At 37.7% G+C, this 72,089-nt stretch overlaps 5 protein-coding genes and 1 non-coding gene across 8 annotated transcripts; 3 read left to right on the top strand and 3 right to left on the bottom strand.

The window, feature by feature from the left end:
- Nucleotides 1-11,582: 11,582 nt before the first annotated feature.
- LOC122119956 (vomeronasal type-2 receptor 116-like) lies at nt 11,583-24,978 on the bottom strand. The gene is made up of 6 exons (XM_042694003.1): nt 24,863-24,978; nt 18,438-18,726; nt 16,533-17,339; nt 14,824-15,051; nt 13,767-13,890; nt 11,583-12,493 (listed from the first exon to the last, which is right to left on the bottom strand). The coding sequence occupies exons 1-6, from the start codon at nt 24,976-24,978 to the stop codon at nt 11,583-11,585; spliced, it is 2,475 nt and encodes an 824-aa protein (XP_042549937.1).
- LOC122120031 lies at nt 13,286-13,391 on the top strand. The gene has a single exon (XR_006149653.1). It is a non-coding gene; the product is annotated as a small nucleolar RNA SNORA38 (small nucleolar RNA).
- A 6,036-nt stretch (nt 24,979-31,014) lies between the features above and the next one.
- On the bottom strand, nt 31,015-36,772 carry LOC122119745 (olfactory receptor 7G3-like). The gene is made up of 2 exons (XM_042693790.1): nt 36,062-36,772; nt 31,015-31,251 (listed from the first exon to the last, which is right to left on the bottom strand). Exons 1-2 carry the CDS (start codon nt 36,767-36,769, stop codon nt 31,015-31,017), a joined length of 945 nt encoding a protein of 314 aa, XP_042549724.1. The 5' UTR covers nt 36,770-36,772.
- Nucleotides 36,773-41,569: 4,797 nt separating this feature from the next.
- LOC122119753 (olfactory receptor 18-like) lies at nt 41,570-52,105 on the top strand. Of its 3 annotated transcripts, none has more exons than XM_042693797.1 (2): nt 41,570-41,594; nt 51,207-52,105. In XM_042693797.1, the coding sequence occupies exon 2, from the start codon at nt 51,275-51,277 to the stop codon at nt 52,103-52,105; it is 831 nt and encodes a 276-aa protein (XP_042549731.1). In that variant the 5' UTR covers nt 41,570-41,594; nt 51,207-51,274. The 3 variants fall into 3 exon arrangements, with proteins under 3 accessions (XP_042549731.1, XP_042549732.1, XP_042549730.1); XM_042693798.1 differs by lacking the exon at nt 41,570-41,594 and adding an exon at nt 45,104-45,122; XM_042693796.1 differs by lacking the exon at nt 41,570-41,594 and adding an exon at nt 46,969-46,999.
- A 6,144-nt stretch (nt 52,106-58,249) lies between these two features.
- LOC122119808 (olfactory receptor 18-like) lies at nt 58,250-59,182 on the top strand. Its single transcript, XM_042693869.1, has one exon. It carries the CDS (start codon nt 58,352-58,354, stop codon nt 59,180-59,182), a length of 831 nt encoding a protein of 276 aa, XP_042549803.1. The 5' UTR covers nt 58,250-58,351.
- Nucleotides 59,183-66,940: 7,758 nt separating this feature from the next.
- Nucleotides 66,941-68,479, bottom strand: LOC122119746 (olfactory receptor 7G2-like). The gene is made up of 2 exons (XM_042693791.1): nt 67,568-68,479; nt 66,941-66,958 (listed from the first exon to the last, which is right to left on the bottom strand). The coding sequence occupies exons 1-2, from the start codon at nt 68,477-68,479 to the stop codon at nt 66,941-66,943; spliced, it is 930 nt and encodes a 309-aa protein (XP_042549725.1).
- Between the last annotated feature and the right edge of the window lie 3,610 nt (nt 68,480-72,089).

Below are 72,089 nucleotides of genomic sequence, written 5' to 3' on the forward strand. Positions count from 1 at the left end.
GCTATAATCAAGAACTCTAATAATAACAGATGCTGGAAGGGATGTGACCAAAAGGGAACCCTACTGCATTGTTGGTGGTAGTGTAAACTTTTTCAAACACGTTGGAAAGCAATATGGAGGTTGTTCAAAAGACTCCCCATAGAGCTCCCCTATTACCCAGAAATCCCACATTTGGGAATTTACCCAAATTATCACAAACAAGGCCATAACAAGGCTTCCAGCACAACTATGTTTATCACAGCATTATTTACTAAGATATGAAACCAATGCAAATGCCCCTCAGCAGATTAATCGGTAAAGAATATATGATATATATGCATATATATAGATACATATATGTATCTATATATAATATATAGATATAAATTTATAGCTGTATAGATATAAAATGGAATTCTATGCCTCTATCAGAAAGAATGACATCTCCCCATTTGTTAGGAAATGGAAAGGCTTGGAAAAATTATATTTTGAAGTAAGCCAGGCCCAAAGAGACATAGGTCCCATGGTTTCTCTTGTTTACAATAACTAGTACATATCTAGGACAAGCACCAAAGTTCAAAATCTATGTACATATGACCATATAAGATGATTTTTTTATTGTGAAAATATGGTCTATTTTGGAAAATGTTCCATGTGCTGCTGAGAAAAAACGTGTATTCTGATGCTGCTGGGTGAAATATTTGGTAGATGTCTGTTAAAACTAGTCTGTTAAAACTAGTCTAAACGATTATGTTTAGATCTGGGGTTTGTCTGTTGAGCTTTTGCCAAGTTGATCTGACTAGTGGGGATAGTGGTATGTTAAAGTCCACAACAATTAATGTCTTTGGATCTATGTGAGATATGAGGAAAAGTAGTGTTTCTTGGATAAATTTGACAAATAGATATTTAGACTTGTAATTTCCTCCTGAAGGAGAGATCTCTTAATTAGTATGTAGTGACCGTCTTTATCTCTTCTCACTAATTGTAATTTGAAGGCTATTTTATGTGATATTAGGATTGCAACTCCCGCTGTTTATGGGGGCCATTTGCTTGGTAGCTTTTGTTCCAGCCTTTCATTTTCAAAATCTATTTGTTTTTATGGACAAGGTGTGACTCCTGAAGGCAGCAGATAGAACGATCTTGCTTTTTTATCCAACTAGACAGTCTATGTTGCTTAATTGGATAGTTAAGTCTGTTAATGTTGAGAGATAGGACTGAGAGGTGTTTGGGAATTCCTGCCATTTTATCCACCTTCTTAGGGCCTGTGGCATCTGGGTTCTTCCTATGGTTCTTGGATTCTCAGTTTGGGTGTGGTTTCTTAGCCTTCAGTGTGGTCTTGTTGGTTTTCTTGGTGTAGGACATCTTTAAGTATCTTTTGTAGGGCTGATTTGGTGGAGATATATTGTTTCAATTTTTCTTTGCTATGGAAGGCTTTTATTTGACCGGTTATGAAGGAGAGTTTAGCTGGGTACAGTATTCTTGGTTGATAGTTGTTTATCTTTAGGGCATGGCATACAGCATTCCAGGCTCTAATTGTCTCTCTAAATGCTTTAATTGTCTCTGCTGAGAAATCTGAGGTGATTCTAATTGTTTTCCCTTTATAGGTGATTGATATTTTCTCCTTGACAGCTTTAAGAATCTTTTCCTTGGTCTGAATTGATCTTGTGTGGATTATAATATGACGGTGGGATGTCCTGTTCTGGTCTTGTCTATTTGGGGTTCTGAAAGCTTCTTGAATAGGCCTATCTTTTTGCATGTTTGGCAAATTCTCTGCTAGAATCCTGTTAAACAAATTTCCTAGACCATTAACTTCTGTCTCTAGGTGCTCCTCTACACCCAGTATCCTCAGATTTGCCTGCTGATGGTGTCTTCCAAATGTTGAATATATCTATCATATTTCTTGGATTTGTCTTGGATAGCTATATGTTCTTTCTCTATAATATCTAGGCTGTCTTCAATCCGTGAGATTCAATCTTCTGCATGGCCTAACCTACTGTCAAGACTTTCTACTTTGTTTTTTCCTTTTCCTTCTAATTGATCAGCTTTGATGGCTTCAAATTCTTTGTTGGAGCTTTGTTTTAGATCTTGTATGAACTTCTTTACTTCCTTAATTTGGTGTTCAGTGTTTATTCTCAAATCACTTAGTTGATTGGTTATGGTTTCCTTGGACTCTCATTCCTTCTGTCGGGTTCCATTCAGCATTCCCTTTGTGGTCTCCCTGGATTCCTTCAGCTGTCTGTTTATTGATTCCATGAGTGAGTCTATTGATATTTGTCCATTTTCATCCTGCTCACACAAGTCCTGTCTTCCTCATGCTCATGCAATTCATGTATTTTTCTTTGACTGTTCTCAGCCTACTCATTCAGGGGAGGGATAGAATTGAGACTTGAAAAACCAAAAAATAAAAATTCTTTAAAAATTATATAGGTATAAAGACAATACTACTATTAAAGAAATTAAGCCTAAGAGGTTTTGAATTGAGTAATAAGTGTGTACATAATGGGGGATAAGGTCTAAAAATTGACGATGGGTATATGTCTGAGGATGAGCAAAGCAGCAATTAAGTCATGCAAAAAAGACCAAAGAAAAGAAAAAATGAAAAGAATGAAAAAGAAAAGGAAAAGGATCATAAGGTCATTAGAGAGAAAAGAAAGCACACACACACATATACACCTAAAATAAAAATTATGAGAGGAAAAAAATTAATAGAAAACAATTTTTTTAAAAGTTTTAAAAAGGTAGGAAAAAAGAGTTCTTTGAATTTTTTTTGTTGGGGGGGGGGGGGCGGTGGATGGGAAGATCCTGTATCTCCCTTGTGTCCATCACCAGTCTCTTGGTGGAGACTCTGGTCTGCTTGTGGTGTTTGGCTTTCCTGTGGCTTGATTGGTTTTTTAAGTCAGTTTGTTTGAGCTGGCAAAAAAATGCTCTTCTTTACCCATGATTTTGCCATCCTCCTCCCAGGCTAGTTAGTGGGAGGGAGATCTGCTTTGAGTATCACAAAAGCAGGAGATGGCTGTTTCCTCTAGTTTGGAGTTGCTGTGATGAGACTAGTTTCTGGGTAGAGTTGAGGCCTTTCAGTAAATAATAGCTTTTCCCTGAAGGGCTAGCTCCAGAGACACTCAGAGCCCAGCTTGGATCCATTCTCAGGGTTTATGTGTACTGAATTTCAATGATTGTCTAGGCTGCTGTAGGGAGGGGCAGCCTCTGGCTCTGTTTACCCAGTGAAGAAAGCCACTCCTCTGGGGACAGAGCTTCTCTGCCATGGCTGGATGACTTTCCCCTGAGTGGAGCTGAGCCTGGCAGTTCAGGTCAGGTTCCTGTGACCTGCTAAATGACTCATTTGCTTTCTTCCAAGGCCTGAGTTGGAGCTAGCTGCTCAACCGGACCTTTGTCAGTAACAAAGATGGAGATCTCCGGTGGTGGTGGGGGGATGGGGTGGCCTTCCCTCTTCTGCTCCCTAAGAAGGAGTGAGGATGTCAGGGTTCTACTCACACCGGAGTCTTGGTTCCTGGGTCATCTCCGGTCTGCGATTTGCAGGATGAAGATATCTGCTCCTTGTCAATTCTTGCTGGTATTGAGTAGAATCTGCTCACCCTCTGTGTCTAACGCCTTTGTCCCAGACTCTCTGTGTTGTAGGTATGGCGGTTACGGCCGCCGCTGCTGCAACCATGGCTACCAGCAAGTGCTCAGATCTGTGTCCTTGCCTGGATTTTCCCTCTCTGGCCAAACTCTCTGTATTGTGATGGCACACTTGATGTGATTCTCTAGCCTAGGACTGTTCACTGGAACACTAAAACTGCTTTCTATGCGAGAGCTTGTTTAGCCTCCATCTTCTCCTCCTCCATCTTCCCCCCTCAAAAAACTTAAAACTTATGTGGACTCACACATTAATTAAGGAACAATACCATGAAGAAAAAGCACAAGCTGGAAATATGGCAAACCTGATTTAGAACTATACTACACAACCACTGAAACAATCACATTGACACTGATGCCAAGAACATATGGAAACCAGGAAACACAATAGGTGATCCAGGACAATCCCATATATCTACAGTCAAATGATTGTTGACAACATTATGAATTACATATAGTGGATAGAAGATTGCTTCCATAACAAATTTTGTGTGTAAAACTGCATTTCCACTTGTAGAAGACAAAATAGTTCTGTTACCTTCCTAGGAAATATTGAACTTAAGAGCTTCAAATATGAAACTTCCAGATAGACACATAAGGTCAATACTTGAAGCAATAGACTGAGGTATTGATTTTCTAAGTAGTATTGCAAAAGCTTAAGAAAGAAGAGGAAAAGTTGATGGATATTGCCTGTTCTTTGGCTCAGTTTTAGATCCTGGGTTCCATACCTAGCACACTAAAGAACTGAGCTCATGACTAGTGCAAAGTGCTCACATGGCTGACATAGGGATCGTCATTCACACAGAGACCAGGCACACTTTTCATGAGACCCTCTTAATCAACAGCAGTACATGATGCTACATGCTTTGTTTCAGCTTATTTGTGTGTGTGTGTGTGGGGGGGGGGGTGATTGTGCTGAGTAAGAGGGCTGAGATCAGGCGTATTATTCTTCCAAGCCAGCCAAGGCTAAAAAAATGCGATGAGATACTGAGTAAATAGAAGAAGCTGGATATTGAAGCATATGCCTGTCATTACTGTTATGGCAGCAAGCATCAATAGAAAGTCTAGAGCCCAGGCATGGACATATAAAAAAGCAAGATTCTATCACAAAAATACTCAGTGCAAAGAAGGGCTGGAGATAGCCTCATTCTACAATACCTGCCTATCATGGTCCTCAAGAAAGCATTGACAAGTGAGTGGATGTCAGAATGAAAAGAATCTGCACACTCCACAAAAAGCTAAGGGAAATCACTCAGGCCCTGAGTTCAAACTATAATACTGGCACAAAAATGATCAACAAAAAATGAAAGTTGGGAATGAAATAAAAGTGACGGCTTGTGGTGGAGGCAGAAGGCTAATGGAGATGTAACAGTTCCTCATGATCAATGTACTTAATATATATTTATGAAAATGGGATAATGAGATCTGTAGAAATCGTTTTAAGAATGGATAGTTTGATGGATGTTATTTGTTTTGTGTCTAAAGAGTATGTTACATACATACATGGAAATATCAAAATAATTTTTAAAAATTCTTTACTTTTTATTTTTAGTTTTTAAATTTAAAATATTTTTAAGTCATTGTACAGTGGAGTTACCTTTTAATAAAGCATTTTATGAATACTGTATATAAATGTATCAATGTCACCCCATTCAATGTTTCACTTAACCCTCCCCTATCCACCTCTTTCATCTTTCATTTTGTAAGATATATATTGGATGTGTGACTGCATTCTCCTCTTCTCCTCTTCATTTGTCCTCCCCTTTCCCTTGATTTGATGAAACACCTTTGGAGTACCTATTACCTGTTGATTTATTTTGCAGAAAGTTGGACTTTACCTATTTAGGGAATTACATTATTTGAATTCTGCCATGAATCTACTGTATTTCAGTTAATACATCTGAATACACTTGCATATCACCTAAGCTTTTAGTTCTAGCTTTTAATTCTAGCTTCCATACATAAAGGAAAACATTTATCCTTCATTACTCTGGGCCTGACTTATGTCACTTAGTATGTATTTTTCCAGATTATTTCATCTCATTACAAATGGTACATCATACATTCTTATGAATGAACAAATCACCATTGTATGTATAGACCATAGACCATATTCTTGGTCCCTTTATCCATGTAAGGGCATCTGGGAAGATTCCAGACCTCGGCTTTGTATATATATAGATAGACAGACAGATAGATAGATAGATAGATAGATAGATAGATAGATAGATAGATAGATAGATAGATAGATAGATATCAATATATATCTAAATGTGTATATATATACATTTAATACATGTATATACACATCTAGATATATATTGATATCTATCTATATATTCATATATATCTATATATTCATATAGATAGATATAGGTAGATATAGATAGATAAACATATTTAGAAATATATATTTATATGTATAAAATTTTGAGTGATGAAGGTTTTTTCACAGTAGTATTTTCCCAATCTATACTGAATGGAGAATTTTTCTTCTTATGTCTTCTACTTTTTTGAAAAACCAGTGTTTTTCTTTGTAGATCTCTTTCACTTCCTTGAATACATTTATTCCTTGGTATTTAAGATACTTTGTGTTAGTTGTATTAGTTGTACTATTTGTAATCTTATGGGTTCCTTGACTTAAATCTGGTGAATGCTGGTGTATTGACTACTGGGCTGAATGGGCTTAATACGTATTTGTAATTATTGGTATCAGTTCTCAGTCTATTTCTTGGGAGTGACATATTTAACCTAGTAGGTGGCTTTTGAGATGTGTCACTCTAGAATTGAGTCTATTAAGCACCCATTTTCCAGCACAGGAGCTCAATGCAATCTTCAATGAAAGTATTAGGGGTCTGAGCCCTTAGCTTCTCAGCCTCACATAGTTCTTACCAAACCTGTGTATTTTCCTTTTCCCAAATCAACCATCAATTCACAGTTTTTTCTTCTATTCCCCATTGTTTCTGTCTTTGGAAGCTGCTGAGCTATGTTTGCACCCACAGCTAAAAGGAAAGCTTAAAGAAGTAGCTGGCCCCAATATCATGCCCACCCTCTGAGGCCTCTCATCCATGTTTTACTAACAAATTTTGTGTGTATTTATTATTTCTCTGCTAAGTTCAGGTCTTTCCATGGGTTTGTGCTGAAACTTGTTCAAATTTGAGATTTCAGAGGATGCAGTAACTGTGATACATCCTACCTGAAATACACTCTGGGACTATTGATTAAATCCACACAACTTTGCTTATTTTCTTAGCCCCTTAGTCATTTTCTTAGCCCTTCTGCTTTAAGTCAGGTGTGAGACTGGATATTTTATGACAGGATTCTTACAATTTCCAGATTTTTTGGTAGTTAATTATAGATAAATTGCTCAATGTCTTTCCTACCCAAGCTGGCTTTGAAATGCATTGCTCAGAACTCAGCTTGGTGAATATCTAGTATTACAGACATGAGTCACCAACACCCAGCTGTGTATTTTTGTGATGTTTTCTATTCATAACTGTGCACATAAATGCACTTCAATCCTTTTTTACATTCCCATCACAGCTGTGATTATAGGCAGGCACCCCTGTTGTGACTAACATACATATAGGACTGCCCTGGATCTCTCATTTTCTAAATCTCCACCTCTTGCAGAGCTGGAAGATGTCTGCCACCGCCCCCCCCCCACCAGGCAAGGCATCCCACTAACTTTTTTCCCAGCCTGGATTCAAAGAAGAATCTTCTTAATCTCAACTAGGGTTATCACAGTTTCCCATTGGTTTTGAGCTTAGTATTGATTTTTATATTCCTGCAAAAAAATGTATGGTAATTTTCAGTGGAATAACATTGAATGAATGGTAGCTTTTGGGAATATAGACTTTCACAATTTTAATTCTGCCACACTCTGAACAAAAGATGTCTTCCCATTTTCTTTTTCTTTTTTCCGGGTGGTCCGGCCATGGGGCCTGAACTCGGCCTGGACGCTGTCCCTCTGCTCTTCAGCTCAAGGCTAGCACTCTACCACTTGAGCCACAACTTCTGGCTTTTTTCTTTTTGCGTATGTGGTACTGAGGAATCGAACCCAGGGCCTCATGCATGCAAGGCAAGCACTCTACCACTGAGCCACCTTCCTAGCCCCTCTTTCCATTTTCTTATCCACTGTTTTATATGATAGCTTTCCTTTTCATTGTAGAGGTCTTTTCTTTGGAGGGGGGGAGAGGGGGTCGTGGGGCCTGAACTCTGGGCCTGGGCACTGTCCCTCAGCTCTTCAGCTCAAGGCGAGTGGTCTACCACTTGAGCCACAGCACCACTTCCGGCTTTTTTTCTGCTTATGTGGTGCTGAAGAATCGAACCCAGGGCCTCATGCATGCAAGGCAAGGACTCTACCACTGAGCTACCATCCCAGCCCACTGTAGAGGTCTTTACAGATCTTTTCTTAGGTTTTGAATCCTAGGCATTTGTTTTTTAAGCCACCATTCCAAGATATATATGAAATCAACTTTGGCTAGTTGGTAATTTTATTTTATTGGATTAAAAATGAAGTTTATTTGTAATTGACAAAAGGGGTGTTATTTTTCCAACACTAAGTAGACTGATTTTTAAATTTTATTTTTTGTATTAAAGTTTTTACTAGTGTGTACAGTTAAAAGAGGTTTCATTATGCTAGTTTTGTACGGCCATATACATTATTTTGTCTAAATGCCCTTGTATCTATTACATTTTATTTCTTCTAAAAATTTAAATCATCCTAGTGGCTTCCATTACATTATTCTCCTTCATTAATATGAAATTTCCAATATTTGATAGAATATATGTAACTGTAACCACTATGTACAGTATTTTTCAAGAAAAAAACATATATTTAAAAAATATGGCATGTGACTCTCAGTACCACACAAACTCTCTCTATTTCTCTCTCTCTCAAACACACACACACACACACACACACACAAACACATACACAGAAGATAGGTAAACCATGACTCAAAAGCCAAATCCAGTCTGCTTCTTATAAATAAAGTTTTATTGTAACAAAAATAAAAATGTTTCCTATGGCTACATTTTCCTTGGTCTCTCATTACCTCTGTTCCTCTACCTATTATTCATGAACTTGTCCTTTACATACATTTACTTTCTCCTTGGCTCCTATCCATCCAATCTTACTTTAACATATCATCCATTCATGTGTAAATTTTTTTCATTTCTTCACTTAAGAGAAAAAGTGTTGTGTAAGATTACTGAAATTCTAAATCAGAAAAAATAGCAAGTACTACAAAATACTATGTAAAATTACTGAAATCACATATTCTCCATCAATTTCTCATCACACAATGAGGATTCTGCATTTTACTCAATAATATAAAGTCAACTCTAATAAAGCAGTTCCTTAAATAAAGAAGGAAGATAGTCAAAATGCAATAGAAATTGATGAATATTTTGAATACCATTCTGAGGAAGTTGAAAATTAATTACGTTTCATTTGTTAAACATCATGCCCTCAACAAAAGAATAAGCACACAATATATTTTGCCAAACATTATTTTATTGTCAACTAAAAATTTAATTTATAGAAAGCTATGGTAATTTACTTAGTCATGGAACTTTTAGAAATATATGTGAGAAGAGGTTTGAAATCACCTTTATGAGTTAAATATCCAAGACTCTTATTTTCAATAAAAGACCAAACAGCTAGCAATGGAGCCATCATTCATGTGGTAAAGAATCCTTGAGTGAAAAATGTAAAGGACAGTATAGGCCCTGAGTACGAATATGCATAAATGAATCAAATTATTATTATTATTATTATTATGCATTACAGACTTTAATCTTAACACAAAATTCAAAACTTCTCGTGTAACCTTAAATCCAAGTGTATTTTTTGTGGCATATACAAGTCATTCCTAAGTTATTTGAAGGAAGCATTGTGAGAGGGAAGAGGAAGACAAAGAAGGAGATGGAGAAAGACAAAGAAAAAGAAATACTAGGACAGAAAGAAAGCTCCCAAAAAAGAGACTCAGGATAATTTCAAAAGGTGAATGTGTGATTAGAAATATACAAGTATTGAACAAAACAAAATCTATGGACAACATTAAAAGATATAAATTTGTGAATAGGAAAACATTAATGAAATGAATTTGAGGGCTCTGCAACATGGTGGTCTGCAGACAGGAAGTTAATACACATAAAAATTTACAGGACTTGGTAAGAAATGTACGCATTATCCTGCCCATGTAACTGTAACTCCTCTGTACAGTATGTTCACAAATAAAATTAAATTAAATTTAAAAAAAAAATTTACAGGAGTTATTGAGAAAGACAATAGATAATCTTACCAGAGAAGCAGAAAAAGTTAAAAGCTATGTACATATAACAACATAAGATGATGCTAAGCAAAATGAAGACCAAGATAGGGATGCAAGTGGTTTTGTCTTTGTCACTGATATTTTTAATGTACTATGTGATTTTTTTCTTTTGTATGTACTTCCCCGCATGGTATCAACCCTGGTTTTACTATATTTGATTCCAGTGTCCTGCATCTTGTATATGCATTCTTCTAATTTGGGGAGGGGAAGAGAAATAACAAAATGCTGAAACAAGGATACAAATTGACCCACTGTAACAGTGAGATATAAAATACACTATGTTGAAAATGAACTTTGTAAGGAGAGAGGAGTGAGGAGGTTGGGAGGTAAGAAGGGAAGGGATGGTAGGGAAAACAAAGGAGGGGGTAGCAATGCTCCACAGGAAATGTACTTATTTCCTTACTCATGTAACTGTAACCCCTCTGTACAGTATCTTTAATATATATATATATAATACATGTATATAAAATATATATATATATATAACTACAATAGAGAAAAGACTTTAGGAAGAGATGATAATATAGTTAAGCCCAGATTAAACAGGAGGAACCAAATATATAGAAGTAAAACTCCAGTTTAAATTGTGATCACCATCACTTATGACTACCACTGTTAGAAAAATGCACACTAGATCCTTACTCTGTGAATTAAAACTTCTATAATACAAACTATGACAAGAAGAGATCATTACTATAGATTTAGATCTGCCCTTCTGTATACTAATCAATAAGGCCATATAAGATGATGTTAAGTGAAATGAACCCCAAGATAAGGAAACAAATGTATTCTTTTTCTTTCTTGCTATTGTTTTTAAAGTATTTATTATATATTATGTGATATTTTTGTTTCTTTGGTGTGTTCCTCCCCCATGGTATAACCCCTGTTTTCACTGTATTTGATTCCAGTGCCCCGTGCCTTGTATATACACTTTTATAATTTGGGAAGAGGAAGGGAAATAACAAAATGCTGAAACAAGGATGAAGGTTGATCTACTGTAACAGTGAGATGTACAAGACACTATGTTGAAAATGAACTTTGGAAGGAAAGGGGGGGAAGAAGGGGGGAGATGGGGAGGGAAGGGATTGTAGGGGAAAAAAAGAGGGGGTAACAGTGCTCCATAGGAAATGTACTTACTTTCTTATTCATGTAACTGTAATCCCTCTGTACAATATCTTTAATATATATATGTATATGTATAAAGACAATAAACTCCAGTTTAAATTGTGATTACCATCATTTGTGACTACCACAGCTGGGAAAATGCACACTAGATACTTACTCTGTGAAGTAAAAATTCTATAATATAAACTATGACAAGAAGAGATCATTACTGTAGATTTAAATCAGACCTTCTGTGTATTAATCAGTATGACCATATAAGATGAAGTTAGGCAAAATGAACCCCAAGATAGGAACACAAATTTTTTTCTTGCTATTGTTTTTAGTAGATTTAATAATGTGCTATGTGACATTTTTGTTTCTTTGGTATGTCCCCCCCCCATGGTATAACCCCTGTTTTCACTGTATTTGATTCCAGTGTCCTGCACCTTGTATATACACTTTTATAATTTGGGGAGGGGAAGCGAAAAAACAATATGCCTATGTGAAAAATCTGAAGAATGCTTATTTGTCATACTGTATTTTATGCCTGAAGCCATGCACAGAATTTCTATTTGGCATTAACAAGATGTTGTAACACTTTGGGGCAAAAATGCAACCTAAGAGCCCTGCACCAGAGGCCAAGATAGAGAAGACCTCCACAGCCACCATGACATTCCCCTTAGTACTGTGGTATACAGGTAGAAAGGTGAGCCACACACTGCAGAACACCAGCATGCTGAAGGTCAGGAACTTGGCCTCATTGAAGGTGTCAGGCAGGTTCCTGGCCAGAAAAGCCACTGTGAAGCTGGCCAGGGCCAGAGAGCCCAGGTATCCCAGGACACAGTAGAAGGCAGTGAGGGAGCCTTTGTTGCACAGGATGATGATGTGGCCATGTTCAGAGTGTGCATCTGTGTCCACAAAGGGAGGAGAGGTTCCCAGCCAGAGGCCACAGAAGGTCACCTGGATGAGGGTGCAGATGGGGATGATGAAGTTAGGAGCCCCTGATACCAGCAGCCACCTCATCCTTCTCCCAGGGGAAGTGGCCTTGAAGGCCAGAACCACAGTCACTGTTTTGGCCAACACTGTGGAAACAGCCACAGTGAACACAACCCCAAATGTGATCTGCTGCAGGATACATGTGACTGTGTTTGGTCGGCCAAGAAAGAGCAAAGAACAGAGGAAACAGAAGATGAGGGAGATGAGCAATATGTAGCTGAGAGTCTGATTATTGGCCTTGACAATGGCAGTGTCTTTGTGTTTAACAAAAATTCCAAGAATAAAGGCAGTTAGCATAGAAAAACAAAGACCAATGGCAACCAGAGCCATTCCCAAGGGATCTCCAAAAGCCAGGAAACTTGCAACTCTCAAGAGGCACTGTGTCCTCTGTGTGTTGGCATACTGATGATCTGGACACTTCACACATTGTTCCATATCTGGTGAGACATGCATATTACCATTACTTCTTTTTATTTACTTCATTTGCTTCAAAGAATTTAGGAAATTTTTCACATAGGTGAAATCCTCAGATGTCACATTTACTATCTTAAAATTGTTGTATTTTTTTCCAAGCCATAACCGCTTCCCATTTTTATCTTCTTCTATATTCAGGATTTTTTATTCAATATTGTTTGCTCAATGACTATCACAGTTATCGATAATGTAAACCTTGGTGTATTGTAATACCATAATAAATTTTTTACACTTTTCTCACTGTCATTAAGAGTTCTACAATCAGCGGGGAGAATTGGGGGGAGGATGGGAAGGGGAAATAAAGGAGGAGGCTACAATGCTTGATAAGAAATGTACTCATTATTTTGCCCATGTAATTGTAACCCCTCTGTACAGTATGTTCACAATAAAAAAATTATAAAAAAGAAATGTACTCATTATCTTGCCCATGTAATTGTAACCCCTCTGTACAGTATTTTCACAATAAAAAAATAAAAATAAAAATAAATCCATAAAAATACAAAAATTAAAGTTGGATTTATACAGCTTACATTGCCCTATATCTTTCTGTAAGACATTTATTTTACCCTATGGTATATTATCCTCAATTTTATTTCATTATGTTTGTGTGCCCTGCTTATTTATGAAGCTGTAGAATGAATTAATAACTCTTGGATCCTCTATAGTCTTGCTGATTTCTTAAACTGAATTCAGCTTACTAGCCCTTGCCCTGTGCCAAGAAGAGTCCTGGGCACTGAGAAATAAAGATACATTATGCTACCTATCATTGGACACGTAAGAATTGGAGGCAAAGGAATGTGAATTTGGAGAAACCTAGGCCAGCTTGCTCTCTGCAGGCTCAATATCAACCATACTACATAAAAAAGAAAAGAAATAAATATATGTGAGATCCATTTTTTCTGTGTGGGTGAAATGTAACTTTTAAAATGAACACTCTTCTTCTAAGACTTATGCTTAATTTCATGTTAGAGTTTGTATTTTTCCTAATGATTAGTGATAAGAATGATTCCTGGAGATAAATTTTCCTGCATTAAACTGCAAAATTGTACTAAATATATAATTCAAAGTCATGTTCTATCGTATTGCCATTAGCAATACCACCATTTATTTGAATTTAGTTATTAATAGAGAGGAGAATGGGCTGTGTAATTGTAATACAAAATTTTTGCTTTGACTTATTTGGATTGAGGAAAAGTAAGAACAGAGAAAAAAATTTTTTATAAGTCACAAATTCACCTGTCCCATTAGTAATCTCATTTTCTTGGCAAGGTGTACAATCAAAGCAACAGGCAGCTTTCTCTTCCTGAGGAGATTTCCTGAATCCAGGACCACAACTCTCACTGCAGACAGAGTAAGGAGTCTGAGGAAAGACAGAGATGTGTTGGTGACTGTTCAGACTCATATTGAACACTGCAAAAAGCTATTTGTTAGAGAATGGGAATTTTAAACAGGTAAGTGCAGTTGATTTATTGAATTCTGTTATAGCTTCCATATTTCATGGTTCCCAAATGCTATGTGCTACAACCTTGATTGCTAGCTAGCCTGTTGAATTAATGAATCGTATGGGATCTTTAAAAGGTGGAAAATAGTAGTGAGAAAGTAATTTCTAGTATAAAAACCTATGGTATTTCCTTGAATTCATGTCATTGTATGTTGTCTCCTTTTCATCTGTGACATGGGAAAGCGCAAAGAGAAGACACCCCTTTTAGAGGGTTATGTGAACCCCAGGACCATTGCTTCTTTCATTTTATTTTCTAGTGGCCATAACAAGATTATTGTCACAAGTGCCTTCAATGATTCCTCTAACCAAAGATGGTTAAGTAAAAGGTTAATTAACCATTGAATGAATCTCCACAGAAGGGGGTAAAAGAGACCTTTCAATCTGATGAGCAACTCCTCAGGTATTTTATCACAGTGTTAGAATCCCACTGAGAAAAAGGTAATTACATCTTATGACAATATTCAAAATCAACATGTAGAAACATATTTAACTCTTTTTGTTCTGATCCTGGTGCTTGAACTCAAGGCATGAGCACTGGACTTGGCTATTTTGGCTCAAGGATAGCACCCTACTTCCTTAGTCACAGATCTACTTCCAGATTTTTAGAAGTAAATTGGAGAGAAGAGTCTCACAGAGTTAGAGCTGACTCTAAACTATGATATTCATATCTCAGCTCTATTGGTTGCTATGATTCTAGGAGAAAGTTGCTGGAACTCAGCCAAGGACTAATTTAAAGTGTGACGTTTGCTGATTCGTGTATTCTTAAAATCACTATTATTAGATCCAACTCACCTCTGTAGTTTCAATGGACCACTCTACCATATCTTCAGATAAAGACAATTGATTGTCATGTGAAGCATATGGAGAAAACATTCCTACTTTCACCTCAAGTTCAAGACCCTCTGGAAAATTCCAAATGTTCAGAATGTCATACTCTGCCTCCAATTTCCTTTTCTTGTTCCAAATCACTTGATCTCCAGTAGGATTGTAAAACTGGATGGTCTTCAGAAAAGTATGAAGCTAAAAGGAGACATCATCTTATGGTCAAGTACATCCCAGTATTAAGAAAAAAAACTTGAAATAAAACAAAGGAGGAGACAACAATGCTTGTTAAGAAATGTACTCAAGCCGGGCGCTGGTGGCTCAAGCCTGTAATCCTAGCTACTTAGGAGGCTGAGATCTGAGGATCGAGGTTCAAAGCCAGCCCGGACAGGAGAGACCATGAGACTCCTATCTCCAATAAACCACCAGAAAACCAGAAGTGGCGCTGTAGCTCAAGTGGTAGGGCGCTCCCCTTGAACTGAAGAGATGAGGGACAGCACTCAGGCCCAGAGTTCAAGCCCCACGACCAACAAAAAAAAAAAAAAGAAATGTACTCATTACTTTGCTCATCTAATTGTAAGCCCTCCTCTGTACAATATTCTCACAATAAAAAACATTAAAAATAAAAAATAAAAGCTCCTGATTGCCTTTTACCCCTGATTCTGAATTTAAGAATAGTGGATACACCTAGTGAAATATCCCAGAAGAAAATCTTTAGAGGAATCAAAATAATCAATATGAAAAATAATCTTTCCTGATCATGCAGATAAAAATAGGATGAGTTTTTTCCAGAGAAATCATTTTGCTACAGTCTGCCAGAATCACTCACTCTTTTGTGAATGTCTACAGTTTGAGCTTGCTAAATGTTTAATACCAAAAGTTTAATAAAACTCAGTCACTTATGAAAAACATGGATAATTCTTTTCAGCAAATCATCCTCTGCCATGTCTGAGAAAACTCATAGGTAAAAGCTGAATTTACAGTTTTCAAAAAACTAGGTATGAACAAGTTGGCATTATTGATAACTATTGAATTTCTAAGCAGCGTGCTGGTGGATCAAGGATGTAATCCCAGTTAATCAGGAGACTCAGGTAAAAAATCATGATTCGTAGGAAGCCTGGGCAGAAATGTCAGTGAGAACTTTGTCTCCAATATACTACTCAGAAAAAGTAGGAAGCAGTCAGTGCATTAGCCTTGGACACAGACACTGTGTTCAATCCCTTGTGCTAAAATGAACTTATAGGAAGATGGAATATATTTTATCCTTGTTACTGGCCTGTTGTTTTCTTAAGAACATATCCACATGTCTAGAATATGTCAAAGACATTGAAACATAAAGAATTGCATAGGATTTTAAAGCACATGAAATATTTAAAGTTTTAAATGTGAAACTACATTTGTTCAATTTTGTACTTCCAGTAATTTCTGATAATGCAAACATAAAAGCTTAATATTTGAGACAATTACTTCAAATACTGACATATATGTACTCATTAATATCAGCAACCATGATATTTATGAGATAGGAATACAAACATATATATATAGACGTCTCTATGTAAACACATAATATATACACAGAAACACATGCATATATACAGAAATATTTAATTTCATACAGTAAGAAACCAGAATAGAAAGTGCTCATGGTGTGTGTACTCCAACATAAAAGAACTTACCTGAGCAGAGGAAGGCAGTGCTCCTTTTCTATTTCCCATAGTTTGAACTTCTGTTTGATGAAGAAGCATCTCATGGAGAGCCTGAGCCACAGCATACACAGCATTGTATATATTGTAACTATCTCCAGACATAGTCATTTCAAAAATATGCCCAGGTAACCAGTCCAAAGAGGCGTCATGAGGACAATTGTCCCATGTTACACAGTCAGACTCTGAGTCAGAGCAATTAAAAGAGAGAACCCACAACCTTGCAAGAAAAATGTCTTCTGGATATTTGGAAGGGTTAACTGCCTTCACAAAATCTGTGAATCCAGCAACTTCTACATGATGGTGTGTAAAAATAAGAGGTACATGAAATGATCCTAGCATGAAATATCTCCTTTTCAGGGTGAAATCCCACTGTGAGTTCATGATACAAACTTTGCCATGTATAGCAATTTGCTCAATCAATACCATTAAACCTAGCAGTGAATCATTATCACCATATATGATGAAGACACTTGCTGAAGATAGATTTATCTCATTATGAACTGCTGTGAGTTTGAATACATGTGCCACATCGTGGGTTGACATCACTAGCTGATAAGCTACACAAACTCTGTTCTTGGCCATCTCTTCTTTCAAATCAGCCAGAAAACATGAACCATTCTCATCTTGTGAGGTCAACAGTCCCACCCAACTCCAGCTGAAGTGGAGCAGTAAGGAGACCATGGCAGTGGCTATTGATGTGTCTTTTGGGGCCATCTGATAGAGAGCAGGAAACTTCTTATGGTCACTCAGGGCATGATCAAAAGGCCCAAAGGTAAACTAAAGGGAAAAAATTGGACACTCCATGAATGAGAAGATTGCCATCCATCACAATCTCTGTCTTGACATCTGTTAAGAACCAGTTGAAGTAGGTGGAAGGTAGCTTTTGGGTTTTTGAAAAAAATAATTTAATTGCTTTTGAATAGTTGTGGAACGTATCAATAGTCTTGCAAATTGTCTCTTGATATTTGTCACTATTTCCATCAACTCTTCCCCTCTATATCAACCTGTCTCTCCACAACTTGTCTAATTCCATTTTCACACTTTCCCATTGACTATTATGTTGATTTTCCCCATTCATTCAGTCCTTATTATTTTGAATTTATCCCTTAACTCCTATTCCACTCCTCCAAGATATGCCTGGTGTTCATTTTTTACACTGTCAGTATATAAGAAAAGTTACACACTATGGAGTTCCATCCCTCTGTATACCATACTTTAGTCAGATTGATCATGTATATATGTAAATGTCTATGTGTGTGTGCCATATTTGTTTCATAATACATATTCATATTTTAGATCTAATTTTCACATATGAGAGGACACATTCACCTTTTCTCGTTCATAGTCTGATTTACTTCATTCAACATAAAATCTTTCGTGTGTGTGTGTGTGTGTGTGTGTGTGTGTGTGTGTGTGTGTGTCTGTATACACATGAATGCCAATACAGGGGCACAAACTCATGGCCTCTTGCACTTCCTTGGCAATTTCCTTGAAGACTGTACTAATGGAGTCACACATTCACCTGCTCTTTGCAGGCTAGAGATACAAGTTTCCTGATTAGTTAGGATTACTTGTGTAAGCCATCAGTACCCTGCTCAACATATCTTCACACTGCAAAGTCATTTTCCATTTCCTGATTTATTAAAGAAAATTGTTGATAAGGATTCAAAAAATAAATTATCCAATTGTCTGCTCAAATCTTCCATCAGTTTTTCCAAACTGTCTAAAAATATATTTCCAACTACCTTTGAGTAATTATGACATGCCACAAAATTTGCTGCATTCATGAAGAGTCTCTTCCCATCCTTCTTTTTTAACATCTGAAATACCACTAAATTAGATGTTTTTATATCCTTCCATAACTCCTACCCTCACCTGTGGAAATCTGTAGAGTCCTAGCAATGTCCCAATCTGGTCAGATGTTATTCCTGATGGTCCTGTAAGTACTGCTATAGACCTGCTGTCTCTCATACAGGAGTAGTTTGGAATCTTGTACTTCCCAAAGAGACAAATGAAGGGATTCTTAAACATTGTCCAAGCTCTGAAGTGAACATCATAGATATCGAATCCCAGAGTTAAATTATGTAAAAGATCAGAGTTTTTGTTGATCTCCTCAATAGCAAAAGCCAAGGCCAAAACACATTGATAGTTCTTGAAGATAAACCTGCACAATGAGTAAAGGAATTGAAGAATATTTTAAAACTTAAGACTTTGATACATTAAATACTTGCTTCTTTGTCAATGAATATGTTCAAATATTACTCCAATTAGAATGGAATGTAAATGCAGTCTCTTATGCTTCCATGTAGAATTAGGTAAGGACACGAAAGGCATTTGTCATGAATGAGATTCAGATAATTATTTAAGTTGAGAGAGAGTTTATTTTTCCCTATTACCACATGCACCACAGCCAAAGGCAACTAGGTACACAGGTATTGAAAATAATTTTTGTGTTTTTAGTCACCCAGTTTATGTTATGTATTTATATGGCAGGTCAGGCTTACTAATAAATGTTTAAGTGCAATTTTCAGAAACAAAGTGTTATTTATGAATGATTCTATAGCAAGCTCTTCTCACAGACACAACATATTGAATAGCTCTTACAGATAACAACGAGAAAAAGAGCTGAAATATCAGAGGAGGGAATTTTACTTTTATGTAACAAAACAAAAGGGATGCATCCAATTTCAAGGAACTCATTTTGGAGAGAAGAACCCACGACATGGGGGTTGAGGAGAGAAATATAAGTAAGTTTTGCATGGAAATCCTAGTTCCACAATGCCATGTAAAATGCACTGGTCACTACTCTCTTCCCAATACTTTTAGACTGAGATACTGAAAATGAAACAATGGAAAGAAACAAGGATGATCAAAGTACATTTCTTACTTTCTTTCTCTGTGTCTTGTTTGTGTACTCAAAGGTATGTGTGTGTGTGTGTGTGTGTGTGTGTGTGTGTGTGTGTGTGTGTGTGTGTGTGTGTAAGTGTGTGTGGACATTCTAAGGAAATAATATAAGCCGGGCACCAGTCGTTTACGCCTGTAATCCTAGCTACTCAGGAGGCTGAGATCTGAGGATCACAGTTCAAAGCCATCCCCGGGAAGGAAAGTCCGTGAGACTCTCACCTCCAATAAAAACCACTAGAAAACTGGAAGTGGCACTGTGGCTCAAGCAATAGAGCACATGCCTTGAACTGAAGAGTACAGGGACAGTGCCCTGGCCCAGAGTTCAAGCCCCGCGACTGACTAAAAAAAAAAAGAAATCAATATAATGAAAAAAACTAGCAATGGTTAAAAGGAAACATTTCAAAGGCGCATTGGAAATACAAATGAAAGGATGAACTTTTTCAATGTATACTGTAGGTATATCTGAAGTGATCACAATGAACATCAATCATATTTTGAAATATTTTAAGCAGAAGAAAATAGTGAGCTTGATGAAAATCTAATTGAACATACACATTTGGAGTAATAAAATGTAGGAATGAAGATGGTGAAAACTGTTTGTCAAAAGTTGACGAGAGTATTTTCCACAAAAGGAAATGTAGAGAAGGGAGCCAGAAACACAGCTTCCAAGAAAGATAGCCTCTTTCACAAATAGTGCTGGCAAAATTCGCTATCTACATACAGAAAACAGAAGCTATATGCTCATATATCTCTTTGCACCAGAATCAACTCTAAATGGATCAAAGACCTTAGTGTAAGGCCAGACACTGTGAAAATATTATAGGAAAGGCTCGGGAAACACCTAAGCCTTCTAACCACAGGGGAAAACATTCTAAAGAAAAATCCAGAATCACAACAACTCAAATAAAGACTAGATAAATGGGAATTTATTAAACTGAAGAGATTCTGCATATCAGAAGACATAGGAAGATAAATGAACAGCCCACAGAATGGGAGAAAAATCTTGACTGGCTATATCTCAGACAACGGGGTCCTATCTAACATATACTTAGAACCAAAAAAATTAACATCACAAAACAAAACTCCCCAACTCAACCCAATCAATAAAAGGAATGAAGACCTTAAGAGAGACTTCTCAGAGGAAGAAAAAAATGGTCAACAGATACATGAAGTAGTGTGTTCAACACCTCGAGAACATTACTTTTGTCTGTCATTTGTTTCTGCTCTGCTTTATTCCCAGTAGTCACAGTTTCTGATTTCGGTACCCATTTTCTTCTATATAAGTTCAGCTGATTTGAGAAGGGAAGGGGAATCAGAGAAACAGAGGGACACAGTGAAACATTGCAACCATGATTTTCACTAGGCACTATGTAGAAAATGAACTGGATATGTTGTGGTTGGGGATAGGCGGGAAAGACAGAGAGAGTGATGAAAAACAGACAAAATTCAAAAAGAATTGTACTCCTTACTCATGTACCTGTAACCTCTCTGAATATCAACTCTACAATAAGAATAATATATGATAAATAAATAAAATTCCCATAAATAAACAGGCCCTTCACAAACAATGAAATTACATTGACAATAACAGATCTCACTCTCCAGAAATGCCCAGCTCATAATGGCTTTACAGCTGAATTCTAAAAGCCCTTTAAAGGATAATTTTCACCAGTACTCCTCAAATTCTTCAATGAAATACAAACAGAAGGAATACTACTAATTCTGTGAAGCTAGCATTACACTCAACTCCAAACAAGAGAAGGTCATACTGAGAAAAGACAACTCTATATCTTTCTCCTCGATGAACATTGATGCAATACCTCTCAACAAAATACTGGCAAATAGAATCCAACAACTGATTCAGGAAATCATACATTATGATTAAAATGGATTCATACCAAGGATACAAATCTGGTTTAACATATGCAAGTCAATTAACATATTATAGCGCACAGCAGAAGCAAGGGCAAAAGCCACATGATTAACTCAATTGAAGCAGAAAAACCCTCTGACGATATCCACACTCCTTTATGATAGGAAACTTTGGAACATTTCTCAATGTAAGAAAGACTATGTAGGAACAATCTACAGCCACTTTTATGTTTAATGGTGAACAACTAAAGATATTTACCCTAAATTCAGGAACAAAACAAAGATGTCCCCTTTCTTCAAGGATGTCCATTTCTCTTCAACAGAGCATTGGAATTCTTTGCAAGAGCAGTATGCAGGGGGAAATTATTTAGGGGATCCAAATAGGAAAGGGAGAGTAAAACCATCCCTTTTTACAGATGATAAGATCATGTACATAAAGACACCCAAAATCTTCTCTTCCATAGCTACTAAAATTGATCCTGAACTTTGACAAAATAGCCATGTACAAATCAACTCACAAAAATTAATTGCCTTTCTTTATGCCATTGACAGAAAAACAAGGCTGAAATTACAATAGCACCTCATTTGCAATTGCCTCAAAAATATAACATACCTGGGAATGAACCAATAGGGGAAAGACCACCATAGTAAAAACTTTAACAATTTGAAAAAAGAAAGCAAGGAGGACTTAAGACGATGGAAAGATAGTCAGTGCTCCTGGGCTGGAAGGATTAGCATTGTGAAAATGAAAAACCTGCCCAAAGTAATTTACAAATTCAATACAATATGCAAAACATCTCAACAAAATTATTCAGAGACAGAAAAGCAATCCAAAACTCATAGAGAATTAGAAAAGATCATGAAAAACAAAGCAATTCTTAGTGGTCAGAACAATGTTGAATGAATAACAATACTGAACTTCAAGCTCTATTAGACAGGCATAATAATGAAAACAGTGAGAACAAAGGAGAATATACTCAGGAAAGGAAAACAAAGTTGAAATACCTATGTGCATCTAATCATATAAAATAATATTTATCAAAAAAGAATTCCAGGAAATGGGAACAAGAGGGTTTTTTTCTTTGTTGCTGTTTTTGTGAGCATAGAGTCACAGAAATGGTGGAACAAAGGGTGAACAAATGCAACATTGCTACTCACTAGACACTATGTTGAAAATAAACTATAGACCTGGAGGGTGTGGATGGGAGGGAAAATAGAAAGGGAAGGGTGACATTGTTGGAAAATAAATGTTTTCTTCATCTTACTTATGTAACTGTAATCTCTCTGTACATCATCTTTAAAATAGCAATAAAGAATATATCAACATGAAAAAAGAAATGGAATGGGGCAGGCCTAGCAAATCAAAGGGAAAAGAAAGCAGAATATATATAACTTATCACATCAAATAGACCTTAATCAAAGCAATTAAATGTGCCAAGTTTGTAATACAATTATGATATAATCAGATCAACAAGATGACATGACAATTGTAAATGTATATTAACCCATAATCAAAAAAAAAAAACACTTGACTCTCTGTAAGCTGACTTTGAGATAATCCTCAACAGAATAATAGCTGCAGATTTTCTGGAGACACCCTCCAGACCAAGTCAACAGGGAGGTATCAGTATTAAATTTCACCCTTGATTGGATGAGCCTCATAGCCACCTACAGAACATTTCACCCAACATAAAAGTGTTTTGAAAAGAGTGAGTGAATATAATCAAAGTATTTGGCATGCAGTATGGAAACACACATGAACCAGATACTCAGCACAAGCACCACATTGTATCAAAATTGGCAAGCATCAATTAACATCAGTGGGCATCGACTTAAGTCAAATCTCTCACCTACTGATGTCTAAATGGAGTGTTCTACTTATCTACAACAAAGACTTAGTCAATAAGTATTTCTATCTGTAGTCAATAGCATGCATAAAATTTTACTAACCCAGACCAGACTTTCCTTTGTATCTGAGGGTAACAAAGAAATATCCATTGGCTGAAACCATGATACTCAGCATGTCTATATTAGCACCTTAAGAAAGTACTCAAAATATATTTTGGGAAATTAAAAGAATGAAAATCAGCTAAACATGGGTAAATAGTGTGGATTATAAAGAATAAGAATAAGCTAAGCCGGACAGTAGTCCCTCACACCTTTAGTCTTAACTACTTATGAGGCTGAGTAAGGATCATGTATTTAAGACAGCTGGGGCAAGGATGACTGTAAAACTCTAATGTCCATTTAACTACCAAAAGCTGCCAGAAGTGGAGCTGTGGCTCAAGTGCTAGAGCCTTCCACAAAAATGTTCAGGGACATTGCCCAGTTTCTGAGTTCCCAAGACCAGCGAGAGAGAAAAATAAACATTCCAGTGACATAAAAAAATAAGTACATGCACCTTCTATAGTACAGAAGAAAGTAATTCCTTTCCTGGGATATCTGCTATAGTTGTTATTCTAGCATTCAAAAAGGAGTGCCAGTGATAGATAATAATATTATCTTGCAATAGAAATCAGATTGTTTGCTAGAATTTCTTGAAATATGTGAAGTTATTTTTCTTTTCCTTCCTCTTTCTTTTACTATAGCCAGTTATTACTGAGACTCTGTGTTACAGACAAAACTTAAAAAACATGCATGTGCACAAGTAAAGAAGAACTCATCTTGAGCATATAAAATTCTCCCCCAAGGAATCCTTCATAACATTGAGCTGCCTGGTAACACCTGGGTTGTGGAGTATAGCTGACATGAAACAATTCCACAAGGCTTAATTTGGAACAGTAACTGCTTGTGTACATTAAGTGTGTGTGTGTGTGTGTGTGTGTGTGTGTGTGTGTGTGTGTGTATGTGTGTGTTTGCATGCACGTGCATGGGCCAATCCTAGGGCATGAAATCAGTGCCTAGGCACTGTTCTTGAGCTTTTTGGTTCAAGGCTAACACTCACTTGAGCCACAGCTTCATTTCCAGCTTTTGGCTGGAAAACTAGAGATAAAAGTCTCACAGATTTGCCTGCCTGGGTTAGTTTCAGACCTCCATCATCACATATCAGCCTCATGAGTAGTTAGGATTACAGGTATGAGCTACCATTAGAAATTTTTATCAATGTTCACAAAATATAGGTGTTATTTAACAAAGTTCTCAGACTACTGGCCTAGGAAATGTAGTTGCAACCTTTTAATACAGATCCCATGCCAGTGACTCAGGATGATTGTAGTAACAACACTTCATTTTCCATAGTGACAGCTAAAATGCAGGAGATATAGGCATGCTGGAGTAAAGTGAAGCTCTTACAGACCTAGAAAAGAGAAGTTACATGGAAGGAAACAGAGTCCTCTTCTGCTAGCAGGCAGAAAATCACTCAACAGGAGATGTAAGACAACATAATAAAACTGAGTTGCTCTGGATGCAATAGTGATGGAGGTCACTATAGAGGGACAGAGATTTGTGTATGCCAAGAGTTCCCTCACCCATCGAACATCCTCAGAATAAAAGAGTAAGTGGAAATAAAATATTGAATTACTTACATCTTGTTCTCTTCTTTCCTGGAACCATGGATGTTATTATGGTCTACTCCCAAAGTGTAGAGAGGAAAAAACCCAGCAATCATTATATCTCCAGCCATGTGTGCTCGGTGCTTCATTGTAGAAAAGCAGGTAGTGTCAGCCAAGGACCTGACAGGGAGGGGAAGATGGAGAAGGAGGAGTGTGAAAGCCAAAGGGCACATCCCTGAAACCTCTGCCAAGCATAAATTCTGGAAGGAAGTGAGACCCATAGTTTCAGTTATGTATATGTATATGTGCCTTTTTATTAACAAAGAACTACACTATAGCTCACTTCTAATCAAAGTCTCTTGTGAGTCCTCAGAAGTAATGTGTAAGACTGTTCCCAAGGGCTCTGCATTTGTAGCCTTGCCTAAGGAAGAAAAACATGAGTTAGAAAACATATTTGCTGATTTGCCTTCTTCACCACAGGTCTTTTGATTTCATCTGAGACCACAGATAGAGAGGCCCCAGAGATGGAGTTATCTTGTGTAAAGTTTGTCCAAAGTCTATGTTAAAAAAACTATTTGCATAAAAGTCATTTGTGATGATGCAACTAGATTGTATGAGATCATACCATGTCATGTGAATAGTGAAATGGCCAGAAAAAGTCTATGCCTCTGAGTTATCAACTAAAGTTATGAGGGCATTGTACCTAGGGTGGTGAGTCACACACACCATATCTAGGCACACATCTCTCTTTGCAAATAATATCTCATATTTCAATGCCAAAAAGATGCCAGCAGAAGGCTTTCCAACAACACAAACTCACTGATGAAGAAAGACACTGCTGTAACAACCTATTTTCCCCAGCCTCCCACATCTAAGGGAAATTGTACCTAAGAATCTTGAAAACCAGAGGATGTAGAAGAAAGAATTAAAGACGAGAATATAACAGAAAGCACCTTCCATCTTTATGGGTGAGCACAAATATTGTTGAAATGCCCAATTTACCAGGAAACTCACAGATTCATTTCCTTCAAAATTCCAATGTTTTCCTTGACAAAAACAAAAAAATAGTTGCTAAAAATTTATGTGGATTCACACAATTAATGAAAGAACAAAACCATGAGGACAAACAATGCTGGAAATATGGTAAACTTGGTTTCAAACTAAACTATACAACCACTGAAACAAAGTCACATTGACACTGGTGCCAAGAACATCTGGAAACCAGTAAACATAATAGATGATCCGGAACAATCTCACATAGATACAGCCAACTGATTGTTGACAACATTACCAATTACATATAGTGAATTCAAGATTGCTCTGTAATAAATTTTGTTTGTAAAACTGCATTGCCACTCGTAGAAGACTTGAAATAGTTCCCTGTCATTCCATTAACATCCTCAACTTTAGAGCCTCAAATATGAAACCATCAGCTAGATGCATAAGGGAAACAGTTGAAGCAACAGACAGAGGTAATGCTTTTGTAAGTAGTAGTGAAATAGCTTAAGAAAGAATAGCCTGGTCTTTGGCTCTGTTTTAGATTCTGGTTTCCATATCCAGAACATTAAAGAACTGAGCCAGGCATGGAGGCTCATGACTGTAGTGCAAGGGGCTCACATGGCTGAGATTGGGATCACAGCTCACACACAGCCCAGGCACAATTTTCATAAGACCCTCTTAATCAATAGCTAGTTATGATGCTACATGCTTTGTATTCAAGCTATTTTTGTGTGTGTGCTGACGAAGATGGCTGAGATCAGGAGGATTGAGACTCCAAGCCAGCTCAGGCTAAAAACAATATCCTGAGATTCTGTGTAAATAGAAGAAGCTGGATATTGAGGCATATGCCTGTCATTCCAGCTGTGGCAGCAAGCATCAATAGAAAGACATGGGCATATAGCAAAAGGAAGATACTATCACAAAAATATTCAGTGGAAAGAATAGCTGGAGTTAGGGCTCATTCTATAGTAACTGCCTATCATGGTTCTCAAGAAAGCATTGACAAATGGGTGTGTACCAGACTGAAAGAATCTGCACAGTTCACAAAGGAGCTGAGAGAAATCACTCAGGCCCTGTGTTCAAGCCATAATACTGGCACAAAATGATCAACAAAAATAAATGGTGGGAATGAAATACAGATCATGTCTTGTGGTGGAGACAGAAGGACATGGAGATGTAACAGCTTCCACATGATCAACTTACTTAATATATGTTTATGAATATGAGATAATGAGATTTGTAGAAATCTTTTTAAAAAGGATTGGTGTTGAAGGATGTTATTTGTTGTGTGTCTAAAAAAGGTACCTTGTATACATACATGGAAATATCAAATTACTTTAAAAAACTACTTTTTTCTATTCAGTTTTTAAATTTTAATTATCTTTATATGATTGTACAGTAGAGTAGCCTTTTAACAAAACAGGTTATGAAGACCATATATTTCTTGATCAATGTCACCCTTTCAACAATTCACTCATCCCTCCCTATTCACCTCTTCCATCTTTTCATTTTGTAGGATATATATTGGATATGTGACTACATTCTCCTCTTCATTTGTCCACACCTTTCCCCTGATTTGATCCCACCTTTTTGGAGTACATGTTTCCTGGTGTTTTATTTTGCAGAAATTTGGCTTTGCCTTTGTAGGGAATTACATTATTTGAATTCTCCTTTGAATCTACTGTATTTCAGTTAATACATTTGAATATACTTGCATACCATCCAGGCTTTTACTTTATAAACTATTTCTAGCTTCCATACATAAAGGAAAATATTCATCCTTTATTTCTCTGAGCCTGACTTACTTTACGTAGTATATGTTTTTTCCAGTTTTTCCATCTCATTAGAAATGGTACATCATTCATTCTTATGGATAAACAAAAACATATTGTGTATGTAGACCACATTCTTGCTTACTTTATCCATTGAAGGGCATCTGAGGAGATTCTAGACCTTGGTTATAATGAATAAGAATTCAATGAACATTGTGCTCATAGCGTAATTATATCCCAGTTAGTAATCTATTGGGTAAATGCCCAAGAATAGAATTGCTAAATAGTAGGGTAGTTCTATGTTGTGGTTCATAGGGTTTCAACTCAGGGTTTTGGGAGTGTCCATGAGCTTTTTTTTTTATTTATAATACTGTATGGAGGGGTTACAATTATATGGACAAGATAATGAGTACATTTCTTATCAAGCATTGTTGCCTCCTCCTTTGTTTCCGCTTTTCATCTGTTCTCATCTCCCACCTCCTCTCCCCAAATCCCCCTCCCAGCCAAAGTGGTAAAGTTGGTTTTTCAACATAACAACTTGTACATCTCATTGTTGCAATGGCACCTGTATCCCTATTTAAATGATTTGTTTTTTCCCTTCCCATCCACAAATTATACAAACATCAAATACAGTGAAATCAGGGGTTATACCATGGGGAAGGGACATGCAAAGCAACAAAGAAATCATCTTATAAATATGTTAGAAACAATCCCATGAAAGAAAAAAAAACATTTGAATAATTATCTTGGAGTTAATTTCACCTAACATCATCTTATCTGACCTTTTCTACTTGTTTCAGACATATACTAGTTATTGCAAATAAACTTTAAAAACCTGAAAAAGGAAATCAAAACAGAACTTAGAAAGTGGAATAACCTCCCATGCTCCTGGATTGGAAAGATCAACATCATGGAAATGGCAATATTTCCCAAGGCTATCTACAAATTCAATGTGATACCTATCAATATTCCAACCTCATTCTTCAAGGAAATAGAAGAGGCAATCCAAAAATTTATATGGAACAATAAAAGACCCCAAATAGCAAAAATGATCCTTAAGAGAAAGAACAGGGCTGAAGGAATATCAATACCAAATTTCAAACTCTACTACAAAGCCATAATAATCAAAACAGCTTGGTACTGGCACAAGAACAGACTTTAGGACCAATGGAATAGAATTGAAAACCCAGAAATGAATCTACAGACCTATAGCCAACTAAACTTCGATAAGGGAGCTAAAATAATAGAATGGAAGAAAGACAGCTTCTTCAGTAAATGGTGCTGGCAAAATTGGTTAACTACTTGTAGAAAACTAAAGCTAGATCCTTATATATCACCCTGCACCAGAATCAACTCCAAATGGATCAAAGACCTCAGAGTCAAAGCAGACACCCTGAAAACATTACAGGACAGAATAGGAGAAACCCTAGGTCTCCTTGGCACAGGCAGAAATTTTTTTACTAGAGACCCAGAAACACAACAAATACAAGAAAGGTTGGACAAATGGGATTGCATGAAATTGCAGAGCTTCTGCATGGCAAAGGACATAGCTAGCAAGATCAATAGAAAGCCTACGGACTGGAAGAAGATCTTCCTTAGCCATACAACAGACAAGAGTCTCATATCTAAAATATACCTTGAACTCAAAAAATTAAATCTCCCAACAACAAATCCTCAAAGAAACAACTGCCCAATAAATAATTGGGGTAAAGACTTAAAGAGAAATTTCTCTGAAGAGGAAAGGATAGCCAATAGATACATGAAGAAATGCTCAACCTCCCTAGCCATAAAAGAAATGCAAATCAAAACAACATTGAATTACCACCTGACCCCAGTTAGACTGGCTATAATAAAGTACTTCCTGAAGTTTTTTGCTCAAAGCTACTGCTCTAGAAAGTTTGGCCAGCATACTCCTGGTTTGCTAATGGTTCATTGGAGATAAGAATCTCTTGGACTTTCCTGTCTGGGCTGGCTTTAAACCATGATGCTCAAATCTCAGCCTCCTGAGTAGCTAGGATTTCAAGAATGAGTCACCCACCAATGAGTGGCTATGTTTAATTTTTTGAGGAATGATAATAATTGAGGAATAGTGGTTTTTGAGGTACTCAAATTTATTATATTTTCTTGTTGTTGTTTGTACTGTGGATCTGCTGATTTAATTTCCTCCCACCAGAGACCAGACATTTGCTTCCTTCCATTCATAAGACCTTTATACTCTATGCTATCACTTCAGGGGAGCACTATGTTTAGTCTTTTGAGGAATCTCCATACTGCTTTCCAGAGTGGTTTCACAAGTTTACATTCCCACCAGCAGTGTAGTAGCATTCCCTTTTGGCAAGACCCACAAATTCTGTGTGCTCTACCCATTCACACAAGAGCAGCAATCCCAACAATGATAAATATACAGCTCCTTTCTGTCAGAAGCAGCTCCTGTGTTTATCCTAGCATTTAGGGCTCTCACTTCCCCTCTTCACAGCCACACATCTGATTTTTTCCCCAGGCTTCTTGGAAAACTGACAAGTCTATTGGAGCTCAGGAGGTAAGTGACAATGTATAGTACTCAGAATCTGGGTGCCTTAAATTATTTAGTCTCACTTTCAGAGTTCTACCCCATACAATCCCAATTTTTCTGTCCTTTTACGGTAAGGCTTATATAAACATGCAGTATAAAAATACATGCTTTTCAACCTCAAATTGGTTTGCAGTGATTCAGTTATCATTATTTCAGGGTTTCATCAGGTCCTTTGTTATCTAAACTAAGTAGCCTAGTTGGGGACATTATCTAAATTTCAGATCTAGGTAAAATAAGATTGTACCTCACCCCAGTTAGAATTGCCATTATCAAGAAAACACATAATAATAGATGCTGGCAGGGATGTGGCCAAAAGGGCATGCTACTACAGTCTTGATGAGAATATAAATTTGTCCAACTACTCTGGAAAGCAGTATGGAGGCTCCTCAAAAGGCTAAACATAGAACTCCCCTATGATACAGCAACCCCACTCCTATACACTTACCCAAATGACCACAAACAAGGCCACACTAACACCACCAACACAATCATGTTGATTGCAGCATTGTTTACGATAGCTGAGATTTTCTTAAAAATTAGCCTGTCCCTGACCTACTTCTATTTACTCCTCAGCTTTCCAGATTGTACACTCAAACATATTTACTACACTTTGAACCCTAGCTGCAAACTCTTCCTCAGAAAATCCTGAACAACTAAATTGTGTTGGGAGTATGAAAGTCATGTGTGAACTGTCAAAGATATGCCATGGTTAAATCAAATTAAAAGGTTCTTCAACCATTACATTAGGTTATTATTTTTTAAAATTTAGTGACTGGATATTCAGGCATTCTGAGTCACCATAAATTTTGTTCTAGAAACCCAAATCCAAAACAAATGACACATCATTGAAGAGAAGCTATCCTATCCATGAGTTTCCTCAAGGCTTCCTTCATGTCTTTGTTCTTCAGGCTGTAGATCAAGGGGTTCATCATTTGAGGGACCACAGTGTACATCACTGAAGCCACCGCCATCCTCTGTGGGGAGTCAGTAACCACAGAGCTGACATACACCACCAAACACTTCCCATAGAACAAGGAGACCATGCACAGGTGAAAGCCACAGATAGAAAATGCTTTATACTTTCCTACTGCTGATGACATTTTTGAGATAGGAGAAGCATGTGAGTATAAGCAAATAGGATCCCAGAAAGTGGAACACCCTCAAACAGACAAGCTTCACCATATATAATCATGTGATCAATGAACGTATCAGAACAGGCGAGTTTGATGTGCTGAGCAAGTTCACAGAAGAAGTGGGATATTCTTTATTTTGGTACATTTTTTATTGTAAAAATGCTTTACAGAGTGGTTAAAGTTACATGAGCAAGGTAATGAGACATTTCCTATTGAGCACTGTTGCCTCCTCCTTTATTTTACCCCTACCATCCCTTTCCTTCCACAACTAGCCACCCCTCCCGCTGAAGTTGTAAAGCTAGTTTTCAACATAGTATTTTGTACATCTCACTGTTACAATGAGTCAACTTGTATCCTTATTTAAGCATTTTGTTTTTACCCTTCCCCTCCCCAAATTAGAGAATTATATATACCAGGGCACTGACATCAAATACAGTGAAAACAGGGGTTATACATATTTGTATGTTCCTACATACAAATCAACAAAAAAAATCACATGGTACATTATAAATATGTTAGAAACAATAGCAAGAAAGAAAAAAAGATATTTGTGTCCCTATCTTGGGGTTCATTTCGTTTAGCATTATCTTATATGGACATCTGTACATAGCTTGTCCTACACATGTACCAGTTATTGCAAATAAGGGAAACCATGGGACCCTCTATTTCCACCACAAGACATGACCTGTATTTCATTCCCACTATTCATTTTTGTTGATCATTTTGTGCCAGTATTATGGCTTGAACTCAGGGCCTGAGTGGTATCCCTCAACTCCTTTGTGGACTGTGCAGATTCTTTCAATCTGATACATACCCATTTGTCAATGCTTTCTTGAGGACCATGATAGGCAGTTACTATAGAATGAACCCTAATTCCAGCTGTTCTTTCCACTGAATATTTTTGCAATAGTATCTTGCTTTTGTTATATGACAGAAATGGAGCTGGGGCTCAAGTGGTGAATTGAAAAGGTAAAAGCATAGTACCTAGGTCCTGAGTTCAAATCCCAGAGCTAGCTTGTGCATGCATGCTCTCTCTCTCTCTCTCTCTCTCTCTCTCTCTCTCTCTCTCTCTCTCTCTCTCTCTCTCCCTCTCTCTCTCTCACACACACACACACACACACACACACACACAAGGTAAGTGCTCCACTTGATGGAGAGTTATGTGATCAGGAGAATGTGAACTGTGTGCCCATCTGTGCAAAATTTATTGAAAACTATTGAATGACATGAAGTTGACAGGAGAGACACTGAGAACACTTTATTCCTCTTTACTATGGACTCTACTCTCCTCTAGGTTGAGAGTTTCATACAGTGTCCACCTTCATTTCCAGAGGATTAACCAAGTAGCTTTCTGTGCCTTACAATGATTTCAAGAAAATGATACTAAATATCTTACCTGAATATTGATAAAGTGGATTTTTTGATCCTCAGGAGTTATAAACAGATTGAATGAGTGAGTGCCTTACTGGAGAAGAAGAACCATCTCTGGGTAGGAGACTATGCTTTGTTTCCTACCTAGGGCAGGGGTGTCAAAGAAAGTGACATGATACTTAGTGTACTTACTAAAATACCCATGAGCTTGAATATCCAAAGCTCCTCATTACATCAGCTATTCTTCTACCAGCCTAGTCCCAAGAGCGCATTTCCTAAAGGACCAAACTGGAGATAGAAACCAGGATGGCCAATTTCCTGTCCCTCGAGGACCCATGTACATAATGCAATTTGCTCCATGATTTTCTGCTAATCTCTGTGTGTGTGTCTCTGTCTCTCTTTCTGTCTCTGTCTGCCTCTCTGTCTCTGTCTCTGTCTGTCTCTCTGTCTCTCTGTCTGTCTCTGTCTGTCTCTCTGTCTGTCTGTCTGTCTCTTTCTGTCTCTCTGTCTCTTTCTGTCTCTCTGTCTCTTTCTGTCTCTCTGTCTCTCTGTCTGTCTGTCTCTCTCTCTCTCTCTCTTTCTCTCTCTCTCTCTCTCTCTGTACCAGGACTAGGGATTGAACTCAAGGGCTTATACTCTTGCTTTTTGCTCAAGGCTAGCACTCTACCACTTGAACCCATAGCTCCACTTCTGGCTTTTTGCTGGTTAATTGTAGATAAGGTCTCATGACCTTTTCTGTCCTGGCTGGTTTTGAACTATAGCCCGCAAGAGCTCAGCCTCCTAAGTAACTAGGTTTATAGGCATGCACCACTGGCACCTAGTCTTTCATATTTCTTTTCTAATTTCTACTTCATACACCTTGCTCACAACACACATGACTTCCATTATAACTTTTAGTGTTCCATTTAAATCACAAACTAAGTCATTTCTGTCTATTTCACGATATGTAGGATCTTAGGACTTATGATAGGTTTTAAAATATGTTCTACCCATAATGTTGTAATAGAACTATAAGTAGCAGGTTAATAGTAGTATAAGATCACAAATACCCATGACTTTTCTTTTAAGGTATGTAATTGTACAAAATAATAGACTTCATTATGACATTCTGATAGATGTGGATAATGTACTTTAAATATATTTACTCTATACTAGTGTCTTAGGCCTTCTCTACTCTTCCAAAATAGTCTCCTTTCTGCTTTTCTCTATTGTGAAAGAATCTACAGTTTTCATATGAGAAGACACATGATATTTGTCTTGACAAGTCTGGTTTATTTCATTTAACATAATCATTTTTGTCCTTGAAGACACGGGAATAGGTAATGTATTTCTGAATATACTATGGTTGCTCTAAAAGTAAGAGTAAGAACTAACAAATGAAAATACATTGACTTTTTAAACTTCTGCAGAGAAAAAAACTTTTGGCATCAAGATCTAACCTACAGAGTAGAACATTTTTCCAGATATTTATTAGATAAAAGATTAATATCCAGACTAACATAAAATCAGCTTCAAAAATTAAACCCCCAAAACACAAACAACCCAATTAATAAATGGGCAAATAAATAAACTGAAGGCATAGTTTTGAAACAAATATAAATAGTGAAAAGATATTTGAAGAAATGTTAAGCATCTTTAGCTTAAAAAATAAAAACCAAAAGGCAGATGAAAATTACACTGAGCTGAGTGCTGGTGGCTCAGAGCTATAATCCTACCTACTCAGGAGGCTGAGATCTCAGGATGGCAATTGTAATACTATTATCTCAAACTGGCCACCAAAAAGCCAGAGTGGAACTGTGGCTCAAGTGGTAGAGAAATAGCCTTGAGAAAAAAAAACTCACAGGAACAGCACCCAGATACTCTTTTGTTCTGTCTGTATGTGAGTATCTAGAATCCGGTATCCTTTATCATATCATAGTCTATTTTAGATCTAATTTCTGCATATGCGACAGATCATGCACCATTTGTCTCTCTGAGTTTGGCTTACCTCACTTAACATGATTTTTTCTAGTTCCACTGTTTCCCACAAATGACATCATTTTATTCATTCTAATAGCTGTGCAAAACTCCATTGTGTAGGTACCACATTTTTTTAAATCTACCCATTCAATCCCTATTGTGAGTTATCTAGGCTGTTTCCATGTCTTGGTTATTGTGAATAGTGTGGCAATGAACATGGATTTGCAGGTGTTCTTATCATATCCTGGCTCATGATGTTCAAGGTAGATGGCCGGGAATGATATGGCTTGGTTGTAGGGAAGATCTCCTTTTTGTTTTTTGAGGAACATCCAGACTACTGTCCAAAGTGGTTGTAGTACTTTACATTCCCACCATCAGTGCAGTGGGGATCTTTATTCCCCCACATCCTGACCAACATTTGTTGTTGTTCAAATTCACCATGTTGGCCAATCTAACTGGCGTGAGATGGAATCTCAGAATCGTTTTTAATCTGCATCTGCTTTATGGCCAGGGATGATGAACTATTTGTCATGCATTTCTTCGCCATTCTCATCTCTTCTTCTGAAAAGTTTCCTTAACTCCCTTGGCCATTTAGTGATTGGTTTGTTACATTTGGGAGGGGTTAGTTTCTTTAAAAAATTAGAACAGGTTGAGCTACTTGAGGGTAAGACTCTAAAGAAGAGATCAGCTCTTTCTAAGTTATTAGGGGTGTGTGTGTGTGTGTATGTGTGTGCAGATCTGGGATAAAAGTCGGGACATGAGGAAAAGGAATCTTGATTGTTTCCACTAGTGGGGTAATTCTACCAACAACATCTCAATGTGTCAGCTTTGTTTATTCTCCTTCAGATGGAACCTGATGGAATCACTACTATCTTATAGAAAGGTTCCTTGTTGACCAAAACCTCACTATACCTGTCCATAGCTATATAGAGATTACATGACTGTATGTGCACTGATTTAATGATGTCAGAATCAGAGATGAATACACAAGACTTTGCCAAAATTGAATAGATGATCAAAATACACAGAGCTCTAGTCCGGTGTAAGTAGCATTATACTCAAGGCATCAGATTCTGTGATTCTAATCAGTAACTATTCCACTTCCAGTTTTCTACATTCCAAGGAATTGGCCAGGTCTTCTGTATCATTTGTTATTTATTTATTCCTGACATAAGCAGTGTCAACACCTGCCACACCAATGGAAGGAGATGATTCTAGAAGTGAGTTTCTTCAGAGCTCCCACCATGTCCTTGTTCCTCAGGCTGTAGATAAAGGGGTTCATCATCGGGGTCACCACAGTGTACATGACTGAGGCAATGGCACTCTTGCTGTCTGAGTGAGTACCTGCAGAACTGAAGTACACCCTGAAACCAGTCACATAGAACAAAGAGACAACTATTATGTGCGACACACAGATCGAGAATACTTTATGCTTTCCTCCAGCTGAGGGGATTTTCAGGACAGAAGAGATTATTTGAATGTAAGAGAAAACTATCCCAGAGAGTGGAATAACACCCAAAAGACTCGTCACCAAATATACCAAAGTGTTATTGATAAGAGTGTCAGAACAGGCAAGTTTGAGGATATGAGCCAACTCGCAGAAAAAGTGAGGGATTTCCAGATGGGTGCAGAAAGACAACAGAAGTGCCATCAAAGTATGGAGGAGGGCGTCGAGAAAACTAATGAGAAAGGATAGAGCAACCAGCATCCCACAGAATTTAGGGTTCATGATAACATTGTACCTCAGGGGATGACAGATGGCCACAAACCGATCATATGCCATCATGACCAGAATTCCATTTTCCAAGCCAGCAAAAAGCAGGACAAAGCAGATTTGCGTGAGACAGCCCAGGTAACTGATGGATTTGCTCTGAGCCTGGAGGTTGACCAGCATCTTGGGGACAGTGGTGGAGATGAAGCAGATGTCAATGAAGGAGAGGTTGGAGATGAAGAAGTACATGGGAGTGTGGAGGTGAGGGTCATAGCTGATGGCCAGGATGATGAGCAGATTTCCAAGCACGGTGATCAGGTAGATGGACAGGAACAGAACAAAGAGGATAGGCTGCAGGTCTAGATCTCCTGAGAGACCCAGGAGGAAAAATTCTTCAGCATCTGAGATGTTTCTTGGTTTCATGTTGTTGATGGGGCTAAGAGAAAATGAAAGGACACATGTTATAAAACAAATGAGGGACAGAAATTTTTCTCTTGGTACTCTTTTTTTTCCCTTTTGCTTGCCCACATCTTTCCCTTTTTTATTAACAACTCTCGGGTCTTAATGCTTAACATAGTAAATGTAAACATAAATATAAAATGTAAACATAAATATACCTCAATGAGTTCTGGATGTATGTAATTTAACAGAACTAATACTCAAAGGGAAGAGCAGTCTGATCATGATAACCACTGTGGCAGGAAACATGAAAACTTAAACAGCCCTTAAAATAAATAGAAATTATTGTGTTTTTAATGTTGTGTGTCAGGCATCCTGAAAATGACAGATGAGTGGAAAAGAAGGGGTTTCACATCCACCAGCAGACATGTCCAAATTTATATTCAAATATTTGGGTGTAATTTCTCTTAAAAGAAAAAAAAAGAACTAATACAGTGCAGATCACTGTTGTGGCCCTCTTTCAATCTTGACCTTCCTTCTTGAAGGGATAACTATGGCAATGGACTTCACAGGTATTCTGAAACATTGTTCAATAACATGACACAGCCATCAGCATCTTATGCCAACTTGCACATATATAATTATATATTAATAATATATATATGGAATTGAATATTAATGATATAATATATAATTATGTGATATGTAATATATCATGTAATATATAATATATAGTATGTCATATATAATAAATTGTCATACAATGTCATATATAAGTTATGTATTGTATGATAATATAGTATATACTATATAATAAATTGTATTATATTATATATAATATTATATTAGAAATAATACTGTATACATGACATATACAAAGTGTATATTATAACTCTATGTTATATATTATGTATAATCTAGTTACATATAGTGTATAATATATAAGATACAATATACAGATATTATATATTAGATGTAGCATAATTCATCATTATATATGTTATATAATATTATATATAGTTATACATGAGATATAAAATGTATAATATTTAATTCTGCTGCTGAATTAAAGCAGTGCATTATGTTATATATGATACATATTATACAGTTTGTCTAAACACTGCTTCCTATATTACTCAATATTATTTTAAGTAGCCTAATATTCATTGTCAGAGACAGCCCACACCAGTGGTAATCTGTATTTGCTAAAAATAGTTTTTTATGATGTCATTGCCTGCACATTACTGTCTGCAAGTAAGCATGGAGAATTGTTAGCAAATTCCAACCAGTGATGATGGCTCCTGATGAGAGGATCAAAAATAGAATAAAAAGAGGACTTTAAGAGCAGTGTATTATTTCAATTTTTTTTCTTAATTTCTAAGGGCGCTAGGTGCCAGTGGAACCTGTAATCATAGCTACTTGGGAGACAAAGATCTAAGATTGCGGTTCAAACAAATCCAGCCCAGGCAGGAAAATCTGTGAGATTCTTATCCTCAAAGAACAACCAAAAAGCTAGAAGTGGTGCTGTGGTTTAAGTGGTAGAATGTGAGCCTTGAACAAAACAACCACCATGAAAAAAACCCTAAAGTGCAGTAGCCAGGTTTTGAGTTCAAACCCTAGTACCAGAAACCAGCATGTATGCACACACATGTGCACACACACACACACAAATATATATGTATGCACACATATGTGGCTAATGGAAAAATGTAATACAGAGAAGTGATTTCATAATTGCATATTTGAATGCTCCCTTCACTTTTCAGTTGGTTAAAGTATTTCCTAATAGCTTGCTGTGCAATTTTAAGAGACACACGACCAAAATCTACTGTGTAGCTCCACAAAGACTCACCCTCCTCAAATGGAGTCTGCTCAGCCAGGAACTTCTCTCTGGTTGCACAGCAAGGAAACTATATGTGTCAACAAGACTGCAATCTGTATTGCAAAAATTCTCCTGTTGCTCACTAGGTAGAAGTTCTAAATATATGTGGTAGTAGGTTTGCTAATTGTCCTAATTGTATGCACAGTGAGTGAGTACATGGTTTAGTGGGCATGGTGATGTATGCCTATAATCCCAGAACTCAGAAAGCTGAGAAAGACGATTGAGAATTCAGAATCAGCAGGGGTTGTGTCACATGACCCTGTTTCACAAATACTTTATACATCTACCATAAGTGTATCTAAATGTGCACACACAAAATCCTAGCATCTTTATATCCTATCTTACTTTCATCTATTTATCTATCTATCTATTATCTGTCTATTCTATCATCTATCTAATAGCTATTCTGTCATCCATCTATACTAACTTTGTATATGTCTATCATCTATTTATATATCTATCATTTATCTATTATCTAACTGTGTCTAGTCCATTAACCATCTAGCAATATATTGAACTAAGAAGATTGGGTCTAAGCAAAAGGCCTTGATAACAGATGGCATTCTTTAGTTTATAAATGTGTTTTGAGTTGGTAAGTTCCAGAAAAGTTTTACTCTCCTTGGATGATTGGTTTTTGATTTCCATTGATTGCATCTACATTTGATTTGTTTTGGCTTATATTTAACATTTTTGTTGAATTTGAGTGTTCACTGGTTTTTTATTTACTTTGCTTGTGTTCACATCTGATTTGCTATCTACTTTGTTAAGATTAAGTCCATGCACCTTGTGTGGTTTGGGGGCTATATAAGCACTGTTAGTTGTATTTAGGGAGGTAGGACTTTGTGACAGGAGCCCCCTGCTGCCTGATAGCACTCCCAAAAGACTCTAAATCCAGTCTTTTAAGTGGTAGTTTCTCTGTTCTCACAACTGGATCTACCATGAAACATTATCATCAGTAATTCTCTCATTTATCCATCTATCTGCATCTTTCTGACTAGAGTTCTTTAAGGGAAAATAAATAATTAATGAAGTTAATACCAGAAATTAACTTAACTTAAAAGGCTAACTTCACTTCAATTTCTCCACACCTAAAGAAGTAAAACAGGCAAAGAATTTCTAAATGTTTCCAGAAGGGTCTAATTCATACTCAGGAGGAAAATGACTCTTTAGGTGCTTGGAAGATAGAGCAACAATGTGACTATGGAGAGAGGTGACTGAAAAGAGGAAGGACTTCAGTAAGAACAGGATTACAAATTAGTTCAGAGACTTGGTTTTACCCAAGACAAATCTCTGACCTCGTGGATGATCTTGAAAACAGAAAGAAAATGAGAGGCAGGGAAATACAGAGAGGGAGAAAGGAGTATGAAAAGGAAGGAAGAGGGAGGAGGAGTGGGAAAGAGGAGGAGGGAGAAGGAGAAGGAGGAGAGGAAGGAGAGGGAGGAGGGGGAGGAGCTGCCACCACCAGGTGCTAATCTGTAATTCCAACTACTCAGGAGGCTGAAAACTGAGGTTGGCAGTTCAAAGCCCAGGAATGTCCATGAGACTGTTATCTCTAATGAACCACTAGAAAGCCAGAAGTGGTTCAAAGTGGTAGAGCACTAGCCTTTAGTGAAAAAACTCAGAAATAGAGTCCAGGCTCTTACTTCAAGCCCAAAGATCAATATAACTAAATAAATAGGGAAAAAACCCTTTAATTCCTTATAGTATTTGTTGGGGGAGAACATCAGATTACCTTGAATCCAGGAGTGAAGAATTTACTTTTTTTACTGGATTTTGAGGAGGAAGGTGGTGACTGCATCTGTAGGAAGGGCAAGTGGGCTGGTGAGGTAACAAGCATTTAACATGTAGCATTTATCGAGTCTGGATTTTTGACCTGAGCATTGATTTGGAGTAAGGCAGGTTCAGTCCATTATCTGCAGTGTCTGGGGCCCTGGGGTTCAATTATCAGCCCTCTTTGTTAGTCATAGGCTGGTTGCCATTTCTCTCCCAAGGGCAACACAAGTCATTAAATGGCATAGGTCACGGAAGGGGAAAAAGTCCTGGGTGACTGTGTTTCTAACCCTGAAAAGCCAGAGATATTTCCTTCTACACAATATTCTTTTCCTCTTCTCTCTCATTCTTGTATCCGGGGGTCTTATCTCAAGGGAATCTAATGACAAAATCCCTTCTCATTCTGAGTGATATATTAGTATGAGAGAGCTAGAGCACACAGGCCCATAAGATCATGCTAATTATCTTACCAGAGTCTCAGGGAGGTAGAGAGGTTATGATGGCTTCAAATCCACAGAGTCTCCATTTTGGAATTTTCATTCATTAAATTCCTAAGTGAAGCTGTAGCTTTTATAGAAGAGAAGTGGCAACAGATAGGAATCAATATACTGAGTATTTGGAAAAGCTTTTAGAGTTTGATTGTTAAACAGAAATAAAAATTAACACACTTTTTTTTAGTGCCAGTCCTAAGCCTTGAACTCAGGGGCCTGGGCATGGTCAGTGAGCTTTTCTGCTCGAGTTTGGCACTCTACCACTGGAGGTACAGCTCCATTTCCAGCTTTTTGGTGGTTCATTGGAGATAAGAATCTCATGGACTTTCCTGCCCAGGCTGACTTTGAACTGCAATACTCAGATTTCAGCCTGAATAAGTAGGATTACAAGTGTGAATTATGGATGCTGGCTAAAATAAACATGTTTTAATGAGAATAAATACTTAGTGGACTGTTAACTAACATTGGAAAATGCTGAGAGATTTATAGTAGCATTGTCTGAATTTTGCAACTCATCTAAGTAACTATGACAAGAATGAATACTGGAGTGAAGCTAACCAATGGGAGAAAAAGAATTTTTGAGTGCCATGATTTATTCAAGATAATTACTGTAATGATTTGAGCAAACTAGAGTGACTACATTTTTAGGCATTTTAGCTAAAGCTCTTCTGACTTGTAGAACTGAAGAATCTCATTAAAATATCAAGTTCTCTTGGGCCCAGATGGCTTACATCTGTACTATAAAGGATGTTGAGATCTGAAGGATCTCAGTTCAAAGATAGCCTGAGCAGAAAAGTCTGTGAGACTCCTATCTCCAGTTTACTAGAGAATGCCAGACACAAGGCAAGCTCACGTGGTGGAGTATCAGCCAAAAGCTAAGGGAAGAATAATATCGTACAATTCATAAGGAAATGGAAAGACTTGGAAAGAATTGTATTAAGTGAAGTAAGAGAAAAAAAGGTTGCCTGTTTTCTACCATTAGTGATACATAGAATGTGCCTATAAATCTATGAGTAAATACGCTGGGTGGTATGCAAGATAATTATAAATACTATACAGAGCTCAAATAGTATTCTTTTTTATTTAAAAAAAAGACTAATTCAAAACCCAACAAAATAAGCACCAAGAAATGAGTGTATGCAGGCAAGAGTGGGGTCAAGGGGAGAGGGGTAAACAAATGAAGAGGGTTGGGGGTTGGGAAACAGGGAGAATGTATTCAAAAATTCATTGTATATATCAAAAAAATAAGAAATGTAGATTATTGTTGAAGGAGGTGTAATACTGATCAAGATGCATCATATGCATAAACTTCTTTGTTGAATGATACTTTGCTTGTACGACTACTTAGAGATAATTTTTAAATGAATTCAAAAAAATTACAAGACAATGCCCAGGCTCTGAGTTCAAGTCCCAGTACCAGCACAAATGCGTGCATGCATGTGCGCGTGCACACGCACATGAGCACGCACACACACACACACACACACACACACACACACACACACACACACACACACACACAGAGTGAAAATCAAGGTAGGAAGAAAGAGCAGAGGAGGAGAATATGAACTGAGCCTGGTACAGGCTGGAGAGATGAGGAAGGTATTTGAAAAGAGAGTTCATATCTTTGTAGAGTAAAATGGATGTGAAAAACAAGTGAGAATGATGTTTTGGGAAGTATTAACTTAGAGTTGATACAGCTAATATATTAGGTATAGGAAATTTGACAAATTACATTCTGGCCAGAATGAGGTTGACACATTCCATTTCTGGGTGCTACGTTACAGGCTCATTGCACTGACTTTGGAGACAATGGTGAGGGGAAAATTAGGGGAGGAAGTGGGTCTGGAAAGTGCTCCTGGGAAATTTTTCTATAGAAGAATCAGAAAAATGAAATTGCTGTTAGGGAAGTTTAACTTTTTGGGGAGCATTTCCAAGAACTTTTCTGATGTTTTATTAATACTAGTTAATTACACCTATTAATTGGATTAGCATAATATTTCCATTCACTCAGAATAATAATCAAATTCACTCCCCCTTTGTCTATATCTTCCCCCAAGCTCTCCCAAAACTCTAGATTCATTATTCTACACATCCATGCGAAAGTGTTGACTCCTACCTACATGTGTGAGAGAACAGGTAACTATTTTTTTTCTTCCGTGTCTGGCTTATCTCATTTCACATTATATCCTCCATTTTCATGTGGTTTGTTGAAATGACAAGATGTCCACTTCTTTCCAGTTGGAATCTATTGACTTGTTCAAGTGTTTCAATATATTTCTTTATCCATTCCTCCATTTCTCTTTATCTAGGCTGATTTCCTAGCTTGGATAGTATAAATCTGAGCCTAGGAAGTAAGCAAATGAACAGGAGTATGGAAATTGAGAATGGGTTAAGAGTTGTCTAACATCACAGACCCAGGCAGGAAGCCAAATCACAAACTCAATATGAAATATAATTAGCTTTGTATGTCATCTGATCATTTGAGAAGCACATGAGGAAAGAAAGCATGAGATGCTCCAACTCCCCAGAAACCCTGTCACAGTGAGATACTCTACAAATCAATCCCAAAACACGTGTATTTACAGAAGAACACCTGCCCTCTGGATTAATTTCTTCAAGTCTCCCTCCCATCACTTTCCTGTTCCTCAGGCTGTAGATATTGGGGTCTGGCATTTGAGGGACCACCATGTACATACATCACTGAAACCACAAAAGTCTTCCTGGGTGAATCAGTAGTAGAACCATTGTATGCCTTCAAACCTACCCTTGTAGGAAGGACAAAAAAGATAGGTGAGACCCACAGGTGGAGACAGTTTTATACCTGCCTCTCATGGAATGGAAAAGACAATCTGAGTATAAGAGAAAAGGAATTCCAGAGCCAGGAATGCCAACAAATCTGAAAGTCCAAACTTATGTTAGGATGTTATGATAAAAGTATCAGAAAGGACAATCTTGATGAACTGAGCTGATTCATAGAAGAATGGGGGGGAGGTCTCTAGATCTGTGCAGAAGGACAGGCTCAATAGCATCATACCCAGAGGAGTTCCCAGTGTTAAAGATTAGGGATGAGAGAATTAGCATCTCACACAGGTAGGGGTTCATGATGACCATGTAGCTCTGAAGGTAACAAATGGCCACATGGTAATCATAGCCCATCACAACCAGAAGGACATTTTCCAAGAATGCAAAATTCAAATTAAAGCAAACCTGAGGGAGGCAACCAGTGTAAAGTGATGCGCTGGTCCTGTGTATGGATGTTCACCAGCAACCTAGGGATGGTGGTAGTGCTTAAACATATGTCAATAAAAGACAGGTTGGAGAGGAAGTAGTGTACAGGGGGTTGTAGATGTAGGGGGTCATAGCTGATGACCAGGATGATGAGCAGGTTTCCCAGGATAGTGACCAAGTAAATGGTTAGAAGAATCCAAAGCTGGGCGCCGGTAGCTCATGCTTGTGATCCTAGCTACTCAGCAGGCTGAGATCTGAGGATCATGGTTGAAAGCCAGCCCAGGGAGAAAAATTCTGGTGAAACTCTTATCTCCAATGAACACTCAAAACCCAGATGTGGTGCTGTGGCTCAAATGGTAGAAAACTAGCCTTGAGTACAAGGGGCTCAGAGACAGCACCCAGCCCCTGACTTCAAGCCCCACAACTGAAAAAAGAGAGAGTCCAAAGATGAGAGGGTGCAGTGGGATCCTCTGTCAGTTCCAGGATGAAGAAATGTGAAACTCTGGTTTTGTTTCTGGCTTCCATATTGTTAACGAATCTAAAGGGGAAAAATGAAGAGAAATTAAAAAAAGAAAACATGTGGACTGGTGATTTACAGCATCATTTGATAGCATGTTAGAAATCCATGTTCTCATCTAGTGCTCGTGGTTCACATACCTGTAATCCTGGTTATTCAGGTGGTTCAGATCTGAGGATCAGATCAGGAAGGAAATTTCTCATCTTCAATTAACTATGCAAAAACTACATCTGGAGCTGTGACTGAAGTTGTAGAGCACCACACTTCAGAGACAAGGCCAAGGGACAGCACCAAGGCCTTGAGTTCAAGCCCTAGTACTGACACAGAAAATATATAGTATATGTCATATATAGTATATGTTATAGATAGTCACATATAATATAATATGTATATATGTGTGCATATATGTTCTTTGACTTCACATGTGCTTATTCAACCAAACTTGAAGATAAAAATCAGCAGTCTATACCTTATCAAGCTCTTTAGGTAATTTTTAACTAAGATATTTTTATTAGCATACATTAATTGTAGAAGAAGATTTCATTGCAACATTTCCAGAAATGTTTGCAATGTACTCCATCAACCTTACGCCTGCTAACATTTTTTCCACACTCTCCTCCTCCCCCCTATTAAAAGTAATTCCATCATGTTCCACTGTGCAGTTTTCATACCTGTACGTAAAGTACTTTGTACGTAAAGTACTTTACATAAAGTATTTGCTCTGGATCACCTCCTCCACTTGCCCTCCCATCTCCTGAGGAGGCAGTTCCCATTTAAGTTCTTCATATTAATACAAAACAAAATATTCTCATGTGGATGCCAGTGACTCACATCTGTAATCTTAGCTACTTGGGAGGCTGAGATCTGAGAATCCTGATTCAAAGCCAGCCAGGGAAGGAAAGTAAAACCAGAAGTATGGTGGTTCAACGTGGCAGAGTACTAGCCCTGATTGCAAAAGCTCAGGAACAGTGCCCAGGCTCTGATTTCAAGCCCCAGGATTGACTAATGTACATAAACATATATATCTATATGTTTTCTGTGAACCCAAGTGAATAATCAAATTATTATGCTATGTTTCTTCACTCATCATCCTTCTCTTACCCCTCTTCTCTCAAATTCATTCGCCACAAGAAAGTTCCTTTGATGGTCAGCTATATCAGGCCTTTTGTTATAACAAAATGTATAGAACTTAGTTTATTAAGTCAGCATGATTCTATGTCTGGATCAAAAATGATGATGCAGATATAGTTACCATAATCTTCCTTCTAAAACAATAGTTCCTTACCTGAGATTTGTGACTCATGCCTGTGATTCAAGTCACATAGCTCTAGGCCCTGTTGGAGAGGATATAGTTCATGAGACTCCCTATGTGAACAGAAAAAAATGGGTGCTGTGGGTTTAAGGGGAAGAGTGCCTTTCAAACTTTTTCCTGGCTGTTGAAGTTGGAAGTGTCCTTCCAGAATTTCAGAAGATAAAATGAGTCATCAGGATCCTAGTCAGAAGGACTGGTGTCTGGGCAGAGGTTTTCTTGTTGGTGTAGGCCTGTTGAGGAGGAGGTGCCAGACAGATTCCTAATGTGGAGACAAATATGGCTTCCATTAGCATCCCAAACATTTCTTTCAGCTGCCTATTTTATTCAGGGAAGCCCATCCCTAAAGAGTCTTAGCTCTACAGAAGTGAGGAATTGAGAGCTAATTTTCTGATCAGAGCAAATATCAGCATGGTATCATTCTATTCTTCTATTTTTTCTAGTCATCTCCATTCCCCAGACTTCATTGGAAATAGCAAATGAAATTTCTCTCATGACAGTGATTCCTTGAAACTGCAGAAAAAGTCATTCCTATCAATTTAATGTGATCATGAAATGTGAGGGAAAGGTAGGCATGCATTTATAAGGTCAACCACACTAGGAAGAAAAAAAACAGCTACAATAAGATTACAAGATGGGCTGAATCCATACCTTGGCTATGGTGAATATTGCTGTAATAAACACGGTTGTGCTTATATTTTGCTATGGAATCAGATCTCTAAAAAAATTTCTTCAAAACTGTGACCAAAAAATGGAGACACCCATAGGTGGGATAGAAAGGATTGTAAAGAATTTAAAATGAGTATGAATATGAGTATGGGAAGGATGAAAAATTTGAGGTTATTGCAGGGTGCCAGTGGCTCATGTCTGTAATTCTAACTACTCAGGAGGCTAAGATCTGAGGGTCAAAATTTGAAGCCAATCCAGGCATGAAAATCTGTGAGACTCTTATCTCCAAATTAATCCTAGAAAAAGCCAGAAGTCGAGCTGTGGCTCAAACAATAGAGCACTAGCCTTGAGCAAATGGAGCTCAGGAACAGCACTCAGGTCCAAAGTACAAGTCCCAGAACCAGGAAAAAGAGTTGGGGTGATAATTTGTACTGATTGTTGCACTATAGAAATATGATTAATGCTTACCCAAAACAACCATGTGCAGGGAAGCGGTGTACTATATATTATGTCTATTGTACCACAATAGACAATTAATTGGTTTTAAAAGAATCCAGACTCAGAAAGACCAATATTATGCATTATTGCTCCTGTGGAATACAGAGTTGACCTAAGAGGGGAATCATATTTGGATGAGTGTCTGAGCAAGAGGAGAAAAAGTGCAATTGGGTGTGATTATTATATGCTTATCATACAATAGAGATTTCACTCAAAGTCATATTAATTACTAATTAGTATAAATGAATTACCAAGTCTTATCAATAAATTTCCTTGTGTTAAATATACACGAGACGGGGTAAAGGTGACATTGTCCAAAAAAAGAAATTATGCTCATTATATGATTTATGAAATGGAGCCCCTCTTTACAACACTTTAATAATAACAATACAATTGTATTAAAATTATTTTAAAGGTTCTTGGTGTTAATAATATCCATGTGACTGGGGAAAAAGCAAAGGAAGACGGTGACATTGTCCAAACAGAAATTGTACTTATCACCTGACTTATAAAATGATGACCCTTTTGTACAATACCTTAATGAACAATAACATTTTCTGTCTTTTTAAAAAGTCAGATTGGAGGCATGGCTCAGGTGGTAGGATACCAGCTGTGAGCAAGAAAGCCAAGCAAGATCAAGAGGCCCTGAGTTCAGGCCCCAGTACCATCACAAAAATCAAATAAATAAATAATGCCAATTCACCATTTGAAACAAAATACACAAGTTACAAGTGGATTATGCAGTGTTAGATGCTTAGGGAAAGAAGAATTTATAAATCTTTAGGGGTTTCTCTTCTTTCTGTACGAAGAGTAAATAAGGGCATAGGGAAACCTATGGAGGTTTGAATAACATGGTACCTTCAGCTAATTGTGAGCTCTGCACACAGGGCATTCAAAGTCAATTAAATTGCCAAGAATCAGCCTCTGCCTTCAGACCATCAGACAGATCCTTCCCAGGTGCAGGTGGCTCCATTTCTAGATATTTCTTCCATGAACTTGTACAAGAGATTGTGGTTTTGCACTATTTTCATATCCAAATTCAAGACAAGGCCTGAGCTTTCCCTTCAGACTGGACAGGGGTGAATCATTGGCTCTCCAGCTCTTACAAATGACCCAACTGAGATACAGCATCACCCAGTAAGTGTGAAAAGAGGTTGTGTGGATGAAGGAAGATTATAAGAGGACAAAACATGAATGGTTAGTTTGTTTACTTGTAATGTCTGTGTCACATCTTACATTTCAAATTATTCTGGATATATTAAAAATGCTTAAGAAAGTGGCAGTAAGGGAAAGGTGGATTATGACAGGAAGCATTGCATCCTGAATTTTGTTTTGTTTTGTTTCTATTAAATATTTTTATTGTTATTATAAAAGTAATGTACGGAGGGGTTACTATTTTGTAAGTCAGGTGATGGAGTACATTTCTTTTTGGACAATATTTCCCCTTCCTTCATTCTCTCCCAGTTTTTTCCTCCCATCCTGCCCACAAGTATAGTTCATTTTCAACAGAGTGTCTACTGAGTATCACTGCTGCATTTGTTACACTTTGCACTTTGTCCCTCCATTTCTGTACCCACTGCTCCTCCCCTCCCCCTCCCTCTCCTCCTTTTCCTCCCCCTCCTCTTCCTTCCCCTCCTCTTTCTTCTTCCTCCTCTTCTTCCTCTTCCTCTTCCTCCTCTTCTTCCTCTTCCTCCTCCTCCTCCTCCTCCTCCACCTCCTCCTCCTCCTCCTCCTCCTCTCCTCCTCCTCCTCCTCCTCCTCCACTTCCTCGTCCTCCTCCTACTCCTCCTCCTCCTCTTCTTCTTCTTCTTCTTCTTCTTCTTTCTTCTTCTTCTTCTTCTTCTTCTTCTTCTTCTTCTTCTTCTTCTTCTTCTTCTTCTTCTTCTTCTTCTTCTTCTTCTTCTTCTTCTTCTTCTTCTTCTTCTTCTTCTTCTTCTTCTCCTTCTCCTTCTCCTCCTCCTTCTCCTTCTCCTTCTCCTTCTTCTGTGATAGTCCTAGGGATCGAACTCAGGGCCCAGGCACTGTGCCTGCACAATTTTTACTCAAGGCTAGTGCTTTACCACTTGAGCTACAGCTCCACTTCTGGCTTTTTACTGGTGAATTGGAGAGAAGAATCTCATAGATATTCTTGCCTGGGCTGGCTTTGAACCTCAACTCTCAGATCCTAGGCTCCTGAGTAGCTAGAATTGCAGTGAGCCACCAGCACCCAGGGTACATCATGAATACTTATTGAGAGCTCTGAGATGCAGAACAAAGTTTTCTCTGTAGCTTCTTTGATTCACAAGCATAGTTTTGATATATTGACCCACATCATTAGTATCTTAAATGAAAGAAATAAAGTGTCATTTTTCTTTTCAACTAGTTAAGTAAGAAATTGTCATCTCTACATTAGGCTTTCTTTCTGGGTAGCGTCAGAAGGAATCTGACTTACTCCCAACAAGTTATTTCCTTGACAGCCTGAACATCTATTTCTATACTTTCATCCCAGGAGGAGACACCTCATTCATGGTATTCTTCCTTTGTGGGGTCTGTGAGATTGCAGAGAAAGATGGTGAGTCGCCCTCACTGCATCTACTACAGGAAAATAGTCACAAGCATAGAACACATAGAGAGAGAATCAACATATTATAGACACATCATTCAATTACTCAGACCACTGGATCTCAAAAAAAGTCCTAAATCTGGTCTGATTTCATTTTTGATCAGAAAACTAGAAGCAGTTTAAAAATATGCCTTCAGGCAGGTGTCAGTGGCTCACGCCTATGACCATAGTTACTCAGGAGGCCACGATCTGAGGATTCTAATTCAAAACTAACCTGGACAGGAAAATCCACAAGACTCTTATCTGCAATTAAAAACCAAAAATCCAGAAGTAGAGCTGTGGCTTAAGTGGTAGAGCTCTAGCCTTGAGCGAAAATCTTTAGGGACAGCTCCTAGGCCTTCAGTTCAAGGCTCAGAATTTACATTTGCACACACACTCATACACAAAACAAAAGAAAAAAATTCCACCCTATTTTTAATTGAAATATTTTTAATATTTTATTACTTCTGAAGCATTCAGAAGTAATGACATAATATTATATTATATATATTATATACCTTCTTACTTAAACCACTTCTATGAAAATATGAGATTTACTAGATATGGATAGGTGTTGTATAATCAATCAATTTTGAATGACAAATAGAAGGTGACTGGCTCTTTGCTTCATGAGGAAGCATAAATATGAAATGTAGGAATTAGTATATAAATTACAAGGAGATAATTGTCACAAGGGAAAAAGAGTTTTCCTGATTTTAAACATAAACTTTAATTTAGAGTTCAATTACTGTAGTCCTGCCTCTAGTAGAAGATGCATTCGTAGCTTAATAAAGGAAATTTAAAAAACTCTAATAGGAAAATAAAATTACTTTGAGCATCTTTTATTTTTCCTTGAAAATAATAATTATTTCTTAAAGTGAGAAGGACATTCTTTATCCTATACAAGTCTTTGTTACTAGTTCATTACTGGCTTACTTAACTACTTATTATTATCATTATCATTATTATTATTATTGTGCAAGTGTGGAGTCTAGAACTTAGAGCCTCAGGATCTCTCTTAACCCTTTTTGCAAAATGCTGGCATTTATCACTTGAACTACACCTGAACTTCTAGCTTTCTGTTAGTTAACTGGAGATTAGAGTGTCATCAATTTGTCTTCCAAGGTTGGCTCTAAACATTCTCAGGAGTAGCTAAGTTATTAGGCTTGAGCCACCATTACCTGATGGTGACCAGGAATGTGTTACATGAAATATTCTTCATTGTTTAACATGGGTCATTTGACTGTCTTTCTGATAAAATGTATGCAGTAGAAAATTAAAATAACACATAAGCAAATATTTACATCTTTCTAAGATGTAAAAACAAAGTGACAAATGAGAACCACTGAAGAAGATGGGGAAAATGAAGTGTGACTATCTTGCTATGATTGTTTGAAATAACATACATAGCAGGCTGGATGTCTGTTTTTGTTTTTGTTTTTAATTTGCCTAAATCATTTTGTTTCCCAAAGGAATTCAAACAGCATAGGACCAAATGGAACACACTGCACAGAGTTCCATCTCCAGGGCCTCTCAGATGACTCTGAACCACAACCCATCCTCTTCGGGCTGTTCCTGTCCATGTACCTGATCACCATGTTTGGAAATCTGCTTATCATCCTTGCTGTCAGCTCTGACCCCCACCTCCACACCCCCATGTACTTCTTTCTCTCCATCCTCTCCTTGTCTGACATTGGCTTCACCTCCACCACCGTCCCCAACATGCTGTTGGACATTCAGACTCACAGCACAGCCATCTCCTATGCAGGCTGCCTGACACAGATGTCTGTTTTTCTCATTTTTGGTTGTATGGAAGACATGCTTCTGACTGTGATGGCCTATGACCGATTTGTGGCCATCTGTCACCCCCTGCACTACACAATCATCATGAACCCTAGGCTCTGTGTCTGCTTTGCAGCACTGTCTTGTTTAGTTAGCATTTTTGACTCCCTACTGCATAATTTGATTGCCTTAAGATGTACCTTCACCCAGAATATGGTGATTTCTAATTTCTTTTGTGACCCTTCTCAAGTCCTCAATCTTGCCTGTTCCCACACGTTGACCTATAATGTAATCATGTATATTATTGTTGTCATCTTTGGTTTTCTCCCTATCTCAGGCATCCTTTTTTCTTACTATAAAATTGTTTCTTCCATTCTGAAGCTCCCATCTCCAGATGGGAAGTACAAAGCTTTTTCTACCTGCGGGTCCCACCTGTCCATTGTGTGCTTATTTTATGGAACAGGCTTTGGAGTATACCTCAGTTCAGCTGTTTCTCATTCTCCCAGGTATGGGTCAGTGGCTTCAGTGATGTACACGGTGGTTACCCCCATGCTGAACCCCTTCATCTACAGCCTAAGGAACAGGGATATTAAAAATTCCCTGAGGAAATTCTATGGAAGAATCCTGTAATGCCATCCATCAAAAGATAGTTGGGAAATTAAGTAAAAGTGAGTTTTAAAGCTTAACACTAATGACTGGTGCCTATGATCCTAGCTGCTCAGGAGGCTGAGATCTGAGGATAGTAGTTCAAAGCCAACCCTGAGCAGGAAAAAAATATGAGATTCTTTTCTCAGATTAATTAACACTAATTACTTAATTAATTAGTTGTGTTTCAAGGGGTAGAGCAACAGCCTTGAGCAAACATAATTTTTTTTAAATGCTAAGGGACAGCACTTAGGTTCTGAGTTCAAGCTTCAAACATATACAAAGCAAACACATACGAAAGTCACTATTAGAAATGCAAATCAATCCTAGATCTTAGATAAGTGTATAGTTTGTGGATATGGTGTCCTTGTTATATTTCAAATGAAAATGGGGACGTCCAGGGATAGGGTAGAGAGGAATCTGAAGATTTTAAAATGATTGGAAGGGTCAGACATGTTTGGTGATGGGTGAGATTAATTGTTACACAGCAATGGAGTTTTAAATTACTGATATTGTGTGCACACGGATGCCGGGCAATGGTGGCCCACAACTGTAATCCTAGGAACAGGGTTCAAAGCCAGACTGGCCAGGAAAGTCCATGAAATTTGCATCTCTAATGACCTACCAAAAAACCAGAATAGAGTGGTAGAGCACTAGTTTTGAACACAAAAAACCTCAGGGACAGCATTCAGGCCTAAGTCCAAGTCCAAGGACCCTCACAAAAACAAGAAAAAGAGTGCACAGAAACATAGATTACCATATGTTTATGTTATATTCTCTCACAAAAAAAAACATTTGGATCTTTCCTAAAACAAGCCACCCCAAGGACAGCCAGTGCCATGTATTCTTTCCCATCAGTGGAATGTGATCAGTTTGACGCTAGTGGGAGTCTGGGATGGGTGGTGATAGGGACAAGAATGAAAGGAGAATGTTTGGAGCTGATCATTTGGCACGTGACTGGAACTATCACATTGCCTCCTATTACTAACTATGATTGATATGTGTCACACTGGATCTCACTAATGTACCCAATTAATACATGCCATTCTTAAAAGACAATAAAAAGTCAATAGCAAACGTAAGATTCTTTCTGTACTGATCAAAATAAGGACATAAAAAGAAAACCCTTAGAGATTTGGTGTAACATGGACCAATTAGGCTAATGAGGAGCTAGGCTAAAGACAATTCAGGACAATAAATGGTCAGTTACAAGCCAGACCTGCAGCTGGACTGGTGTCTTTTGGTTGGCACTGTATCTGGGCCTGCTCCACCCATATTTATCTGTGTCAGGAAGTGTGAAACTCCCTCAACATTCCTGTCACCACTGAAGGACAGAAACAGTATTTCCCTTCCCTCACCCACAGATTCAGCCACACAGAAGCACTGGGTCCTCTGCCCTGATAGATGAGTGAGCAGGGATGCAGTATGTCCAGGTGAGTGCTGAGGGAGATTGCTGATGGAGGATGAGCTGTCTGTACCAGTTTCCTACCAAAACTTCAAACATGAAAGTTTTGTTATTGAAATGAAATCAACGGTTAAGTGATAGCTGGGGGGGAGATTGAGTGCAATATGTGTGTATACACACACACACACACACACACACACACACACACACACACACACACACTGATATGTAGATGAAGGGGTTCAGCATAGGAGTGACATATATATGTGTGTATGTATATATACACATATATATAATTTTATTTTCCACTCCTAGATCTTGAACTCAGGACCTGGGCACTGTCCTTGAGCACTCTACCACTTTAAGCCACAATTTTATGTCTGGTTTACAGGTGATTAATTGTGGATAAGAGTCTCATGGACTTTCCCTGCCCAGGCTGACTGAACCTTGATGCTCAGATCTCAGCCTACTGAGTAGCTAGGATTACAGTGCTCAGCTTAATGAAGAATGTTCAAGATGTCATGACATATTATAAGAGAGTGATCTTAGCAGTGAAATAAAAGGGACCTCACAGACCATCACATGTAGACACACTGAGCAAATTGTTTTGGAGTTGTGTGCCATTGGCTCACAACTACTCAGGAGGCTACTACTGAGAATTATGGTTTTAAGCCAGCCCAAGCAAGAAAGTCCATGACATTTTTTTTCTCCAATAAAGTATTAAAAAAATAAAAGGCTAGAAGTGGAGCTGTAGCTGAAGTGGTAGAACATTAGCCTTGAGCAAAAGAAGCTCAAAGACAGCATCCAAGCTCTGAGTTCAAACCCCAGGACCATCACATTTAAAAAAAGGAAAGAAAAGCTCAGGGACAATGCCCAACCCTGAGTTCAAGCTCTAGGACCAGCACAAAAAGAATTGGTTTGAGTGAAGCCAAAATCTCTGGGTTTTTTTTTTTTTAATTTAATTTAATTTTATTTGTGAACATACTGTACAGAGGAGTCACAGTTACATGGGCAGGATAATGCGTACATTTCTTACCAAACATTGCAGCCTCCTCCTTTGTTTACCCTTCACATCCCTTCCCAGCCTCCCCCCTCCCCCCCAATCCCAATCCTTCTCCTTCCCCCCCCTTCCCCTCCCCCCCCTCCCCCTCCCCCCCCCCCCCCCCCGCACTAACGTTGTAAAGCTCTTTTTGGACATGACAACTTGTATTTCTCATTGTTGCAACAGGTCAACCTGTATCCTTAAACAACTGGTTTTTCCCCATCTCCTCCACAAGTTATACTGACATCAAATATAGTGAAAGCAGGGGTTATACTGTGGGGGAGGGACATACAAAGCAACAAAGAGATAATCTTATAAATGTGTTAGAAACACATGCATGAAAGAAAAAAACATTAAAATACACATCTAAGGGTTCATTTTCCTGACATCACATTATCTGACCTTTTCCGCTTGACTCATACATATACTAGATATTACAAATAAGGGAAACCATGGGACCTACTTTTCTTTGGGCCTGGCTTACTTCACTTCATATAATTTTTTCCAAGTCTTTCCATTTCCTAACAAATGGGGCAATGTCATTCTTTCTGATGGAGGCATAGAATTCCATTGTGTATATATACCACATTTTCTTGATCCATTCATCTACTGAGGGGCATCTGGGTTGGTTCCATATCTTAGCTATGGTAAATAATGCTGCAATAAACATAGTTGTGCTGGTAGCTTTAGTGTGGTCTTGTTTGTAAACATTAATGGCAATACTTCCCAAGGCTATCTACAAATTCAACGCAATACCTATCCAAATTCCAACCTCATTCTTCAAGGAAATAGAAGAGGCAATCCAAAAATTCATATGGAACAATAAAAGACCCAGAGTAGCAAAAACGCTCCTGAATGGAAAGAACACTGCTGGAGGAATATCAATACCAAACTTCAAACTCTACTATAAAGCCATAGTAATCAAAACAGATTGGTATTGGCATAAGAACAGACCTCAGGACCAATGGAATAGAATTGAAAACCCAGAAATGAACCTACAGACCTATAGCCATCTAATCTTCGAAAAGGGAGCTAAAACAATAGAATGGAAGAAAGACAACCTCTTCAGTAAATGGTGCTGGCAAAATTGGTTAACTACATGTAGAAAACTTAAGCTAGATCCTTATATATCACCCTGCACCAGAATCAACTCCAAATGGGTCAAAGACCTTGAACTCAAAGCAGACACTCTGAAAACATTACAGGATGGAATAGGAGAAACCCTAGGTCTCCTTGGCTCAGGCCGAAATTTTCTTAATAGAGACCCAGAAACACAACAAATCAAAGAAAGGTTGGACAAATGGGATTGCATAAAGTTGCAGAGCTTCTGCAGGGCAAATGACATAGCTAGCAAGATCAATAGAAAGCCCACGGATTGGGAGAAGATCTTTACTAGCCATACAACGGACAAGGGTCTCATATCTAAAATATACTTGGAACTCAAAAAATTAAACCCCCCAACAACAAATCCTCAAAGAAACAACTGCCCAATAAATAAGTGGGCGAAAGACTTAAAGAGAAACTTCTCTGAAGAAGAAAGAAGGATGGCCAATAGACACATGAAGAAATGTTCAACATCCCTAGCCATAAAAGAAATGCAAATCAAAACAACATTGAGATATCACCTCACTCCAGTTAGAACGGCAAAAATCAAGAACTCTAACAACAACAGATGCTGGAGGGGATGTGGACAGAAAGGAACCTTACTTCATTGTTGGTGGGAATGTAAACTTGTTCAACCACTTTGGAAAGCAGTATGGAGGTTCCTCAAAAGACTTCACATAGAGCTCCCCTATGACCCAGCAATCCCACTTTTGGGCATTTACCCTAATCTCTGGGTTTTTTTAACCATATTTAAAGCTAATCACAGTAATAAGAGACTCAGAATAACAAACGTATAATTTCATACACTTAACTTATTTAAAAAGATTTCATGTTTCTACTATTCCTATCTAAAGATGAGGAAAAGGCTATGTGCTTTTGCACTTTTCCTGTTTGTCTTCTGACCTTTTGGCAATCAAACTGTATTGTGAAATGTAATGATGAACCTACATTTCCTTCACATAGATTAAGGCAGGGAAGTGGAATCCATGAACTAAGCAGGATTAACACAACTACCTATGACCTAGGCATAGAAAAGTTCCCATTTTCAAAATTACATTTAGATTTTTGAGCCTCTCCTTGAGACCAGGGGACTCAAATATAAATTAACAGGCTAGTGATGTACAAACAATGGATACATTATTATCAGGACATTATTGAACACAGAATCAAGAAAAGGAAAGGCTAAAACAAGAATTGTCTCTCTATGAGATAACATTACTGAGATAATAAAGGGCTAATAAAATTGCCTGTTATCTAACAACATCAAAAATTTATTAACAGTTTCTTATACTTGCAACACTAATGAGGCCAGATTTGTGATTATTGATGCCATGCTAAGCATGCATTTAATCAAATTATGTTTATTGAAATGTGAAGCATGCCAAAGCCAGCAAGAGGAAGGTTATACAAATAACACTCTAGTGTGCATTGATGGCTTACACCTGTAGTCTTAGACATTCAGGAGACTGAGATTTGAGGATGATGGTTAAAAGCCAGCCTGGGCAGGAAAGGCCATGAGATTATCTCCCACTAACCATCTAGAAATTGGAAGTGGAAGTCTGATAGAGTGCTAATATTGAGCATAAAATAAGCTTGGGGACAGTGCCTATACGCTGAGTTCAAACTCCATGACCCACCAAAAACAATAGTGCTTCAAAGACAAATACGAGTGATGCTGATCAAGATGCATTGTATTTATAATCTGACTTGTGCAATTGAAATCCCTTTGTACAACTAATTTAAAATTACAGAAATTAGAAAGACAAATAGGAGTTGAACAGACTCATATTCACAAAGGAGCATGTCATACAAGTGCAGTCCAAATCACTGAGAGGTAACTGTCAGAACAAAATACATCTTGAACATTTTTTAGTGATCAAATAATTCAATCCCAGATGCCATAGATCAATCTTTAACCAAAGGGGTTTGTATGACTGACTTAGCATGGAGTAATATTACTCAGCTTTTTATTTTCTTCTAACAAGAGTGATGGTTGCTGAAAGCAGGAAAGGCATTTTCCTACTTTTCTTCTCTGGAAATAAGTGGGTGGTATCTTAGCAGAGATAATAGATATGTTCTGTGTGGTATCATTGGACATCTCAATTTGTTCAGTTCAGTGTCTTTTAAATAAATGTGTGTGGGCATAGGTAAACAATGCAGTCATAGCTAATTCCGTATTTCTTTTTTTATAGTCCATCTTGGGGCTTGAACTTGTGGCCTGGGTGTTGTCCCTGAGCTCTTTTGCTCAAAGCTAGTGCTCTAACACTTTGAGTCACTGTGCCACTTCTAGTTTTCTGGTGATGAGTTGGGGATTGGAGTCCCATGGACATTTCTGCCCAGGCTGCCTTTGAACAGCTAACCTCAGATCTCAGCCTTCAGAATAGCTAGGATTGCAGGTGTGAGCCACCAGTGCCCAGCTCTAATTCAGGGTTTATAAGGTGAAATAAAAGGACTTTTCACAGCTGCAAACACTGTGTGCAACAAATAAGTGTGAATATGATACTTGCAATTTTTTGAAATTCAAACAGAGGGATGACAAGCTTCCTTCTCCTATTTTGTCTCCAAAAGGAGTGCCAGCAACAGAGAAAATCAAAATGTAACTCGTATCCCAAAATTCTTCCTCCTGGGCCTCTCAGATGACCCAGACCTGCAGCCTGTTCTCTTTGGGCTGTTCCTGTTCATGTACCTGGTCACCATGTTCGGAAATCTGCTCATCATCCTGGCCATCAGCTCTGACTCCCACCTCCACACCCCCATGTACTTCTTCCTCTCCAACCTGTCCTTGTCAGACATTGGCTTCTCCTCCACCATTGTCCCCAAGTTGATGGTGGACATCCAGACTCACAGCAGAGCTATCGCCTATGTGGACTGTATGACACAAATGTTCTTTTATGTCATTTTTGGATGCTTGGATGACATGCTTCTGACCATCATGGCCTATGATCGGTATGTGGCCATCTGTCACCCTCTGCATTATACAATCATCATGAACCTTCAACTATGCTGCTTCTTTTCATTGATAGCAACATTTATTAGCATCTTAGCCTCACTGATGCACTATTTGATTGCCTTACAATGTACCATCCTGAAGGATATGGAAATTTCCAATTTCTTCTGTGACCCTTCTCAAATCCTCAACCTTGCCTGTGCTCATACTTTCACCTACAATGTAGGCATATCTTTGATCTTCCTCCTCCTTGGCTTTCTTCCAATCGTGGGCATCTTATTTTCATACTATAAAATTGTTTCTTCCATTCTGAATTTCCCATCTCTAGGTGGGAAGTACAAAGCTTTTTCCACCTGTGCGTCTCACCTGTCCATTGTGTGTTTATTCTATGGGACAAGCTTTGGGGTATATGTTAGCTCAGCTCTCTCTCATTCTCCCAGATTTGGTACAGTGTATACAGTCCTGTACACAGTGGTCACCCCCATGCTGAACCCCTTCATCTACAGCCTGAGGAACAAGGACATCAAGAATTCCCTGCATCGGCTTCAGAGAAGTACACTGTGATCTGATCTTTGTAGTTCATTTGGGAGCACAGTTGGGGGGAAAAAACAAATACAAGTAAAATTTTTTACATGGGTGAATCAAGTAGGATATCTTTGTCATTTGTAGATTGTATTTGCTTATTGTATTTCATAGCAAAATGGAGAGGTCTATGTTTGATATGAATAAGAATATATTTAAATGGATAACAATTTCTCACTGGAATGGCTCATGGCTGTAATCCCAGCTACTCAGGAGACTGAGATCAGAGGATTGTAGTTCACAGCCAGCCTGGGCAGGAAAGTCCATGAGACTCTTATCTCTAACTAATCACAAGAAAAAATCGGAAGTTAATTTGTGGTTCAAGTGGTAGAACAGTAGCCTTAAGCAGAACAAAAAGAGAAAAACTAAAGAAGAAAAAAAGCTTAGGGACTGGGACCAGGACCTGAGTTCAAGCCCCAGGATCTTCACACATCCACAAAATTTCTCCTTGGGATAGCAAAATATTGCTGGTGGTGAGGGACTTGATGGTTGTATTATATTGTGAATACAATTGAGAAAACTAAACAGTGCACAGAAAATCATAAAGGGCATATCCTTTGCATCTTACCACCAAAAAATGTGTATAAAATGGCACATGGGTTTTTTAGAAAGCAAACCATACACAGAAAATTATCTGGTTTGGGGCTGGGAAGTTGGCTCAGTGGTAGAGTGCTTGCCATGCATGCATGAGGCCCTGGGTTTGATTCCTCAGCACCACATAAGCAGAAAAAAAGCCAGAAATAGTGATGTGGCTCTAGTTGTAGGGCACTAGCCCTGAGCTGAAGAGGTGAGGGACAATGCCCAGGCCCAGAGTTCAGCCCTCGTGACAGACAAAAACAAATTACCTAGTTCTGTTTTCATATATGTACATTAAATAAGATGACTTGCATATTAGGACTGTTTTTATCCATCCTTCTTCTGACCCTTCATTCGCTTATAATCCTAGCTACTCAGGAGGCTCTGACCTTCTTTCTTTTGCAATTTTATCTTTATTGAAATGGTGATGAGCAGAGGGGTTACAGTTGCAAAAGTAATGAAGGAATGAGTACATTTGTTTTTAAACAGTTACCTCATCCCTTATTTTCTCACTAATTCCCTCCCTTCCCCTGTTTTAAAGTTTATTTCCAACGTAGTGAGAATCAATGTTGTGTTACTTCATCCTTAGTCATACTGTGATTCTCTGCTGTGATCCTTCTGTGATTCCCTTTCCCTAAACATATGCAAGACACAAGGTAAAGAAAACTAAGAGAAAAAAAAGAAATAACTGCATACAGGACATAATAAGAACCTCTTGTTTCCAATTCTTGGATTCACATAGATATACTTCATTATATATGTTCCTATGTGCTAGCAATTCCGTTATTGAGATCTCATGTTAAGAGTATCATAGGATATTCTAGTTCTCACAAATGAGTGAAACCATGCAATCTACTTTTATTGGGTCTGGCTTACTTTGCTTATTATCAATTTTTCCAGGTCTTTCCATTTCCTTATGAACGAGGCAATGCCATTCTTTCTGATAGAAGCATAGAACTCCATTGTGAATACACATATACTTGTACATACACATATACTTGATCCATTCATCTGCTAAGGGGCATGTGGTTCCATATCTTAGCTATGGTAAATAATGCTGCAGTAAACATGGTTGTGTTGGTAGGTTTAGTATGGCCTTGTTTGTGATTGTTTGGCTAAGTGTCCAGAAGTGGGAATGCAGGGTTATAGGGGAGTTTTATGTTTAATCTTTGGAGGAACCACCATACAACTTTCCAGAATGGTTGAAAAAGTTTACACTCCCACCAAGAATGCAGTAGGGTCCCATTTTGACCACATCCCCTCCAGCATCTGTTGTTATTAGTTTTTTTTAATAAGTTTTTTATTGTGAAAATACCATACAGAGGGATGACAATTACATGAACAAAGTAATGAGTACATTTCTTATCAAGCATTGTTACATCTACACTCGCCCCCCAACCCCCCGCCAAACTTGTAAAGTTCATTTTTTGACATAGCAACTTGTACATCTCATTGTTGCAATGGGTCCACCAGCATCCCTAGTTAAACAATTTGTTTTTTCACTTCCCCTCCCCAAATTATACCAACATCAAATACAGTGAAAACAGGGGTTATACCGTGGGGGAGGGACATACAAAGCAAATAAAAAAATCACCTGACAAATATATTAGAAACAATAGCGAGATTGAAAAAACCACTTGTGTCCTAATCTTGGGGTTCATTTTGCCTAACATCATCTTATCTGACCTTTTCTGCTTATCTCAGACATATACTAGCTATTGCAAATAAGGGAAACCATGGGACCTATGTTTCTTTGGGCCTGGCTTACTTCACTCAATAAAATCTTTTCCAAGTCTTTTCATTTCCTAACAAATGAGGCAATGTTATTCTTTCTGATGGAGGCATAGAATTCCATTGTGTATATATACCACATTTTCTTTATCCATTCATCTACTGAGGGGCATCTGGGTTAGTTCCATTTCTTAGCTATGGTAAATAATGCTGCAATAAACATAGTTGTGCTGGTAGCTTTAGTATTATCTTGTTTGTGATCATTCAAGTAAATGCCCAAAAGTGGGATTGCTGGGTCATAAGGGAGCTCTATGTGGAGTCTTTTGAGGAACCTCCTTACTACTTTCCAAAGTGGTTGAACAAGTTTACACTCCCACCAACAATGCAGTAGGGTTCCCTTCTGTCGACATCCCCTCCAGCATCTGTTATTATTAGAGCTCTTGATTATAGCCATTCTGACTGTTGTGAGGTGGTATCTCAGTGTTTGCTTTGCATTTCTTTTATGGCTAGAGAGGTTGAGCATTTCTTCATGTGTCTATTGGCTATCCTTCTTTCCTCTTCAGAGAAGTTTCTCTGTAAGTCTTTAGCCCACTTATTTATCAGGCAGTTGTTTCTCTGAGTATTTGTTGTTGGGGGATATAGTTTTTGAGTTCCAAGTATATTTTAAATATGAGACCCTTGTCCATTATATAGCTAGTGAAGATCTTCTCCCAATCCATGGGCTTTCTATTGACCTTGATAGCTATGTTCCTTGCCATGCAGAAGCTCTGCAACTTCATGCAATCCCATTTGTTCAACCTTTCTTGGATTTGTTGTGTTTCTGGGTCTCTATTAAGAAAATTTTGGCCTGTGCCAAGGAGACCTAGGGTTTCTCCTATTCCATCCTGTAATGTTTTCAGGGTGTCTGCTTTGACTCTGAGGTCTTTGATCCATTTGGAGTTGATTCTGGTGCAGGGTGATATATAAGGATCTAGCTTTAGTTTTCTAAAAGTGATTAACCAATTTTGCCAGCCCCATTTACTGAAGAGGCTGTCTTTCCCCCATTCTAGTTTTTTAGCTATAGATGGCTATATGTCTGTGGGTTTATTTCTGGGTTTTCAATTTATTTCTGGGTATTCAATTCTATTCCATTGGTCCAGAGGTCTCTTCTTGTGCCACTACCAAGCTGTTTTGATTTTTATGGCTTTGTAGTAGAGTTTGAAATTTGCATTGATATTCCTCCAGACCTGAACCTTCTGTTAAGGATCGTTTTTGCTATTCGGAGTCTTTTGTTGTTCCATATGAATGTTTGGACTGCCTCTTCTATTTCCTTGAGGAATGAGGTTGGAATATTGATAGGTATCACATTGAATTTGTAGATAGCCTTGGAAAGTATTGTCATTTTCATGATGTTGATCCTTCCAATCCAGGAGCATGAGAGGTTTTTCCACTTTCTAAGTTCTGTTTTGATTTCCTTTTTCAGGTTTTTAAAGTTTTCAGCATAGAGGTTCTTCATTTCTTTGGTTAAGTGAATTCCTTTCTATTCCTCCCCTCCTTTCATCTTATCCTTTTCTTCTCTCCATATCATTTCTTTATACTTACATAATTTTTAAGTGTTTAATCTTTTAAATTTAAATTTTTGTTTTCCATTTTTTCTTGTTTTTTAATCTCTTTCCTATCATTCTTTACAATCTATTTCCCTCTCTGAGAATTAGGACTTGGTTAAATTCACTTTCCTTTTACCTCTCCACATCCCTCTAATCCTTTTTCCCCACATTTCTCCCTAAACCTAATAATTTCTGGTTTGCTGTATCCCTCTTTGCTATTCTTAGTCCATTAATCCATAGTTGTTTGATGTTGAATAGATTGTATCTGTTGAACTAGGTTGTATCTGTAGCCATTTTGACTGTGCAGCTACAGGACTCTGGTTGATGCTTGCCTTAAAATAGTGTTCTAACACAAAACTGGTGTTCCTTTCATACTAAATGGGTAGAACAAGCTGGAGAAAAACAAGAAAAATGGCAAATCCAGGTATCTCAACTTCCACTCATGATAATCAGGTGACAGAACCGATAATGAATGATCCAGAGGAGAGTTCCCAAAAAGCTCTATAAATACTACTGGTAAACATGGAGAATGAAAGATGATTGAAAACCTGCAAAGGACTCAATGTGAGCATGATAGGGAGCAAGAGGAGGCAAACCAAAGATTAATACAGGAATCTCATGAACATGATGAAACTACTCAAAGATTGTTATTAGATTTATTGATGATAGCCATTCTAACTGGGGTGAGGTGGAATCTCAATGTTGTTTTGGTTTGTGTTTCTTTTATGGCCAGAAATGTTGAGCATTTCTTCGTGTATCTATTGGACATCTTTAATTTCTCTTCAGATAAGTCTCTCCTTAAGTCTTTAGTGCTCTTTTTAATGGGGTGGTTGTTTCTTTGGGATTTGCTTTTGGAGATTTTAATTTTTTGAGCTGCCAATACATTTTAATATGAGGCTCTTGTCTGTTGTGTAGCTTGTAAAGATATTCTCCTAGTCTGTGGGTTTTCTATTTATCTTGCTAGCTATTTCCTTTGTCATGCAGAAGCTCTGCAGTCTAATACAATCCCATTTATCCAACTTTGATTTGTTATGTTTCTGGGTCTTTATTAAGGAAGTTCTGACCTGTGCCAAGGAGTCCTAGTGCTTCTCCTATTCTTTCCTGTAATATTTTCAGAATATCTGCTTTTACCTTGAGGTCTTTGATCTATTTGGAATTGATTCTGGTGCAGGGTGATATATAAGGTTCTAACTTCAGTTTTCTACATATGTTTAGCCAATTCTAGTAGGCTGAGATCTGAGGATGGTTGTTCAAAGCTGTCTCAGGTAGACAAGTCCATGAGACTTTCATTTCCAATTAATTCCTAAAGCATCAAACATGGATCTGTGGCTCAAATGGTAGAATACCAGCCTTGAGTGCAAAAGCTCAGGGACAGTGCCCAGGCCTTGATTTCAAGCCTTAGGACTGTCACAAATAAAATCAACAACAACAAAATATACCTCAATAGATAGATATTTTCAGAGAGTGAACTACTGCCTTAATATGTAAAAAAATCAATCTTTTAATAACAGGTTTTAAATTAAAAAATACCTTACAACCACAAGATTTTCATGGCAAATGTCATGTTTTAAATGACACATCCATTGGGTCCAACTAATGAGAAAGGCAATTAGTTTGAACACTTAGGAAAGTAATTTGAAAATACTCAGAGGAAGACAACTACATGTAAAGAGCCAATAATTTCCACTACTTTCTTTTCTCTAGAAAAGGAACATTCAGACAAATTTAATCACACAGTGTAGAATTACTTTAATCAATTTTAATCAGTCCCTGAAAGTAGTAATAGTTTTTTTCTCAACTACCATATATAATATAAAAATCAAAGCAGAATGACCCAAACTCAGAAATGCAAATTACAAGCAAGACATATGTTTGACATTTAAACTTTAACCAAGTAAGAAACTTAAAGAATGTATAGGACTTAAAAAAATGTAGCCCTCACTGGGTTCTGATGGCCCACTGCTATAACCTTACTACTGAAGAAGCTGAGATCTGAGGATCATGGTTGAAAATCATCCTGGGAAGGAAAATTTGTGAGACACTTATCTCCACATAACTGAAAATACTGTGAAGCTTTGGCTCAAATGGGAGAGCACAAAAAGACTCAGGGACAGCACCCAGGCCTGTAGTTCAAGGCCCAGGAAGGGCATTAAAAAATGTAGACCTCATGAATATGACAGATTTGTGGGGCTAAAAAATCCAAATACTCTCTACCAATGTTTGAGGTTACTTGTTCTATTCAGGAGAGAGGCATCCAGTTGTTTCACTAGAGATTCTCATTTCAAGTCCCTAAGGGAGGACATTCAGATCTCTAAATCTGAATGTGACACCTGAATTTGCTCCATTCACTTGGTGATGCTGACGGCAACCATTCCTAGTACAATCCTCCTTATGTCGCACCAGGTCAAGCTCTGATCTATGTTCCAGAATGTTCCTTAACTAAGAGGACCTTGTGAGATACAACTCTATTATTTTGGAATATTTGTGTTTGAGCCCCTTTTGATTGGATCCAACTGACAGGGTTCAACCATTTCACAATGGAGATAATCTAGCTAACCTAATTTAAAGAAGGAGATATTAGTATTAAGCTTAAGGACTAGCCTTACTGCAGAAGGTATTTTTTTATTTATCAATGACTCACTGATAATTGGATGAAAACAATCTAACCTCTCTAATGACACCAAGGGCCTTTCCATGGGTATAATTGACATAGTCTTATTCTTATCTGCACAACTTGTAAGAAACTCATCTCATCCAGGAGATGGTGGCCCCTGCCTGTAATCCTAGCTAATTAAAAGGCTGAGATCTGAGGACTGCAGTTCAAAGCCAGCCTGGACAGGAAAGTCCAGAAAATTCTTATCTCCAGTTAGCCACCGAAAACCGGAAGTGGCCCTGTAACTCAAAGTGATAGAGCACTAGCCTTAAGTGAAAGAAACTCAGGATAGCACCCAACCTCTGAGTTCAAGCCCCAGGAATGATCCAAAGGAAAAAGATCTCATCTTACAGGAGAGAGAAGTCTTTCTTGCCTTCACATGGCATTTCTACCTGTTATGATTTTCTCTCTTCTGAGAATGATCCCCAAAACATCACTAAGATTATCTAAAATACATGACGGATTCAGCAACAAAAGGAAAAAAAATAAAACCTCCAAACAAATCCAATTTAGAAAATCAACCAATTATGCGAGTAAAATTTCTCTAAAGTTGTCGTTCAGTTTCCAGAAAGATGTTTATTTAGTTATTATTTTGTTGACTATTTTAAAATTATTACCTTTCAATAAATCTACAAAGGGGATTCAATTCAATGTGTCAGCTTCTATAGAGTACAATGCATTTTTTGCAGTTTCTGACAGTTCCAGGGCTTGAACTCAGGCCCTGAGTGCTGTCCCTGAGCTTTTTGGGTGCTCTACCACTTGAGCTACAGTTCCACTTCTGGCTTTTTTGGTTGATTTGAATGAAAGCTTCATGGACCTTCTTGCCAGAGCTGGCTTTAAACCACAATCCTCCTATCTCAGCCTCCTAAGCAGATAGGCTTACCAGCACAATGCATTTTGATCAATGTCAATCCTTCTAATAACAAAGGGGATAGATTTTTTTAAGATATTAAAAGGGGAAGTTTTAAAAGGTTCATGAATTAGGTGGAATAGAATAAATGAACTTCTAATGTCCTTCAGCATAGATTAATGATGACTGACAATAATTCACCGTATTGTTCAAATGTAAAAGAGGTTTGTAATACCCCAAGGAAAATGAAATGATAAATTTTTATGATAGCAAATAAGCAAACTACCCTTACCCAATCATTTATATTTTATGTGCATATCTTAAGGTATCATGGTACTGGTTGCTCACACCTGTAATCCTAGCTACTCAGAGGACTGAGATCTGGGGATCACAGTTTGAAGGCAGCCTGGGCAAGAAGGTCTGTGTCTTATGTCCAACTAACCACCAAAGAAAGCATCACCAAAGAAGTGGAGCTGTGGCTCAAGTAGTAGAGTACTAGCCTTGAGCAAAAAAATTATCAGGGGCAGTGCCTAGGCCCAGTACCAGTACTTTACCTTTCCTCTCTCTCTTTATGTGTGTGCATGTTCGTGTACATATATGTGTGCACATGTATATAACATATATATATCATGTACCAGATTAATATTTACAATTTACATTTGCTGATAAAATTCTACATTTATATTAGGAATTACTTACACTGAATAATCCTAACTCAGGTCCTGACTGTATACTTGAGCAATGAAATTGTTCAGAGGATTATCAAACGTCACAGATCCAAAGTAATAGGAAAGGCAGGTGACAACCCAAGATGATGATAAACTTAACTTTAATGGCATATGGACATTTCTGAAGAATACAAGAATTAGAATGAACCACCTTGATTCCTCAGGAATACTGTCACTATCTAATCATAGAAATCTAAGTGCAAAGTCAATTTCACATCACCAAAGAGAAGCCATCCTATCCACAAGTTTCCTGAAGGCTCCCTTCATGTCCCTGTTCCTCAGGCTGTAGATAAAGGGGTTCAGCATTTGAGGGACCACAGTATACATCACTGAAGCCACAGCCATCTTCCTGGGTGAGTCAGCAACAGCAGAGCTGATGTACACCCCCAACCCAGCCCCATAGAACAAGCAGACCACACACAGGTGGGAGCCACAAGTGGAGAAGGCTTTGTGCCATCCTCTCACTGAGGAGAGTTTCAGAACAGAAGAAACAATTTGGGAATAGGAGAAAATGATTCCTGAGAGTGGAATACCACCAAAGAGGAAAGTGGCAGTGTAAGTCAGGACATTATTGACAAGGCTGTTTGAACAGGCCAGCTTGATGACCTGGGCCAGCTCACAGAAGAAGTGAGGGATCTCCATGTCTGTGCAGAAAGATAGATGCAACACCATCAGACTGACAAGGAGGGTGCTCACAACACTTATGAGTGTGGAGAAAAGAATCAGCAGAGCACAGAGGCGTGGGTGCATGATGGCTGTGTAGCTCAGTGGGTGGCAAATGGCCACAAAACGGTCATATGCCATAGCTGCCAGGAGACAGTTTTCCAAGAAAGCAAAATTCCAAACAAAGCAGACCTGGAGGAGACACCCTCCCTGAGTGATGCTCTGGTCCTGTGTGTGGATGTTCACTAGCATCTTGGGGATGGTGGTGGTGCTTAAACAGATGTCAGCCAAGGATAGGTTGGAGAGGAAGAAGTACATGGGGGTGTGGAGGTGGGGGTCAGAGCTGACAGCCAGGATAATGAGCAGATTTCCGAGAACAGTGATCAGATATATAGACAAGAATATGCCGAACATGAGTGGCTGTAGTGATGGCTCGTCTGATAGTCCCAGGAGAAAGAAATGTAAACTGCCTGTATGGTTCTTAGTGTCCATGCTGCTGGTATACCTGATGGAAAAAAATGGAGAGAAATAAAATATATGGTCTCAGTATCCCCTTGTATCATGGTAGAAAGAAGTTATTCATCCCTAATCCAGTCTTAATCTACCTCAATCCTGGGGATAAGAGACAGTAATTTATTCTCTTTTTCTACATTATTTACCAGCATTAATTAGTTGCACAAGGGGAGGTTCATGTTGACACTTTCATCTATGCTCACAATGTAAGCAATCACTCTTTCATTCCCATTACCCCTTTCCCAAACCAATGTTAACCAACTTCATTGTTCCATTTTCACCCAGGCATGTATACATATTGACCAAATTCGCCCACCTTCATTCTCTCCACTCACCCTCTCATTCCCAATTGATTTTGAAAATATATGAATCTTCGTACAAACAACACAAGTTGTCCAAAACATAAATTGATCCTACAAAGGGGCTTCATTATGACACTTACAACATAAAATATGCATATAATATATATTAATACAATTCACACCATCCACATTTTTGTGTCCCAACTCATCCTCCACACCCTTATTTCAGCAATTTTTGGTGCATTTCATTATATTAGTTCCATCTACATATAGCTACATATGCATATAACTATATATACATGTACATATACACACATGTACACATATATACATATTTATAAACTAGTATATATATGCTATATATACTAATTTTATATTGTATATTTCATATATAAATTATATATAAATACATACAATATCTATGATATATGATATAGAAGATATATGATTATATATAAAATATAAAAATATATGTTATATATGGCATAATAGTATATATTAATTATACATACTAGTTTCATAAGTCAATTTATATATGAATGTATATATACATATACATTGTGACAGCTCATAATCAGTTCTTTAGTGATCATTGGACAGTTCTGATATATGTTGAATTTTGAGAAAATATATATTCAGCTGAAATTTTCCCATGTGAATCTTGTGCAAAATGATCCAAATGTTTGGGGTTTGTATTTTTTTACTGCTGTTTTCTCCTTTCCCTTGTCTATCTTTCTTCTGTTCTCTTCACTGAAATAAATTTATTCTATTGAACATCAACTCCCTTTCTCAACTGTGTTCAGCATTGAATATAAAAATAATAAACAAAGTGTGTCTTCCAATCCAAAGTAATCCATGGCTTCTACAGACAGAGGAAAAGGAATTAGAAATGAGGTAAGGGGTAACAAGTTTGGCAAGAAATGTAATTAGTACCTTACTTATGTAACTGTAATCTCTTTGTATATCACTTTGACAAGAAAAAATTAAATAATATAAAAATTTATTGGAAATTCTTTTATTTTAATTTTTAAGTAGTTGTACAAAAAGTTGTCATTCAACAAAGTAGTCTGTGAACACAATACATCTTGATCAGTGTCACCCATTTCATCATTCTCTCCCATCTCAGTAAATCTTTATTTCTTTCAAGGAATGATGGAGGAGAATGATAGAAAGGGTGCTATTGATCAAGATGCATTATTCTCATAACCTGACAAGAAGAATTGCAACCTCTTGGTACAACTATTTAATAATATATTTTTAAAAGAATTTATTTACAAACTTTACTGTGCCTCTGAAACATTGGAAGGTCTTGTAAATTTGAAGATATGTTGATTCATACTACCATACCTATTTAACCAAAGAACTACCTAGGTAAGGTGAGGATGCATTATGGATGTGAATTGGACGGTCATAATGAACACAGATTCAGAGAAAACTGACATTTCTTTGATGTTGACATCGACTCTCTTGGTCGATTTAGATTTATGCATCTAGATTTCACACAAGAGAATTTTTAAATAATCCCTCAGAGCTCTTAATTTAACATTGTAACAATGTTATTTCCTCCTAAACAAAGCCTCTATTCTTCAAAGGCTTCAAAGGTGACCTTATCAACCCAGGAAATAAATTGTAGCAGGTGAATGGCATCTTTATGAGTTAACTTTAGCCAAAGGTTAAAAACTAGGAAACTTACATGTCCTGTCCCTATGGAGATACAACTCATATCCTTTAGTAATTAATTCTAGAATCATCTTGGCAATGATAGCCATGAGATTCTCCACCTAACTTCCTAAGGGAGCTCTTCTAATCTGATTTTTTAAGATATAGTTGTTAAAATGAGAGAAAGAATAAAATGACTGTGAACAAAGAAAACTCTATGTCAATATTCAAAACACAGTTATTTCTAGATAGCACACTTGTGAGAAATTTATAAGATAATTATGATCCTACTAAGAGTTTCTCTGTAGAGCAATCATCTCTCTGTCTCAAGAGCAAAGGAATCCAACCAGCTGCCACATTCAAAGCAGTTTGTTTGGGATTTGGTTCTCTTGGAAAAATTCCACTGACTGCTGGGTAAACATTGCAGCAGCACTTATTAATTGCTGTCATCTTGGACTCAGATATTCTTTTTTGTACATTTTTATTGTAGAAATATTGTACAGAAGGGTTACCGTTACATGAGCAAGGTTATGAGTACATTTCCTATCGAGCATTGTTGCCTCTTCCTTTGTTTTTCCTCTACCATCCCTTCCCTCCTACCTCCAAACCACCCCCAACCCCACCTCCCCTGCCAAAGTTGTAAAGTTCATTTTCAACAGTGTCTTGTATATCTCATTGTTATAAAAATTCTTAAGTTAGTATCTAGTATATATTTTGCATAGGAAAAATCACCAGCTACATGGGAAGAGAGAATGTCTCATTTGTACAATAACACATATATGCTGGATGTGTGTTTGCTTGATACAAGTAATTAATTCTGCAGTGACTTTCTACATGCACATGTCACAATATATTCCTAGAATATATAGAAGTTTTACCCAATTAGTGTTGCAGAAGTTTGGAAAATCCTGTACAGGTGTATCATGATGATATGTGAAAAATCACAAAATTACCCAACACAGTGGAAATTTCATGCTGAGATTTCCTATAAGGTTCTTAAATGTTGTTATGAATATACACAGGGCAGTATCCTTTCATCACAAAGGCAAGAATTGAGGAAAGGGGAACGAATAATAAATTTAATTATTAAAGTATTTACATGCAAGTGGTTTCTAGTCCTACTACTGATGGAGAAAATGAGAAAGATGTCAGGTACTGTAATCCTAGCTGCTTACAAGGATGAGATGTGAGGATCATGGTTCAAAGCCAATCCAGGAAGAAAAATCCATGACATCTCCAATTAACCACCAAAAATCCAGAAGTGGATCTGTGGCTCAAGTGGTAGAGGGCTAGCCTTGAGCACAAAACCTCAGAGATAGTGCCACAGCCTGGCCCCCACAGAAAAGAAGGAAGGAAGGAAGGAAAGATGGAAGGAAGGAAGGAAGGAAGGAAGGAAGGAAGGAAGGAAGGAAGGAAGGAAGGAAGGAAGGAAGGAAGGAAGGAAGGTCATAGTATTCTCTGAGGAGAGGAAGGAAAAAGAAAGAAGGGAGGAAGAGAGAAGAGGGAGGGGAGGAGGGGGGAGGGAGATGGAGGAAAGGAAAGAAGGAAAACAATACTGACATTCACTTGGCGTGCATATAAAGATAGAAACTAAAATCAATTTTATCACAAAAGAAATTGTGTGATGG

The sequence above is a fragment of the Dipodomys spectabilis genome, unplaced genomic scaffold (genome assembly GCF_019054845.1).
Source record: "Dipodomys spectabilis isolate Male_0828 unplaced genomic scaffold, ASM1905484v1 ptg000173l, whole genome shotgun sequence".
Lineage (NCBI taxonomy): Eukaryota > Metazoa > Chordata > Mammalia > Rodentia > Heteromyidae > Dipodomys > Dipodomys spectabilis.

What these genes read in the sequence shown, in the direction of transcription:
- LOC122119956 (XM_042694003.1), bottom strand. Translation starts at nt 24,978, where the DNA reads ATGAAGCACCGAGCACACATGGCTGGAGATATAATGATTGCTGGGTTT. An exon ending in CACTGCCTTCCTCTGCTCAG is followed by an intron (nt 15,052 to 16,532) that starts GTAAGTTCTTTT and finishes GTCTCCTTTTAG; the next exon opens with CTTCATACTTTTCTGAAGAC. An exon ending in GGTCCATTGAAACTACAGAG is followed by an intron (nt 13,891 to 14,823) that starts GTGAGTTGGATC and finishes GTCTTTCCTCAG; the next exon opens with ACTCCTTACTCTGTCTGCAG.
- LOC122119745 (XM_042693790.1), bottom strand. Translation starts at nt 36,769, where the DNA reads ATGAAACCAAGAAACATCTCAGATGCTGAAGAATTTTTCCTCCTGGGT. An exon ending in CAGCTGGAGGAAAGCATAAA is followed by an intron (nt 31,252 to 36,061) that starts GTATTCTCGATC and finishes GCAGTAGGAAAG; the next exon opens with TATAAAGCATTTTCTATCTG.
- LOC122119753 (XM_042693796.1), top strand. Translation starts at nt 46,969, where the DNA reads ATGGAGCTCAGGAACAGCACTCAGGTCCAAA. An exon ending in GAACAGCACTCAGGTCCAAA is followed by an intron (nt 47,000 to 51,206) that starts GTACAAGTCCCA and finishes CACACTGCACAG; the next exon opens with AGTTCCATCTCCAGGGCCTC.
- LOC122119808 (XM_042693869.1), top strand. Translation starts at nt 58,352, where the DNA reads ATGTACCTGGTCACCATGTTCGGAAATCTGCTCATCATCCTGGCCATC.
- LOC122119746 (XM_042693791.1), bottom strand. Translation starts at nt 68,479, where the DNA reads ATGGACACTAAGAACCATACAGGCAGTTTACATTTCTTTCTCCTGGGA.